Source organism: Harpia harpyja, chromosome 4, assembly GCF_026419915.1.
Source record: "Harpia harpyja isolate bHarHar1 chromosome 4, bHarHar1 primary haplotype, whole genome shotgun sequence".
NCBI classification, from domain to species: Eukaryota; Metazoa; Chordata; class Aves; order Accipitriformes; family Accipitridae; genus Harpia; species Harpia harpyja.
In genome coordinates, this window is record NC_068943.1 from 11,149,178 (window position 1) to 11,221,266 (window position 72,089).

The window sequence follows — 72,089 nt, forward strand, 5'->3', positions numbered from 1 at the left end:
AACAGGGGAAAGGGATAAAACTAGGCTCTCTAGAGATAAGCCTGGGGGCAGCATGCTAATGTTTGAGGGTCAGTGTGCTAGCGAGCTCCTTCAGTCTGCTGGGTCAGTGGAGGTAGGGGATGGAGATCCGTGTAGCAGCAAAGACACAAGGGTTATTGATGTGTTAGAAACCACAGAAGCACCTGAGAATGGTCACATAGGAATTAGGGCTTCTCCCCCCCAAAATGTGGCGGGATCAATAGCCCAACTGAATTGCATCTACACCAATGCACACAGCATGGGCAACTAACAGGAGGAGCTGGAAGCCACTGTGCAGCTGCAAAACTATGATATAGTTACCATCATGGAAACATGATGGGATGACTCGCACAACTGGAGTGCTGCAATGGATGGCTATAAACTCTTCAGAAGGGATAGGCATGGAAGGAGAGGTGGTGGGGTAACCCTGTATGTTAGCAAGTGTCTTGACTGTCTAGAGCTTGACGAAGGTGATGATGGGGTTCAGTGTTTATGGGTAAGAATCAGGGGGAAGGCCAACAAGGCAGATATCATGGTGGGAGTCTGTTATAGACCACCCAACCAGGATGAAGAGGCACATGAAATATTCTATAAGCAGCTGGGAGAAGTCTCACAATTGCTAGCCCTTGTTCTCGTGGGGAACTTCAACTTGCCAGACATCTGCTGGAAGTACAGTACAGCAAAGAGGAAACAGTGCAGGAGGTTCCTGGAGTGTGTGGAAGATAACTTCCTGACACAGCTGGTGAGGGAGCCAACTAGGGAAGGCGCCCTGCTGGACCTGTTTGTGAACAGAGAAGGACTTGTGGGTGATGTGATGGTTGGAGGCCATCTTGGGCATAGCAATCATGAAACGACAGAATTTTTGATTCTTGGAGAAGTAAGGAGGAGGATTAGCAGAACTGCTACCTTGGACTTCTGGAGGGCAGACTTTGGCCTGTTTAGGAGACTGGTTGACAGAGTCCCTTGGGAGGCAGTCCTGAAGGGCAAAGGGGTCCAAGAAGGCTGGACATTCTTCAAGAAGGAAATCTTAAAGGAGCAGGAGGAGGAGCAGGCTGTCCCCATGTGCCCAAAGATGAGCTGGCAGGGAAGGAGACAGGCCTGGCTGAACAGACAGCTTTGGCTGGCACTCAGGAAAAAAAGAGAGTTTATGACCTTTGGAAGAAGGGGCAGGCAACTCAGGAAGACTACAAGGACATTGTGAGGTTACGCAGGGAGAAAATTAGAAGGGCCAAAGCCCAACTAGAACTTAACCTGGCTACTGCCATGAAAGAGAATAAAAAATGCTTTTATAAATACATGAGCAACAAAAGGAGGGCTAAAGAGAATCTCCATCATCTGTTGGATGCAGGGCGAAAACATAGTGACAAAGGTTGAGGAAAAGGCTGAGGTACTTAATGCCTTCTTTGCCTCAGTCTTTAATAGTAGGACTAGTTATTCTCTGGGTACCCAGCCCCCCGAGCTGGAAGACAGGGACAGGGAGCAGAATGAAGCCCCCATAATCCAAGGGGAAATGGTTAGTGACCTGCTACACCCCTGAGACACACACAAGTCTATGGGGCTGGATGGGATCCACCCAAGGGTACTGAGGGAGATGGTGGAAGTGCTCACCAAGCCACTTTCCATCAATCAGCAGTCCTGACTAACCAGGGAGGTCCCAGTTTACTGGAGGTTAGCAAATGTGACGCTGATCTACAAGATGGGCTGGAAGGAGGATCCGGGAAACTACAGGTCTGTCAGTCTGACCTCAGTGCCAGGGAAAGTTATGGAGCAGATCATCTTGAGTGCCATCACATGGCACGTACAGGACAAGGTGATCAGGCCCAGTCAGCATGGGTTTATGAAACTAACACCACATAGCCTTGTCAGGCAAAACAAAGGAGTAGGAGATTAGTGTTCTCCAGTCGTATCTCCAACCACAGGCATTGCATGCCCATTATCCAAAGCTGTATGGGAGGCTATTAACATTTACATTCAACATAAGGCCCCTTTTTTGTCTCTACTTTTTATTTATATAGATGCATTTAACTTTTAAACAACAGTCATCTTGACAACTCATGAATATCATATCATGCCCTGAAGGGCACCTATGAAATCATAAAGCTCTAGGTGTGCACATGCAATGGTGAAGCATGCTATAAAATTGTTATTTTTGCATTCCAGGGTCACGCATCCTTTGCTATGCTTCTACAATGAAAGTGGCCACATTATCATCAACAAACTCACAGGGGGTTGCATCATTAACCAGATAAAAGAGGTAACCATACAGATTGTCTGTTTTTATTATGACGATGCTGTTGGGAACATTGGATCACTGAAAAAAATCCCACAGAGAATTTTAAAACACTTAGGCAATTTTGGGTTTGTGGGGTTTTTCTTTATACACTTGGGCTGCAGAGGCAAGCCTTCACTCTGCCCGTGTTCCAAGCTGGGTAACTCGAAGCTTTCTGCTTCTGATGGAGGTACAGGTTTATATAATCTAACCCCCCCCCCCCCCCCCCCAACTGAAAACCCCAAACCCAAAAAACAGTTTTGACTCTATTCAAAATGCAAAACTTCATAGATTTCGCAAACATTGTATGCATCCTCCAGAGCCTTGTTTAGTTCAACAGTATTATAGGTATCCATGCACGTCTGTAGATTCAGTATCTCTGAAGGGTTTCAGCACAGGTGCAGTACAAGAAGAATAGCTTGCCATTTATCCTGACAGAAACCATGGGGAAAAGCCCATAAAGTGAATAAACTTTTACTTTGAGTGTACCAAAATAGGCTGTCGAGGTGTCAAAATTGTCAGGTATAACTTCAGGGTGCCCAGGAGGGTATTGTTTTATTTTGCTGCTGAATGACTAGAGGCTAGTAAAATTCTAGGAATGATCTTTTCATCAGGGGGTGTTTTTTAATATAAGCAGACTACTTTTGTTTTGCCACTAAAAAGAACATCACTGGGATTCAGCACTGTACGCATTTTGTTTCTAAAACCACTTCAAGCTCCCCATCTGATTTTGTTATAGTGGTCCATTCACACTGCTGCATAGATGTAATGTTAAAGCTCACACTTTTTAAATGCTCTAATGTGGTCCAGGGTAACATTTGGTACTGCTGTAACAAAACCACCTTTCAAGCTATTGAAAAGAGTTGGTGGCTATCTACATCCTCCCTGAGCAGCACAGGGGGATGGAGAATGGGGGGTTGCAGTCAGTTCATAATGGTTTGTCTCTGCTGCTCTTTCCTCCTCATGCTTTTCCTCTGCTCCAGTGTAGGGTCCCTCCTATGGAAGACAGTCCTTCAAGAACTGCTCCACCATGGTCTTCACCACGGGCTGCAGGGGAGTCTTTGCTCGTGCGCTGAAGCACCTCCTCCCCCTCCTTCACTGACCTTGGTGCCTGCATGGCTGTTTCTCACAACTTTTTCCCTCCCTCCTCTCTCTCAGGCACAATTTAACCTTTCTTAAATATGGTTTTCCCTAGTGTTTCTCACTCTTTTTTCCCCTTTCCTTCCACCTGTGTGGCATTTTTTGTCATTTCTTAAATACTTTTTCCCCAAGGTGCCACCACCTTGGCTGAGGGGCTCAACTGTGCCCTGCGGTGGGTCCATTGGAGCTGGCTGGAACCAGTTATGTCTTGCACAGGGCAGCCCCAGCCCTCCTCACAGAGACCATCCCTGTAGCCCTCCCACTACCAAAACCTGGGCACCTGTACCCAGTACAGCTATTGAGCAGAGAAGATCAATCATCTCTTTATCCTCCTCAGTGTTAGCCATCTGGAGGGGCAGGAGAGCTACAGTGCCTACTGAACACAAAATGGTACACGACCATACAAGCAGAGACCAGCGTAGGATACTAAAAGGGATCTATAGACTGATCTAGCTGCATGTTTTCATCACCTTCTTTCTCATAGAATCTATTACAAATCAGCACCATAAGCTCATTCCTGTATAAACTACAGGTATCCCTCAAAGTTTTCACTTCCTGTTGACAGTAGTAACTTGGTTCTTTTTGCAGGTCAAAAATCTTATTAGCTGAGGACCATGCAAAAAATTGCTTTCCTTCCCCAAGCATAATGCTGCTCACTCCATAATATTCCGGTTGTGGATGAGGGCCTGCGAGTTTTGATTTTCAGCAATATTGAAGAAATTGGGGAAATAACCTTTTCAGCCCTCAAATCCCAGTGCTTAGGAAAAGCTTCTAAGTTTCACAGGTTAAAAATTTAGAGGCTATGAAACATATACTCAGGGGTGGGGACTTCCACACACATAGAGTTGTCATCTTGTATCCTTCACTGCATATGCATTTTTTCTTCCAAAAGCTGGCTAACTAAAAAATAGTCAGCATAACCTTTGGTGTTACATGCTTATGAAACTGTAACCGCAAAACTTTGCATCCATAAACAGCCAAATAAAGTCCACAAGACATCTGTCCCCTTTAAACTCTCACTGTCCTTCAGTTTTCCTTTTCATCTCTTCTCTTTCATCCCATCATGGTTCTGGTGCTAAGTGCAGAGCAAAAATGTAATTCCAAACGTATGACCCAGTTTGTGTAGGTCACAGAAAATATGGCCTTTATCTGTTTCTGCATTTTTGATGATGGGCATGAACCACTTGGGTTGGTTTATATTTAAGATCTCTTCATAGCACATACCACTCTTCCAGCCTTTATATTCATGAAGGTTTTCCAGTAGGCTTTGCAAGTCTCACATAAAATGTTAGATAATCTATTTGTTTAGCTGCCAGGACCTTCTCCCACCGTAAACATCGCCCAGAACTGCACAGCAGTCTGTAGTCTGCACGGTCTGGCAACAGGCAGGCACAGCAGTAGTATTTACATTTGTGAAGTAGTTGTACAATGTCTGACAAAGTTTACAATTTTTTTTTCCCCAAATAGCCTTAACAATATAATAAAGTTCAACATGGAAAACACTGTCATTTAGCTAAAATATCTCCCAGTCTTTTTTTAAGCTCAGTTAGGATGACAGTACCTATATGAATATAAAGCAAACCTCAAACAATGGAATCTTATTGTGCACTGACCACCCTAATTTGTCATGCAGCATTTTTGCACTGTTTAATAGTTCTGCATGTCAGATCCCTCAGCACTGTAAAACTTCCAGAAAAGCAGAGTTTATTGGCCCTGGTATTTAGATCAGTTAAGTATCCCCACTTCTAAAATTTTAGAATGGGTAATAGATCTAGGGTTCTGTGTATCCAACCTCCAACTGCTTTTACAGGCAGCCAGGTGGAATGTTTGATTGAAACAAATCTCCCTTTTACTTTGTAGATTACCAATCTAGTCTAAAAATTTCTCTGTGTTCACACTGCTTATATTTATACAGAGAGAATATAGGGAGCCATGCATGCTGATGGCTTCAAGAAAGAGCTCAGCATAATCACCAGGTTCAAAGAGCTGGTGTAAATCTTAAAAACAGAATTGATCTAGTCTACATACAAACATTTCAGAAGCTTCGTCTGCATACTTATACATATTGCATAGCTTTGAACTTCTCGTTTGGCCAGTCCCACTGCTGCTCATTCTCTAAGCCATGTATTGCACTGCCTCCACGTCCCCTGCAGCATGTGATGGTGAGAGTAAAGTTGGGTATTTGAGAAGTCTTGGATATAGCAAGGTCTGTACCACATAATGGCATTACAAGCAGTAAGTTCACTCACAGCTGTGGTCAAAGGGTGTCTGTGCTACCACACACCATCTCCATGTGGCACTTATCTCAGTCTTCCATTCTCAAATCCCTGGCTCATCCATAATTTCTTCTGAAGAATATAATTGTTTTCAGGATACCCTTGGGGATTTTCCTGCACAAGCTCATGTGATGTTGTCTTTTTGTTCCGGCTTTCCATGATAGTAGACAATGATGCCTGTATCCTGCAGCACAGCACAAAGACCAAAGGTTTCCCCAATAATGCTGTATGGTCACTCTGGAGGTTTGAGGCTGAGGGATGTGCCTCTTGATCAGACTCCCACAACTGGATTCCTCTTTGCATGGTATAGGGGTTCAGTAGTTGTTTCATGTTTCATGCCTCACAGGAGTGATCCCTTGCCGCACAGACATGTTCAGCTTTGTTCATGTCCCTCCACCCTCTTCAGGGCACGCTGCCCCTCTTAAGCTTACCATCCTCACAATGTGTTAGGAGTTATTCAAACCTTCTGAAGTAGTGACCCCAAGCTGCCTTTTAATTTGATTTTCTTTCCATTCACATTTAAACTTAATTTATTTCATTCTTTCAGATTAAATAATATTTTTATATCTAATATATAAAAACCTTAATAAGTATGTATGTTAATTTATATTCATAATTTGTATTACCATTTATAGAAATAATTATTAAAAGTTGACCTTTATATTTATATATAAAAGTATGTATTTATACACATTGTACACCATTTTTATGTATACACTTATATACATTGACAGGTTTGTTTCTATATAATATACATATAATTATATATAAGGGAACAAATATATATCTATATATTTTTATATATGTGCATATATAGATACATATTTATGAGGGCTTCCTGAGCCTTCTGAAGCAACCAAGTGACCACAGAGCATTCTAAGATCACATGCGGTGTACATATGACAAAATAGCAGCACACCATGAGGCTATGGGAGGGACTTGATATATTTACGGGGTAAACAAAACCATATGGCTTCAATTGCCATCCAATCATTGGGCATTCAGTGATCACATGGGATGAAGGGAGGCAGGTAAGCCTGTCATGTGATGGTAAAGAGGCGGGACTTCCAGGCCCAGCAGGTCAGGTGACTGTAAAGGAGGGGATGGGGTTTCAACTCAGCATAGGAAACACGGCGCATAGAACTTACTCTTTATCTTGCATGATAGTTTTCCTCCAACAGCTGCTTTAGGGTAAACAGTTTTTAAAATGTATTATATTGCTCCTGCAACTGGTCTACAGCTGTATATGCCTCAGTTACACATTGTGATTTCTTCTTCTGATATCAAGTTGTGTAATATTTCAGCGTAATATTTTAGAGAATAATGAAAGGAAATGGACAGTTTCAGAAGTCTTTTTTTAATGAAAAGGACATTAAAAAGTTCACTTTCATGAATTGTTTAATCATCTTTTTCTGTATCAAACATTTCTGCTGGTTTCTCACAATTCACTGCCTATCATTTGCCCTAGTTAGCAGATTCATTTTCTAACCATTAGTTTGTCCTGCTGTGATTGAAATATAACTCTATATCCTAATAATCTTTCTAACAGTGCTGATTTCTAAAAGATAACTTAATAGAGACATATAAAATAAGGAGGGTTATATGTTTAAATGTGTTTCCTAAGGTGATTAGTCATTACATACGTTATGAAATCACATGCAAAATCTACCACACTAAAGACTTTTTTATAATGTCTATAGCCATTTTGGGCTGTGATGAGAGATTTGCAAACAGTAATCAATTTGGCCAATGAACAAGTTTTTAGTTCTCTAAGCTGTATAGATAATGATAAGACTTAATGAATGACTGTATTTGAAATTGTTAACTTTTTCAGGTTTCGACTTTTAAGTGTAACCAACCCCCGACAGTGTAATCTGGAAGCTTGTGTGAGATGCATAAACCCTTTTTACAATTCATGATCAGTTATATGCCTCTGAATTCAAGCTGGAACAACGACAGAGTGACAAACTACCTGTAGGTAGCCAACAGGTGCTACACAGAGGCACAGTCTTACCTTCCTGTGCTTTAATTGCAGAATTTGAAAGGCATTTTCAAGTTGGCATACAGTCATGCAACCAGTTCTCCCTCTTATGAACTGAATGAAAAGGTGCCATTTTTCATTCCCAGATAGCTCCAATTCTGCCTGTGCTCTCACCTCCCTAGAGACAGTTTTCTCTGTTGTCCAGCTCAGCAAAGATTTTGTCTGGTACTTTTTCACCAAAAATAAATTATTTCTTGTTCTATGCATTTGAGACAGTTTGAGAATTAATCAAACTGAGGATTCAGCTTCACATGAATCTATAATGAAAAAATAAAAATGGAACAAGTATTCTCCCCAAGCCCGTTAATATTTCCTCAAGGTCTGGACACGAGCTCAGCAATGTCCTGTTAGTCAGATTCTTTCTATTGACACTTTGTGCACCAGGATCAAACTTTGCAATTTTGTATTTGATTTCTGAATTCTGACCTGGTTGCTTCATAGTAAATAGACCAAAAGTAGCATTTAACACAGAGTACAGAACAGAAGGAATAAATCCTTAATTGTTCAGAAACCTGGAAGAAAATGCAGGGTCCAGAGATCAGATTGAATACTATGTAGAATAGCTATTTATGTCATACCGACAGTGACCAATCCTAAAATAGTAAGAGAAATGTTTTGGTTGTCCAAGAGACAATCCAATGATGCCAGATGAACTCTGATAACACTTCCTCGTGCCAGGTGCCTGTCATGTATAGTGAAATGGCTAGCAACTGAATTTCTCTCTTCAGTTCCAAGCAATGAGTTGCTAACTGCACGCTCCACATCCTGTACTGTAAGTGACTGACTGTGGAAGAAAATACGCTACAAATGTGTGGAAAAAGATATGGATGGCAATTTTTGGAGGCTGGCTAGGTAGTGTTCTGAGGAGTTGGAGAGATGAGAGGAAATGTTCTAGAGCACATTATCACTATGCCACAAATGCCATATATTATAGTCCAAAACCAGCAGCTGTATCTGCAGTAACATCTTACATTGCTTGCATTCTGAGAGGGTATACTGCCATTTTTAAATATCTGCTATTGCTGATCTGCCTACACATAAAGGTAAAAACAGCAAGATGCTGTAGTTACCTGCAGATGCCAGGAGCTGATAATCCTTTAAAACAGGTGATCATATTTGGTCTAACAAAGAGATTTACCTCTCAAAGAAGTAAAGCAAAGGTAACTAACTAGTAAAAATACAGGAACTGGTGGTATCACCTGTCTATAATTAGGTACCTCCTGAAGCCATTTGAGCTGCATTGGCTCATCCTGCCTGTCTTCTAACTGCCACTGCCAGAGGAAATGATCTCACATATGTTTTGTGTTGTAACTGCCAGCCCCATATGGATAGTTCAGGTATTTGCCTAAATTGTCACTAGGTAACTATGTTTAGACAACTAAATTTGACTCACTATCCCTTAACAAAAAAAAAAGAAAATAGTTTTCAGACATTAAGTGTTTTTGCATCTTCTGAATAACTTCAGAAACTCAGTTAATGATCACAGTTGACACTACCTAAATAAGGGCTTATTTTTAATAAATGCAACCTCAAGTAGATTTTATACATAAAGACTTCCTGGTAGATGGGTGACAGGAAAAATCTATAGCAATTCAGCTGGAGAAAGAGAGTAAGAAACCTTTCTGATTAAATCTTAATGCAAACTGATTAAATTTTAATGGAAGTAGATTAAGAGTGTTTTCTTTTTTGTTACTTCACATATGTCTAACCAATTCCAGTTCTTTGAGCCTCTCTTCATATATCAGATGTTCCAGTCCCTTAATCATCTTCATAGCTCTTTGCTGTATTTGCTCCAGTATGTCTATGTCTTTCTGGTCCTGGGGAGACCAGAACTGGACGCAGTACCCTAGTTGTGGTTTCACCAGTACTGAATTGAGAGGGAAGACCACCTCCCTCAGCCTGCTGGAGATGATCTTCCTAATACAGCCCAAGAGGTTGTCAGTCCTCTTTGCTGCAGAGGCACATTGTGGTTCATGATCAACTTGTCCACAAGGACCCTCAGGTCCTTTTCTGCCAACCTGCTTTCCAGCCAGTTATTCCTCCCTAGATGAAGAATTTTGCATTTCTCCTTGTTGAAATTCATGAGTTTCCTCTCTGCCCATTTCTCTAGCCTGTCAAGATCCCTCTGAATGTTGTCTCAACTATGTGGTGTATGAACTGCTCCTCCTAATTTTGTATCATCCACAAACTTGCTGAGGATGCACTCTGTCTCATCATCCAGGTTGTTAATGGGGATGTTGAACAGTTTTGAGCCCACTATCTTTTCAATCCATCTTACAGTCAACTCATCTAGTCTGTAATTCATCAGTTTGTCAGTGAGGATGTTATGGGAAATAGTGTCAAAAACCTTAATAAGTTGAAATAAACAATGATCACTACCCTATGCCCATCCACCACATCAGTCATCTCATTGCAGAAGGCTATCAGGTGGGTTAAGCATGATTTCCCCTTCGTAAATCTGTGCAGACTACTCCCAAGCACTTTCTTGTCCTTCATGTGACTTAAAATAGTATCCAGTATTAGTTGCCTCATCACCTTTGCAGGAATCAAAGTGATGATGATCAGCCTGTAATTCCCTGGATCTTCCTCCTTTCTTGAAGATAGGATTTTCTTCCAGACTGAGGAACCTCCCCCAGTCACCATGACCTTTCAAAGACAGTTGAGAGTGGGCTTGCAAGTGATGTCAGCCAGCTTCCTCACCACTCATGGGTGCATTGTGTCTGGCCCCACGGACTTGTTTATGTCCAGTTTGTTTAAATGTTCTCTAACCTGATCCATCTCCAGTGAGGGTAAGTCCTCCTTGGTCCAGACTTTACCTCTTCTCTCAGGGGCCTGGGACTCCTGAAGGCTGGTCTCACCAATAAAGATCGAGACGAAGAAGGTATTAAGTACTTTGCCTTTTTCCATGTGCTTTGCCGCCAGGGCCCCTGCTCCATTCAACAATGGGTCCATTTTTCCCAGCCTTCCTTTTGCTGCATGTGTATTTGTAGAAGCCCTTCTTGTTATACCTCACATCCCTCACCTGATTCAACTCCAGATGGGTTTTGGCTTTCCTAATCAACCCATGCATGTTCAGATAGTGCCTCTATTTTCCTCCTGGGTCACCTGTCCCTGCTTTGACCTCCTTTATGCTTCCATTTAATGCTTTTGTTTAATCAGGAGCTCTGTGTTCATCCATGCAGGCCCATTGTTATGATCTTGCTTTTTGCCACGTTCTGTCCTTTTAGGGTCCTGAAATCCACCATCTCCTGGTCACTGCAGCTTAGACTGTCCATGACCCTCACATTCCCAAACAGTTCTTCCTTGTTTGTAAGTACAAGGTCCAGTAGAGCACATCTCCCCATTGGCTCGCTGATCACCTATGTTAGAAACTTTTCATCAATGCACTGCAGAAACCTTTGGGGTTTCTTGTGCTCTGCTGTATTGTCCCTCCAGCAGGTATTCGGGTGTTGACGTTCCCCATGAGGACCAGGGCCTGTGAGTGTAAGGCTTCTTCCAGTTGTCTAAAGAAGGCCTCAGCTACTGGTGAATTTACTGATCAAATGGCACCCACCACAACCTCACTCATGCTGGTCTTCTTGCTAATCCTAACCCATAAATTCTCAGATGGTTTCTCACCCACACCCAGACAGAGCTCCATGCATTCCTGCTGCTCTCTCACACAAAGGGCAATTCCCTGCTTTCACGGTCACAGTCTGTCCACCCTAAAGACCCTGTATCCGTCCATTGCAAACTATCCCACCATGTCTATGATCTGAATGAGACCATAGCCCTTCAACTGCACAGGGACTTCCAATTCTTCCCGTTTGTTCCCCATGCAGCATGCATCAGTGTACAGGCAATTCATAGAGGCACCTAAACATGCTGATTTCCCAGAAACAACATGGGAGTATTCCCCATAATGTTGTCCCACAGGCAGTTACTTATTTATGTGTGTATACTTGGAGTGACCCCACTTCAGCCCTGTTCTGTTGGTTATGAAGTTCTTTTTTATGTCACCTGCATCCTCTGGTTGCCAACTCTATCCACCACTTTCTCACATGATTGTTGATCATTCTCTCTCTTCCTTGTTGTTCCTACTTTAAAGGTCTTCTGGACAGCCTGTTGGCAAAGATACTTCTACTTCGCTTAGTCAGTTGGATCACATGTCTTCCATGCAGTTGTCATAGAAACCAAAACCCTGTTTCTGACACCAGCTCCACAACCAATTCTTGTCCTTCAGGATCCAGCCACTCCTTCTCAAGCCCTTCACCCTGCACTGGCAGGATGGAGGAGAAAACCACCCAGGCCCCCACACCCTAGATCATCACTCCCAGAGCCATACTTGATACTTTCCAGGTCATCCCTGAAAGTATAATTGATGTCCATGTGGGAAAGCAGTAGCAGGTAATAGTTTGAAGACTGGATGAGCCCTGTCAGCCTCTCCACAACAGCTCAGGTGTGAACCTCCCTAGATCACAGGTCAGGTTGGCAGATGGGAAAACCCATTGCCTACAGCAGGCTGTCTCCCACTACTAACACTGGTGCTCCTGTGTGGCTTAGGCTCAACTGGCTCAGCTGTTTCTTTTTACAGTGCTCCCAGTTTCTCATCAACTATGCGGGCAGTGAATATATTCTGTAGGTGCAAGTCTTCAGGAGTAGCAGAAGCCATCTTCCTGGTATCAGCTTCCAGCCTTTGCCATCATGGGAGTTTCCACTAGCCACCCTGACAGGCACAGGCTCTGCCTGCCCCTCTGCTACGGTTGGAGGTTTGAGCTCTTGAAGCTGCAGTCTCTCAGAGAAGAGCCATTCAATTGCTTGCTTTTCATCTCTGATGCTGCTCAGTCTGCTGACCTCTTCCTGCAGCTCTTTCATTTGGTGGTACAGCTTCTTGACAACTGCACAGCTGCTACAAGCTGTAAGACCACCTGGCCTTACCTCAGTTAGATGTCCCAGGCAGTCCCTGCAGCTTGAGATTTGTAGATCCTGGTTCTGAAGATTTGCCTGGGTCAAGCCTTGGATGTTGCAGGGACAGTAGCTCTAACAGCAGCTGGGAACTGTGCCCTGTCACCTGTGGCACGTAACCACCATAGCTAGGGACATGTGTGCTGGTTGGCACAGAGCTGCTGGCTCCTTCTTTGTGCCTTTCTGCATAAACTGCTGCATATGTTAGCTGCCTCAGTTAGCTGCACACACACTGCTTTGCTGAATGTAAAAGGAAGCATAGCAAGACGGCAGCACTCACCCCAAAATGACATACCTTGAATGTAACTATTTAAAAATTAAGAACTTGAGACCCAGCCCATCATTCAAAGTGACTGACTTAAGTGCCTGTCTTAACTTCTGAAGCAGTCTGGTAGACAACGTTAAGAGATTCCAAAGGGTAGAACCAGATCTAAAACTGCATCTCATAGGTAGCTCATAGGTAGTGACATGATAGCCACAGTGTTTTGGGGTATATTTTTGCTTCCTCCTTTCATGATTTCCTGATATTCTCCTCAGCACATTTCTCCCCTCAAATGCAAAAGTAGGCATATGATCTCTTTTATATCACTTCTAAAAGAAAGCAAAGGAAGAGATAATGGTTACCAGAAATTACTGATCTCATTCAGAGAATGAGAGCTGCAAGTTCAGTTTCACCCTTACCTGAAAGGATGGTATTCTGTTCAGGCCAAAGGTATTTTTGTCAAGTGTTTGTGTTTTTATTTTTTTATCAAGTGAATGTTTAGTGAAAGATGCATATACTCTTCTGCTACTAGGCAACCTAATTTCAGGGAACATCCTATGCAGATGTAAAAAATAGACAACCGAATACATTATTTTTTTCTTTAGGAAGTTGCATTCTTGGATTTATATTGATAAAATTTAATCAAAAGTTACAAAGGGTACCACCAACTGACATATCCCACTACACATAATGTTTTGTAGTTTTGGTTAGTACACTCCTATGAATGGAGTGGACTTCATTTTCCTGGGGCTTACCAACAGATGGGTACCCAGCATAATTTGCCTGGCAAACAATCTCACAACTAGCATATTACAAAAAATTATTTGTATTAAAAATTCTGGGAGAAAATTAATCAAGATAATATGCAAGCAGTTAAGTGGAATTCACAAAACTGTCTTATCTTAACTTGTAATAACTTCCAGTGTGTTTCTATTCACATGTGGATGCTGAGTGAACTTTCAGCACCTTAATGGAGTTGTCTAACAATTCTAAATGTTTCTGCAGTGTTTGGTGCTAATGGCAAATAGACTTTCTGATTCACTTTTTTGTACTAAGAATTTTATACCTTTCCTATCTCAGATTGTAGGTTACAAAGTTGGAACTTTATATTTTACACCTCATGGACAGATAAATTGATTTTAAAACAATATAGTAAATTCCCTACATGCAATTTGTGTTACAGCCAAAGAGGTTTCTGTGAGATTAGTTTTGAGATTACTGTTTCTAGCTTCTATTGAAGCTGCTGCCTTACTGAAGATGATTACTCTACAAGGGCTTTGGTACTGTAGTCTAAATTTCTTTTGTCACAAGAGCAAACATTTTACCCATCCAGTTAGTATTCCACAACCCATAGAAATTGGGTTTTGGTTATTCTTTTCTCTTGCTTTCAATTTCTCTTTTACATCCTACTTCCATATTAGTGGAAAGCAATTCAAAGGATTAAAGTATCTGCAGTCCCCAAAGTAGATAATTAGGGAACTAGACACATCCTCTTTTCCTGCTTGCTAGGGTTGGAATAAAGAACTGTATTGTGAAACTAGGTTGTTATAAAGAGCATGGGGCAGTTAGACACCTCAGAAATGGATGTCAAAACACATAGGGGGTGAAAAGGTAGGCTTAGTGTGCCTAGTAGTAAGCAACAGGCAGCTAGCCCAGGGCTCTTAAGAGGAGTTTGTCTTCAGCTCCACCTTTCCCCAGCTATTGGTGCTGAATTTGATGCTACAGGCAGGTGCCTCTTTCTGCTCAGAATCCACTCCTCAAGGCAAATGTCCAGAATTGTTTTATGAATTTATCAGGATGTGACTTGCTTTTATATTTAAAGCATGTACCTCAAATACAAACAGTATGTAGTTAGAGCTGTCATTGGGGAAGTGGAGGATCTAAATTGAAGCTGCTCAGCCTGAGGGATTCAAACTGGAATGGTCTGCATATATCCTAGGTACCAACCTCAAGAAGAAAATACTCTCCACTCCCATCTCATATTGGTGTTCACACCATCATAATCAGAGAAAACAAGCAAGCAAGAAAAAGCTTAGTCCTACCTCCTAGGTGGCTAGAATACTCTGATGGGAATCTGTTCATCTAATGTCAATAGTTATTGATTAAACTGAGAAATTAAATCTGTACAAGGACTGAAATACAGGGTTCTTCTTTTCCACACAAGTACACTGACTGATCAGCAGTTTGCTCATTTCCTGGAGCCCACTAAGGATAAACTGTGGTGGTTTTGAGTTTCTTGAAGTGGGATAGTGCCAGGCTCAAAAGGCCAAGGTTTCTACTTCTCATTCCAATAAAGTATCTTGTCAATGGGTCACAGAATCAAATCCAGAAGTACATATAGTTACATAAAATGAATGAGAGAAGGAGGTAACCTGTGTATATTGTAGCCCAAGACATGAAATATATATATTTAGTCTCACTGTAATAAGATTCCACCCAGTAATAACATCATGAACAATGGGGAAATTTCTTTTCAAACCACCTTTTTATTAATACATCTCACTCAATAGACCTGGGATTTGGGGGATTCTCTTTTGCTGTTTGATTTTTCTTCTTTAGGCTTATTATTATATTTAACAAATCTTTAATTTAGGGACTAAGAGCACTTGAAGCTCTTCTACCATTCTCATATGTAGTTAATTTTTTTAAATCAGATTCCACCAGAAGGTTGAGGCCAAATCAGTGTTTCATTACACAAGAGCATACTGTTTCAAGCAGAAATGAATGAGGGTGTTTTTCTGTATTGGTTGGTTGGTTGGTTGGTTGTTTTTAATTACCCATCACAGGGAGGGAATCCTTGAGACAAAAGCAAAACTCAGCACTATGAGTATGGCAAGTATGGTAAACTCTCAGTTGTATTGTCTGTTGTAATCCAAAGCTTTTGAGAGTAATATTTTCTAAGAGAACTTCTCCAAAAGTCTGTCAAAATGTTACAGCTTTATAGTTTAATAGAAAAGTTCCCAGTTAATTTTTGGTGATATAAATCTGTGAAAGGCATCTATCATTTACAAGAATTATAACAATACCCTAATCACATTTGCCACATTGTGGGGATAGAACATTTAGTGTTCATTAAATTTTTCGGTCAGCTTTAGTACTGCATAGCATTTAAAGGTGAAAGGATTTTTTTTTACTTTTTTATAACAAATGTACTGGATGTCTAAAATGACTTGAAATATTTCAAAAGTCACATAACTGTAAGCACTTAAAAGAAAAACCAATTATATATTAGTTTAATCAGTATCTTCCCTACTTTCTTAAGTTAGCTTCCTTATGCTTCTCCATTGGCATACTGTAGAGTGTTTTCAGAACTCCACCAACTTCTGTTTTATCATTTAAAAAAGTTTGTGGTTGCCTGTCCTTCTCCCTCGGAAAGAACAAAGTTAAGAGTTCTGAAGACAGCTTCTTAACTCCCTTGCTTTCTGTCTAAGCCCCCTTAAAAAAACCCTTATGCTGTATTTACAGAGATATCACATAATCAACAAGTTACTAAGTTATTTTCTTTAACATTTCTTAATTAGTGTTACTGCTTAGCTTCTTTTATTATGAGTTTCTAAAGACCTAGCAGTAATACTCTGTAAATAGTATATCTTCAAAAACATTCAGCTAATAATTACTTTAATAGATTCATAAGACTAATACAAACAGAAGCTTAAATAAAGATGAACAAGAATGTTATGGATTGTGATTGTATATGGAACATATATTTTTAGTAACATTTGTTGCATGCACACTATAAATATGTGGAAAGGTTTCCAAAGTCTGTCACAAAAAAATGTTAATTATTTAAGTGAATAACTTTCCTTTAGAAAAGTTTTAATAAGGAAGGGTACCAAAAGGTTGTGATGCCATGGAGGTTTATGGCGGGCTGAATGAAAAGCAAACAGAAAACAAGTAACTAATGGAAAAGTAGCCTTTATTTAGTAATGCCTCTCTTGTTTCCTGGGTGGAAAAACTGGCTGCTCTTCCCTTGAGAGTAGAGTGATGCACAAGCATACACTTTTGGAGCATGACATATCAAGAGAAATATTTCTAGGACCTCTCTGTTACGAACTGGCAAACCTTTCCTCTGGAATCTTTCATGGTGGTCTCTACTGTATTGTTGATGATTACATTATCTTCATTACAAGAACTGTGATTAGCTTTACTTGAGCATGTTATGGGTCGGGCCCTGGCGCAGTCTGCCAAACTGATCTTAGGAATCACAGTCATTGGAAATGTATAGGAAAATACCCTTTGGTCAGGAAGAAAATTTTAATTTGGTATAGTATTTGCTTGTTTGAAAGTTGAAAGCTTCAGCTTCTGGGTGTGTGTCATGAGGACATTCTCCACTGTGCCAAGTCTCTCATTATTGCATCAAGTGACTGTTTCACCCTGCACAAATCCTCATTTGCAACCTAGATTTCTTCCAGATGCTCTTCCATGCATCTAGTATTCTGACCGCAGAAGGAGTCATAAAATCATAGAATCATAGAATACCAGGTCAGTAGGGACATCAAGGATCATCTGGTCCAACCTTGCTTGGCAAAAGCACAGTCTAGATGAGATGGCCCTGCACCCTGTCCAGCTGGATCTTAAAAGTGTCCAGTGTTGGGGAATCCACCACTTCCCTGGGGAGATTATTCTAATGGCTGATTGTTCTCGCAGTGAAAAATTTTCCTCGTGTCCAGTCGGAATCTTCCCAGGAGTAACTTGTACCCATTACCCCTCATCTTTTCCATCTGACTCCTTGTGAAAAAGGAGTCTCCATCTTAGCCACCCTTAAATACTGGAACATGGTGATAAGGTATCCCCCAAGCCTTCTTTTCTTAAGGCTGAACAAACCCAGTTCTCAGCCTTTCCTCATATGGCAGGATTCCAAGCCCTTTGATCATCTTTGTGGCCCTTCTCTGCACCCTCTCCAGCCTGTCCACATCTTTTTTGTCTAGCGGGAACCAAAACTGAACACAGTATTCCAGGTGTGGCCTGACAAGTGGTAAGCAGAATGACATAACGACTTCTTTATCTATGCTTGCGATGTCCTTGTTGATGCAACCCAGCATCCTGTTGGCTTTCTTTGCCACAGCAGCATGCTATTCACTCATATTGAGCTGGTTGTCCACCAGGACCCCCAGCTCCCTTTCCACAGAGCTGCTCCCCAGCCAGGTAGACCCCAGCCTGTGCCACACTCCTGGATTATGTTTTCCCAGGTGCACGACCTTATACTTGTCCTTGCTGAACTTCATAAGGTTCTTGTTAGACCACTCTTCCAGCCTATCCAGGTCTTCCTGCAGGTTGGGTCTCCCTTCCAAAGTGTCCACTTCCCCACTCAGTTTGGTATCATCAGCAGACTTCATCAGGGAACACCTGATCCCATCATCCAAGCAGTGTTGGGCCCAGTATCAATCCCTGGGGGACCCCACTTGTGACAGGTTGCCAGTTTGAAAAGGAGCTACTTACCACCATCCTCTGGGTGTGGCCTGCCAGCCAGTTTCCCACCCACCGCACAGACCACTTCTCTAGACCGTAACACATCAGTTTCTCTAGGAGGAGGCTGTGGTAAACCGTATCGAAAGCCTTGGAGAAATCCAGGTAGACAATGTCCACTGCTCACCTCACATCAACCGAGCGGGTTACTTTGTTGTAGAAGGTGATCAGGTTTGTCAAGCATGATTTGCCCTTGGTGAATCCATGCTGGCTTTTCCCAATCACATGCTTCATTTGACTTGTGATAGCCCCCAGGAGGATTCGTTCCATAACTTTCCCAGGGACTGAAGTAAGACTAGTGGGCTCATAATTTCCTGGATCCTCCTTTAAGCCCTTCTTGTAGATGGGGGTGACATTAGCCAATAACTATGGCAGTTCCATCAGCTTTGTATCTGCATGAGTTAAGGCATCTCAGCAAGATGCCTTTCCTGGCACCTGAGGCTGAGCAAGGGAATCTGTTAATTGATGACAGCAGCCAGGAAAAAAATGCAAAGCAGCTGGATGTTGCAGTTGTGACTGCTGCTCTTCTACTTCAAACATTCTAATGAGGAAGAGAGGTGGAATATTTTGACAACTGTAAAGAGGACGACTAACTTTTTGCTTCCTGGGCTACTGAGCAATATAGGCTTGTATCATTATAGTTACAGCTGGATTTCCTTGAGATAAAATAACACAGCAGTAGAATGCAGCAGTGTACCTACAGGTCAGGAGTACCTTTTGTTTTGGTTTGGTTTTTTGTTTATTTGTTTGGTTTTTTTCAAGAAGAGTTTAACTAAATTTTTCTCCCTTAATATGGAAAGCAATGAGAAAGAATAGAACTGGGTGTCAGAGAAGAAAAAATCAATGTAAATGTTTAAACTGATCATTTTGTAGTTAGCTGATTGAGGCACAAATAAATTAACATATCCATAAAAATACTTTTAAGCTTCGGCTTTTTCGAATTGCTTATTAAAAGTGTTAGTATAGCAGAGAGCAGATAACTTGCACTTTTCTCTAAATCACTTTAATTTTGCCTCTGAGAGTTGCTGCACTGTGTAGTCCAATGTTTCTTAATTTTAGTCTGAGGACCTCATGTTGTATGTAAGATGTGAGACAGCAGAGTATAAAACAAAAATCTCCAAACAATAAAGATAACAAACCTATATGCGCAGTATCCTTAATAGACAATAACTGATACTGGGAGAAATACAATTATGAATACAGGTATTTTCACAATTTCTATTTATTTTTCATAGATAATTCGAATCATAGAATAATTTAGGTTGAAGGGGCCTCTGAAGATCATCTAGTCCAAACTCCTGTTTAGAAGTTGAGTCTTGAACACCTCAAAGATGGAGATTCTTCAACTCTACAAGACAACCTTTTCTAGTGTTAGACCACCCTTGTGGTAATCTTTTTTCCCTATTATCTGGTGGGAATTTTCAATGTTCCACCTTGTGTATGTTGCCACTCATCCTATCACTGTACATCTCTAAGAAGACTGCTTCCGTCTTTTCTGTATCCTCTAATCAGGTAGTTGTAAGCAGCAAAATCTTCCTCGAGCGGTGTCCTCTCTGGGGTGAACAAACTGAGCTCTCTCAGACTTTCCTCATATGTCCTGTGTACCAGCCCCAAGCCATCTTATTGGCCTCCCCTGGACTCACTCTACTATGTCAATGTTTCTTGTACTGTGGAGCCCAAAACTGGACATAGTACCCCATATTTGTTCTTACAAGTGTGTTGCACTAAAGGGTAAAGAAGTTTGGCAGAAAATAAACCCCCTTGCATTCCATCTTGTCCTCAGATATCAGAGGGGCTGGTGGCAGCTAGGCTTAGATTCTGAGTGATGCCCAATTCAACACCATAAGGCCGGTCGCATTCAACATATGGAACTATTACAATTATGGATGCATTAATAGTGCACTGTACTTTCAATTTAGTCACAGTCAACGAACTAGAATGGCCAGACTTAAGGAGTTTGCTTGCATTCAACAAACTATCACAGCTAGGTTAATGAACAGTACAGTTTAATAAAGCAACAGGAGTACAGGTTCTTTTGGATTGCTGGTGATAAATACACTGTCTGCAAAGCATGTGCAAATAATAATACAGTCGACTACAAGCACATTAAATTATGGAAAAACTCTACAGAGATTTCTAAGTTTCCCAGGGGAGCACTCAGTATAACCAAGGGTTTGAATCTTCCCTAATAGACGTCCCTATGCGGGGGGAAGAGAGGTTCAGCCCATCGACTGATCCCAGAAGGCAGCAATGTCCTCCCAACTTGTCTATGATGGTATCTTCCCCAGCATTCCTCCTCTCTTAAGCCCTTTTATACTATTTTCTTATTTTTAAGTGGAGCTTGAGTGACTCTAGTCATACATACCTTTACTTTCATTGGCATAAAGTTCTCTCACTTTACTTTTAAAGGAGTATGCTAGAGAAAATTCAGAGCACATGCTCAGTGAGGGGTGGTCGCACCTTGAAGGTGGGTAGCTTTTGGGATGGGGGTGTGTTTTGGTATTAGGAGATTATAATGAGCAAAGTTCACCCAGAGGACATGATTTAGCGTGTCACTACTCCAGAACTGGGCACTTATGATATAAATCAGAAGTAAGGCCACGGTATCGACAGAACCCCATTGTTTCACCTCCTTGCTTCAGTGAACTTGATGCAGGGACCTTCCATTCTTGTTCCAGTAGTTCCAGTTCCCCATCCCTGCAGTGATATCACAGAGCCTGGCTGTGGTGTGTCCACTCCACTCCACCCTCCGTGTTGCTTCTCTTAGGGTCAGCATACCAAGCTCCCCTGGTGTTGCTAACATCTAAGGTTGCAGGTTATGTTGCTTAGGGAATTATTATGGAACAGATTCCTTGCATATCCACTGCATTCCATCCTGGAGGTTCACCTCCCCTTAAGAGGGAGGGGGATGGACATATCAATAAGTCACCTCCACTAATTATTCTACACAAGTGCCAGGTAAAGAGGAAGGACCGCTTTGCTGGACCTTTTGACAAAAATTCTACTGATACAGCTCAGGCTACTGTTGGCCACCTTTACAACCAGAACATGCTGCTGGCTCATGTTCCTTTTGCTGTCCACCAGGACTGACAGGTTCTTTCCTGCAAAGCTGCTTCCCAGACAGTCACCCTCAGCCTATAAATTGGCATGGGGTTGTTCCTCTCCCCGTGCAAGATTTTGCATTTCCCTTTGCTGAGCTTCATGAGTCTCCTGTCAGCCCATTTCTCTGGCCTGTTGATGTCCCTCTGAATTGCCGCCCTGCCCTCCAGTGTATTGAGTGGTTCTCCCAATCTGATGTTGTCCACAGACTTGCTGAGAACTCACTCTGACCTGTCATCCAGGTTGTTGATGAAGACATTAAACAGCACTGGTCCTGGTATTGATCTCTGAGGGACTCCACTAGCAACTAACTGGTCATCAGCTGAAATATGCACCACTGATCACAACTCTTTAAGCCCAGCAGACCAGCCAATTTTCCACACACCTTATCATCCAGTTATCCACTGCCTATATCTCACCAATCTGGTAACTTGAATCTGGAAAAGTGGACACTTTGTAAAATACTTGGTAAATTCAAAGTAAACAACACGCACTGTCCTTCCCTTGCACAGCACTAGTAACTTTATCATAGAAAACAATGAAGTCAGTCAGGCATGATTTACCCTTGGCTGCTCCCAGTCACTTTCTTGTCCTTCATGCGATTTGAAATATCTTTCAGGAGGATTTGCTCCATAACATTCCTGGGGACTGAGCTGACTGGCTGTAGTTACTTCAATCCTCCTTCCCCTTCTTGTAGATGAGTGTGATGTCTGACTTTTTTTCCCAGTCAACAGGAACCTGCCTTGATTGCCATGCCTGGGCAAAGATGGTAGACAGTAGCCTTGCAATGACATTGGCCAGCTCCTTCCCTGTACCTGTGCATTCCATCAGGTCCCCTGGACTTCTGCATGTTCAAGTGGGCTAAGTGATCTCTAACTCTTTTCTTCTTGTACTGTGGGTACTGCTCGCTCTCACAGACTCTGATAGGCAGACCTGACTTGCCCGATTGCAAGTCTTGCCAGGGAAAACTAAGGCGAAAAAAAGACATTGATTACCTCAGCCATGTTCCTTGTCACTATCCCCCTGCCTCATTAAGCAATGGGCCCACACTGTACTTAACCTTCCTTTTGCTGCCAATATAGCAATAAATAAATTAGCTATAAATAAGAGCCATGGTGGCAGGATACATATCAGCAATGAAAAGCTATCTATCCATGCTTGGAAGTCTAGGGGAAGAATAATACACATTCTGAGTGAGGGTGTTGCAAACACAAGTACATAGCCTGAGACAAGGTGCACTGGAATGTTAGTAGGAAAAGAGTTTGGCTTGAATTTTCCCATTTATTAAATTTTATCATTAAAATGCATAATGTCTTCAGCATCCTGAGCCAGAACAGATTGTTAGAAGTTTGTTTCCAGGATTCTACAAGCTACTCTATAGAAGGTAAGTGCTTCTAACTCAGATTGTTATTTTTAAAGAAGAATTAACCTTCACAGTCATTGGATACAGGCAGTTGACAAGCAATTGCTTTGCTAAGAATAGACTTTTAATTTTGGGTGCTAGAATGTCTGACTTAAATCTGATTTTTACTTCCATAGGTATTTGAGACAAATTAAAAAATAGCAACTCAATGTACCTGAAAATGAGGATAATGTTTGAAAGGTAAGTATACACAATTATTAGACACAAAGAAGGTCTTTAAAACTCCTTACCCTTTTTAGTAGAGGTAAATAAGTAAAATAATCTCTTTTATTAAAAAAAAAAAAAAAGAAAAAAACCAACAAGAAACCCAAACAAGAGCTGAAAGCACAACACAAACAAAATCAACATAGAAAAGCACTTGACATTTTTGGCAAACACATACAAAGCTGGAGTTAGGGGAAATAAAAATCTGAGAGACTAAATATATAATCCTTTCTCACAGATTCTTTTTCAAATTAGCTCTTTCTCCTACATATAAAAAATGCAACTGAAAAAGGTGCTAACTAGAACACATAAGGGAAGCCATGTTTTTAGCTATAGCTAGTCAGTTCTAGTGCTGCTGGAATTTAAGGGTGAGTTTTAACAAGACGGTAGAACAAAAAATAACTGTGAAGATGTGAAGTGCAATTTCAAGGTTTATGTAGGATATTCCCACTGAAGAAGGTGACAATGGGTTTACTGTTAATGCTCTTAAGCATGGAACAAGAATGTTTTAGTAAGACTAGTGATTCAGCCTTAAGTTCCTTTCTACGCAGTTTGACTGATCTGTGCAGACAGTTTTATACTGGTAAGGCGATACCGTTTGTACTTAGCTAAGGCTGCACAAGAGAACTAACTGAGGCAGACTCAGATAAAACCATGGAATGAATTAAGCATTAAGCAGTGTGGATATTCAAGGGTCCAGTGTTTCATCTCACTCCCAGCCTCTCTTATTTTGCTGTACAGGCTTTGTTTTGTAAGACAATTTATATGAAATACTGCTTATCATTGCACTTTTGATTACTATCATAGACCACCGTTATCATTCAGCCTGAATGCTGCTGTACTCCAAAATGTTTTAGTGCTCAGAAATTCTGGAAAACAAGATCCCAATGCCCAGAACTGTTATTTACCCTTTACTAAATGTCAGTGAAGCCAAATGAAGCCAAAAGTGTTTTTTCCTGAGGAAGAAATTAGTAAGAGCTGATGGGACAAGATTTAGGTGAGAAATCATCTTTACAGTTGAAGTAAGAAAGGCCTGTAGGATCAAGCCCTGTATCAACTTTAGATTTGGTCTAGTCACTGTGACAGTTGAAGAAGGATTTTATCCTGTTTCCATAACTGTGGTGAAGCACTGGAAAGATATGTATGACTTCCCTGAAGGTAACTACCTAAAACAACTGTATTGTTTCTTTCATTTCCCTTTCAAATAAACATTAATTGGCAGTGATCTTTTGGTTGCTATTGAAGACCTTTCCTTACAAGACACAACGGATGAGCACAAACCTTTTAAGGATTACTCAATCGTCAAACCTTTTCTGCTTGAGCTTGTAAAACAGGATTTATTACCAATGGAAGAGTAATAGAAGGATTTCAGCCATACTTTGAGAATTTCAGTTGTTATGTGCTACATCTCAAGTACTGAATTAGCTTCCAGATACAACACTTTTACTTTTTAAAGTTCACCACACAAATGCCCTAAATGTTAAGAAAAAAATGAGACATCTTTAATTTATCAGCAGTCTGTTAACTGGGCCTTTTTCACTTTTGGTGTTCATTACAGTTTTGTGCTATATCCAATCCACATATTTTAGTTGACCATAACTTCTGTTATAAGTCATTGTGCTTATTTTAAAAAATGAACTTCAAATTAATTAAATAATTCAATGTACAACTCTTTTTCTATTGAAAGACTTATAGATCAATTATTCATGATTAATCAGTTGTTACACATCACAAAATTATAATTGACAAAATGCAAAGAAATGGATCTCTTGACATAATGAGATAAATAGAAATAAAATAACCTTAACCATTTAAATCATTAGTTCCAGAACTTTATTGCTGTGTTTCATTATTCCTTTTTATGCTCTGTGGATAGGATCCAGTCTGTCCAATTTCATTACCTAAAATGCACTTAGTTTTTATCCTCCCAGTGAAAGAGCTGCACAAAGAAAATACTTCATATAAGTGGACAGGATGCCACATCATGTGTCAGACAATGTTTACAATGTTGTTACTCAACACCTTCACTGATCACTACTTCTAAAATGGCAATTGTGAAAATTGATGGAAAAAAAAGAGAAAATTTTGTTTACTTAGTATTTTCCCACCATTGCATATCTGTATAACCAGATAATGAAGGCAAAGAGTGTCACAGAAGTGTATAGATATTCAAACAATCAGATAGGATGTTATGGTGAATCCTGACATGTGGCACCTCTAAAAAATAGCAATATGAGGAATAACAGGCTGCTACAGATAATGAGGTAGGAGTAATGTATACACAGAGGGCTAGCTCTGACCCAGAGCACCATTAACAAGACAACAATATAAGACACAGCAGGAAACTGTAGATAACAAAAGAAAGTAGTAGCTTAGCAGAATTACTGAACAAGGTAGAAATTACCAGGGCAATCGAATCATAATTACAAAATAAGGTTATAAAGTCTGCTAAACCATGGCCAGTGGGAAAATAAACAGAAGTGAGCTGTTTACTTAAAAGGGAATAGAGGTGGTAAAGAAGAAGAACTTGAGAAGGGAAAAGGGAAATACAAGGTGAAGTAAATCAATGACTGGGGCTGTTCAGGATACCTGTGGAGCAGCTCTGTGCCTGATCGTGTCAGACTGAAGCTAGAGAATAAACCTATTTTGGTTTTTTTTCTGCACCAAAACTTACACTTGTTTGCCCTGTGCAGTCAGGGAAGTGCTGGGCTGGGTGCTCTCCCTCACTCTGCAAAGGGTCATCTACAGGAGGCCATCTAAACATCCTGAGTGCTAAGAACAGCAGCCTTAAATTATTTGAATTTCAAAAATGATAGATGAAATTTCTCACAGACCACTCTGCAAATTTATCACCTTTTTTATTTAAAAACAAAATAAAGTGATGTCGTTCTGCTGAACAACTACAAAACAACTTAAAAAATTCCTGCAAATAATGGATCAGCAGCAATTAGTTCATTCTACCTGCTAAGAGTCTTTTTGCCAGAGATCCCAGCACTTCACAGTAGACTAATATTAACTCACTCAGGTGTAGTTAGGTATTTGTAAAGTACCCCAAACATTACAGCAGATACACAACTGAGCACAACAAACATCTAAGTTATCATGGCCAACCAAAGAGTTTGCAGATAATTCCGTTGACTCCATGTACATCTCTGACCCAAGATGATGTTTTTTCTGAGCAACCGAGTACTATGCAGGGAAACAGATTCAGAAAGTGTATACAAATTTCTTATGGATATCTCAACATCTAGAACAGAATTTTACTAAACCAGAGAATGAAATTGCTCTGGAAGGAGATTTCTCCAATAATTGTGTTATTTTGTAAACGCATATGAAAAATTGAATAGCTCTTCTGGGTATTTGATTATATTGCACACACAGTATATGGCATTAAGGGCTTCTCTCCAACTGTTTGGCAGCAAGAGTCCATGAATGCAACCTCTTGCCCCCAGCGGGGTTTGGCTGCGTGCACCCACTGATACAGTGCGGCTTTGCAACCTTGGATCTGACTGCTGGGAAAGAGCGTGGTGAAAGAAGCCTCACCAAGGGCCTATCCCCATGCACTCAGGAGCTGCATCTAAGCTCTAGATATTAGCCTTGGTTCCTGCGTGAGCTACATTGCAAGTACGTCTGTGCCCGGCCACGTACCACACTGATCCTCACCCTGATCTGCCAACTTGTTTTCCCAGCTTGACCTCAGATCTGCCTCATCACTTCATACTTCTCTGGTGATCTGGACTCCTGACTGAATCTGGTTATTCTCTCATCAGCCAAATGAGTAAACATCAAAAATCTTCTGAAGCTATATAGCCAAATCCTGCCAAGAATCCAGTAGGCAATGAGTACAGAAGATCCTTTGCAAATTAATGTAGTCATAACTGGCACAGGAAGAATTAAAGGTACTTGCAAAATAGAAAACTGGGGCCTCAAGAGACCATTTAGAGTATTCTCTGACTCCAAAGCAGTAGCAACTACATTATTCATAAATTGTTTTAAGTTTACTGAGTTTGAAATTTGTCCTATTTCAGACCTAAAGAAGCACTGTCAGTTTGAAGGCTTGCCTGTTTTTGCAGCTGAATGACAGAAATTACTTCTCCCTGCAAATAATCTTACTTGAGTAATTACTAGCAGATATTTATGCATTCTGTTTGCAAATTTCTCCTGTATGGATAATCCATAACTTCTCTAAGCAGTATCCACAGCCTTCGTTATTCTTGTCATTGTAAGTTTTGCTTAATGTCTAATTACAGTTCACAAATGACATGGAAAACAATATAATCTACATAATGTTCAGCCATGTATCTTCCATGCTGCCTGACAACAGCTCTGTCCTAGTAAGACTAATGGAGAAGAATCACTGGAGTATATTAGTGTGACAGTCCTTCTTCCTTCTACTGTTAGGCACATCACAGTAAATAATAAGTAATATCACAGCTTATAAAACTAAGTTATGAATCACTCTCTCACAGGATGCCTGTGGCCTAGATGCCATAGACATCAAGAAAAGTGTATTTTCTTGAATGTTTTTTGCATATTTTAGCCAGTGATTCAAACTTATGAATCATGGAGCCCATAAAGAGAAATCTACTCATGTATGGAACAAAGTAAAGGTAGCTTGATCCAATGACATTTTTGAAACTACATTCACCACCACTGGTTTACTGAAGTTGTATATAGTACAAAGGAACATAGTTTGACAGCAAGAAGAGTATTTATTCATAGCAGACTTACCTTACTACCACAAGCTGTGGGAGATGATTATCTTCAGTACATAAGAATTGATTTTTCTGAAACACTGAAGCCATTCCTCTCAGAATATAAATTGTCCTTACCACAGCTGCCTTAGAGTGGATCAGGAGCATCAACAGAAACTAGCATATGAATTCAGCATGAACTGAGCATGTGATCTCATGTTTTGACCAAGGGAATTATGTGGTTTTAAAAATTTTATTGCTAATAAAATCTGTCAAAATATTGTTGCTTTCCCTGTTTTTGCATACATTATGGAGACATAAAACTGAGTCAAAACTCAGAATTTTTTAAATATAAAGAACGAAAATCTCAAAAAGGGGTCTTTGTTCTCTGTCAACATGATCTGTAAACTCATAATTGCAAAGATTTTTAAGGATCTCTCAACAAAAAGGAACCTCACAGTTCTACAAGACAATACAACAGTTAGTAATCATAGTCAGAAGAGGTATTTTTCCTTTTTAGCTGATGAAACTTGTACAAGCCAATATACATTTTTGCAGACAAATTAAAATGTAAAGGCAGGATACTTTATTTGTGTGAAGAAGTTATTGTCAGATAAAACTAGAATTGTTTGGTTTTATTGTCATTGTTACTAGTGAAAATTAAATTGAACCCTTTTCTAAAAGAGGAATTTATTTTTTTTACTTCCTCCATTTAAAAATGCAGTAGACAAGTATGATCATTGACTGAAATTCTGAATTTTGGGGTACTCTACGTAAAGCACATTTTTTTAAATGGAAATATTGAATTAATAATATTCTAAAGACTGAATTCTATTGATATCAAAACAGTTAACCTTAAAACATGTTTATACAAAGATAAATACTATTATCCCATTTTATTTCTATGGAAACTGAGATTTAAAAAGTGATGTCAGTTGCATGAAGTTGCCCACAGCATTTTCCATTTCTTTCTTTAGCTCATTCTCTCCTAAACTCTCCCAGCTGCCCCTCTGCATGAAGAATTGACCAGACATCTCCACAGAGTCTAACAGTAGGACAAGTGAAACTGGAGCAGCCGCTAATGCCAATTAATAAGCTCTATCACTGGCCACACAACTTCCAGCGCACACAGCTCCCCATTCTGTTTCAGCAAGGCTGGCTTTGTCTTCTGTTACCACCTTCAGCAAAGAACATACTGAAACCCAGAAAAAACTATTGGGCTATTTATGATAACTAACAGCAAAAAGAAAAAACACTGCTGACTCCTCTATATCTTTCTTTTAATTAATTTTATTTTCTAGTCCTGTTCTCTTACCTGTATTGCTTTCCAGTTTTTGCTATCCCAACTGCACTGATAATTTTAATCAATTTTCAATTTAAACTATCAGTTCACTGTGTTAATTTTAAAATATATTTTCAATTTTTTCCCCCTTAATCTTCTTCTGAAGTTTTCCTATGGCTTCTACTTTTTAATCTTGTATACTTTACTCAAGTCCTATATTATCATCGTCTTTGTGTTTGCAAGTAGTTTAGTTTTCAAGCTGTCTTCTTGTCCTGTCTTCACAAAAGTATCTGAGCACAATTCTGTTCCTGTATTTTGCCCGAAGGTCTCCACATTTCTAATTTTCCTTACCATTATTATGCTTTCTGCATATTTTTTCTGTTGGAACACTATATTTGAAGTATGAAGAAACCATGCTGGGAATATGGTTTGGGTCTGTGTGGCCGGGTTTTGGTACCTGGGGAGGGGCCGCAGGGCCGGCTCCTGCTGGAAGCTGCTGGAAGCTTCCCCGGCTGGGAGCCGGACCCGCCTCTGGGAGAACAGATTCCAGAGGGGAAACCTGCCGGGAGTCGGGGGATCGGGATGGGAGAGGAACCCCTGTGCAGATCCCGAGGGCGGGGAGGAAGGAGGGGATGCCCCTGCAGCCCGTGGGGAGACCAGGCGGCAGGCTGTCCCCCCCCAGCCCACGGAGGGGAGCGGGGGAGCAGATGCCCACCTGCAGCCCGGGGAGAGAGGAGCCCACGCCGGAGCAGGGAGTGGATGCCCCCCAAGATGGCCGCTGCTCCCTGGGGAAGCCCGCGCTGGGGCAGCCTGGCACTGAAGGACTGCGGCCTGCGGGAGGGACCCGCGCTGGGGCAGTTTGTGAGGAACTGCAGCCTGTGGGAAGGACTCGCGCTGGAGAAGTTCGTGGAGGACTGTCTCCTGTGGGAAGGACTCACGCTGGAGAAGTCCGTGGAGGACTGTCTCCCGCGGGAGGGACCCCCCGGCAGAGCAGGGGAGGAGTGCGGAGTCCTCCTCCCCCTGAGGAGGAAGGAGCGGCAGAGACAAGGTATGACGGACTGACCCCAACCCCCGTTCCCCGTCCCCCTGCGCCGCCGGGGGGAGGAGGGAGAGAGAACCGGGAGTGGGGCTGAGCCGGGACGGAGGGAGGGCTGGGGGGAAGGTGTGCTAAGGTTGGGTTTACTTCTCAGTGTCCTTGTTTTGATTTGATTGGTAGTAAATGAAATTGATTTTGTTTTTCTCCCAAGCTGAGCCTGTCTTTTGCCCATGACCATAACCGGTGAGTGATCCCTCCCTGTCCTTGTCTTGACCCATGAGCGTTTCTTTATATTTTCTCCTCATCATCCCACCAGGGCTGGGGTGGGGAGGAGTGAGCAAGCGGCTTCATGGTGCTTTGTTGCCAGCTGGGCTTAAACCACAACAGAATATTACATGACAAAATAGAAATGAAGCTACTTAGCTGAACATTGTTCAGTATAAAACTAGAATGTTGGATTGAATTTCCTTTGTGATAACCCCTTCCTAGGAACCTCCCTATGTTATTGGTTCAGACTCTTCTTTGCCCCATGCAAATACAGAATATAGGCTGTTGCCATGTTTCATTCCAATACATTAAGCTCCTGCACCTTGTGACAGGGGGATTACACGAAAAGAGTCCTTTCCAAACATACTGTTATTTCATTTCTACCAAACATCTGTTTCCTAGAATTACATTTGAATGTCATGTATTTACAGGAAGACTGACCGTTCAAACTCAAATGCTTGAGACTTGTGGTAGCTTGACTTTGGCTGGACACCAGTGCCCACCAAGCTGCTCTATCACTCCTCTTCCTCAACTGGACAGGGGAGAGAAAGTACAACAAAAGCCTTGTGAGTCAAGATAAGGACAGGAAGATCACTCACCAATTACTGTCACAGGCAAAAGAGGCTCCACTGAGGGAAATTAATTTAATTTATTACCAATCAAATCAGAGTAGGATAATGAGAGATAAACCCAAATCTTAAAACACCTTCTCCCACCCCTTCCTTCTTCCTTGGCTCAACTTCACTCCTGAATTCTCTACCTCTTCCCCCTGAGTGGTGCAGAAGGATGGAGAATGGGTGTTGAGGTCAGTTCATCACACAATGTCTCCGCTGTTCCGTCCTTCTCACACTCTTCCCCTACTCCAGCCTGGGGACGCACCCATGGGATACAGGCCTCCATGAACTTCTCCAGTGTGGGTCCTTTCCATGGGCTGCAGTCCTTCAGGAGCACACTGCTCCAGCATGGGTCCCCTGTGGGGTCACAAGTCCTGCCAGCAAACCTGCTCCAACATGAGCTCCTCTCTCTCTATGGGTCCACAGGTCCTGCCAGGAGCCTGCTCCAGTGCAGGTTCTCCACAGGGTCACAGCCTCCTTTGGGCAAATCCACCTGCTCCAGCATGGGGTCCACCATGGGCTGCAGGGTGGATATCTGCTCCACCGTGGACCTCCATGGGCTGCAAAGGGACAACATGCTTCACCATGGTCTTCTCCACAGGCTGCAGGGGAATCTCTGCTCTGGTGCCTGGAGCACCTCCTCCTCCTCCTTCTTCACTGACCTTGGTGTCCACAGGACTGTTTCTCACTCCTCTCTCCCAGCTGCTGTTGTGCCACAGTTTTTTCCTCTTCTTAAATATGTTATCACAGAGGTGCTACCAACATCACTGATTGGCTCAGCTTTGGCCAGCAGCAGGTCCATCTTGGAGCCGGCTGGCATTGGCTCTATCGGACATGGGGGAGGCTTCTAGCAACTTCTCACAGAAGCCACTACTGTAGCCCCTCTGCTACCACGGTCTTGCCACACAAATCCAATACAAGACTGCACTCTTATTTCTTGTTAGGTAACTGGTTCGACTGTCTTACATATTATGTGTGCATAAAAGATTCTCAAGCTATGTTTCCCCAATAGGTGGTATAACAATGTTAATTTTGTTAAATACATGAAAAGTTGTCAGAGCCCTGGTTTGGCTGTGCTCAGGGACAACTTAGGCAACAGTGCAGGTGTCCAGCCTTGACAAAAGCTCTTTGAGAAAGCTCTGCTAAGAAGACTCAGTGTGGTGTTCCCCTCTCATCCCCCACTTTTACTTTGGAGCCATTTTGGGCTCTTGCCCTTTGTCCAGGCCTGAGCTACATTGCAGCTGCATCACAGCCATGTCTGTGCCTGGCTATGCATCCTGTTTGATCCAGACCCCAATCCACAGGCTGACCTCCTGGCCTAACTTTGGTCCTCTTGTATCTCAGTGGACCTGCCTGGTGATCACAGATGTGGGCCTGGCCCTTTTTGCCCTCAGCAGTCCTACACTGCTCTTATTGTTCAGATACCACTAGACTGGACCCTTGTTGGTGAGTTGCTACCTTGCTGTCACTCTTGGCTACCAGCTCCCTTTCCCTTGTGGGGCAGACCACGCTCTCTACTCTGTGTCATATGGAATAAGTGGACTGTGGATAATGTCTATTACAATATTGCTACTTGTTGCTGATTTAAATACAACCAGGAGTTAATCCTGGGTGTTTATATGTGATTCTTGAAAGACAAAAGGTTCTTAAGACTTAATATTGACATACTGCAAATGTTTCATAACTCATCCAGCAATGCAGTTAATGCAGTTCTGCAGGGATAAGCTTAGTGTGTTTTGGGGTTGACTTTCTCTCTGGATTCAGACACCTCAGGCTTAGTTCAGTTGGTTGCAGGCAGATATCTAGTATCACTTTAGATGATCTTGTGTGTCATTTCTGTAGTCGAGAAGGAAATGGATCTCTTATAGGTACTGTGTCATCTGACACACATGGATATGACAGATACCCAAGGACATCTCAAATGAAATACTGATGTTTAGGCATCTGAATCAAGCCACTGACTTTAGAGGTAGACTTAATTTTAGATTAAGATGTCCAAGTTCAGATGTCTGTATACATTGATAAGAATGGGAAATGAGACATCTAACTTTTTTAAAGATACCTTTATTGTAGTCTACATTTTGGTGTCTGATTTAGGAGCTGAATTTCAAAGCTCAGATCATCTTAGGGTGGATATACTTACAGATGAGTACTCTAAAAGGTCAAAATTATTTTCTGCATGTCAAAAACTTTAATGCAGTAAGTAGTTATACCCTACTATAAGACTAAAACTTGTAAGTAATTATTTAAATTCTAATGATGGCATATAATGTTTAAAGGATAGACATAAAGTGGTTTCAACACATATGGCAACATACAAAATAGATGGGAAATCCAGAAATCCTAAAGAAGTCAAAAGAGTGAGGAAAATAAGAAAAAGTTGAATGTGAACAGTGATTTAGTGTCCGTGCTTTATGAAGGTGGCTTACCTGCTAGCCTGAGAAAATATTTATTGTAGTATCTTTTAGTATCTAAAAAGAAATGAAACTATCATGACAGATTTGTACATGTCTGCCAAAATACGTGGACTTTCATTTACACTGTAGATACAGCTAAAGAGTGTGTGCTACACTTTGAGTATTGCAGAACAGCGGATTAGAGAATAGCATATTATCATGTCTGGCACCTCCTGGAGTAGTAACAGAGAAGTCACCAGTACTGGGTCTTTTCCAAGCAAAAAATTACTTCTTTAAGTATTTGCACTATAAGAAAAAGTCTGGCTGAAGGAACCTGATTATTCTATTTCAGGTTCCTGTGAGATGGAACATTTGATGTAACCTTTGGACCAGAGCTGTGCTACTCACAGTTGTTGACACAACAGAGAAACAGAGCACAGTTAAAATGAGAAGTCTCACTTGGAGAATAGATAATAGATGCCTAAAACTCACAATCAGAGTTGTACATAAATGCAGAGTCTAGATCTTTGTTAATTTACTTACAGACTGTTGCGTGCCATAAGTGTAACAAAGTATTTTGTCTGAAAACTTTGTAAAAGTCCATGTTCCCTACTTTGCCTGATACGTGGTCCTAGCATATAGCCATAAATCAACATGCTAGTGCTCAAGTAGCACTCTGAGGAAGAATGCAAAGGTACAAAAACAAATCTTGGAAGTCCCACATTTGATTTGAAAAAGTAGCACTGTTAATAAGGTGAGATACACATCCCTCAAAGAGGAAAAGTTTACAAGGAAAAAAAGAACGAACACCTGCTTCCAAGAGCTGATAAAAAGATCCATATGATAAGAAGACTTACCTAGAAATCCTAATAATTACATTCTGATGCTATCAAAGATCTCACCTGTCTAGTGTTCACACTTTCTGGAGAGACTTAATACCTTGCAAATATTTTTTTCCAAACATGGCAAAATAAAAAATAAAAAACAAATGGAAGGGGATCAGTTGAAAAAGCAGAATGTTCTGGTTTAGGTATGGTAAAGAAGTACATGTGAAATTCAGAAAACTTCCAATTCTTTACAGACTTTCTTTCTATTGAAGATATTAATTGGTAAGTACATACTCTTGAGAGAAAAAAAACCACCAACAACAACAACAAAAACCCCACCCCCCAACAAAAAAACCCCAAACAAACAATCTAAAAAGAAAAACTTAAAACTCTTTGTAAATAATGGACTACTAAGAAAGGCTAAAAGGAAGGGAAATTAATTCTTCATATTGATCACAAGTAGAATCTTCCCTATTTTCATGTGCTGCCTTATGTATGGAGGAGAGAGCAAGACATGGAGGGAAATCTCAGATAGATTGTATACAACATCCTACCCAGAAACAACAGGGGAAGTCCACGCACAGTTGTACTGGGAACATGCTGTAGAGTCTTCTTCCAGAAAGTGCATTCTAAGGACTGAACTGAAGAAGGTTGTTTCCAGAGGTAGAGTTTTGTACTCATATAGAAAATGAAAATGTAAAGGATACCTAAGAAGTTACAGGAGTACAAGGAGTCTGCACAGAAACTATTGAATTTTGATTATTCTGAAGTCTAAATCTGTCCCCCAGTGGTATTCGTGATGTAACACAAATAGATTAAGAATATAAAGACCGACAAGGAATCAAAACAAGTTTGACTCTACTATCCCAAAAATGTTTCCAACTAGTCTAATCTGGTGTAATGTGCATATATGACAAATATATTCTCTATTCTGTTATACAGAAAATTAATAAAGGAATGGAGTAGTACTCAATGCAAGAGAAATCCTTGCTGTACTCTTGCCAGACTACTTGTGTCTTCCCAAACTAACAACAAATAATTTGATAACTACTCTTTGAGTATTTCTTTGAGTATTTCTGTTCCTTTTTTTTAGTTTTGTACCTTCACAGTAATTTCCTTACTTCTTATTTCTTAATGTTTATGAGAATGTCAAGTGAAATTATCTCAAAATCTGTACCTGTCATCCTAAATCAAACTAAATTTACCAGTCATTGGGGTGTTTTGGAAGTAACATTATTGTATATTCCAAACTCTGATGTCTTTCCTTCTACATTTTGCTACTGACAATCCCATACTTGTTCTTAAACACAGGTTTTATATTACATTGTAATTAGAGATCAGTTAATAGTGCTGGAAGAACTAGGGAGCTTCTCAATATATTGAAAATTATTTATCATTCATTATTTTTTATTCATTAGGTAGCACAAATTGTTTGCTAGGTGTTTTTTGAATGCAAGTCTGAAGAAAAAGTGGAATTGAAAGCAGTCTGAAAACGCTATACAATTTTCAACTTACTATGTCCACATTTTGGTTAGCATTTTAATACACAGAATCATAGAATCATAGCATCATTTAGGTTGGAAAAGACCTTCAAGATCATCGAGTCCAACCACCAACCATGCCCACTAAACCATGTCCTGAAGTACCCCGTCCACTCGCTTTTTGAATACCTCCAGGGATGGTGACTCAACCACTTCCCTGGGCAGCCTATTCCAATGTTTGACAACCCTCTCAGTAAAAAAATTTTTCCTAATATCTAACCTAAATCTCCCTTGCCTCAACTTGAGGCCATTTCCTCTTGTCCTATCTCCAGAAACCTGACAGAAGAGACCAGCACCCACTAATACCTTAGTATTTTTTCCAAGCAGTCAGTGTTTAATGAAGTAACTTGAAAGAACTTCATAATCTATGAAAAAAGTATTTATAGTGGTCTTTTTCTGATTTCTTCCTGACTGCACTTTTCAAGGATACTGAAAGGAAAACACTTGAATAGATAAATAGAGTTTTCAAATCTTGTTTCAACACCAAAGACTGACAATTATATACAATACATAAGGGAGATATGGCTTGGGAAAATGCCTCAAGATTTTGCCCTCACCTCAGGCAAAGATTCCTGTCGACTTAAAGGTAAAGTGATCCATTTTCCCCCTTATTATGTCTCCCATTACCAACAAAATACACTGGTTTATGCTCATATCAGCCTGAGTGAATGACAGAAATATTGTATAATGCTGCTAATGGAACCTAATTAATGGAGGGTAATGGAGCAGAAAATATGTTCATTACTGAAAAGGTGGAGAAGAGATGCTTTTATATCGTTAGCCTAGAAAATCCCAAATGACTAAAAGTATTTGTAGAGTGCAGGAAACATTATTAGGATTTTGGCACTACACAGTGACTCCGTTAAAAATGGCCTTTCCCCTTTTATTTCTCCTCTCTCTACCTGGCTTAAAGTTTTAGAATCACTGCATTTTGTCCTTCCTTTTGTGAAGAATTTTACCATTCCTCTAGAGCAAGACTTAAAACTCTTGTTTATAATGAAAACCTGAATACAAACTTTCTTATTCTTGTTTTAGACTTTTGTAGTGTACTATGTTTATCATTGGCATTTAATATAATTATGATCAAATTAAAAAGCTAATATTAAATTTAAGATTAATTCAATACCAGTCTCTGGAGAAGGTGGAACATTTAACTTTTTTTTCTATTATATAACATTTTTGTTCTTATATAACACTTTCTACTTGTATCATTTATAATAAAAATAAATTTACTTCCTAAATCGAGCAAGCATAAAAGATTGGCTTCCTTTATGTATCTTTAAAGGGAGCAAAATATTTTTATTGGGTTAACTGCTAAAAATGGGGCAAAAAACCCCCTCATCTTTATGAAAGTATAATTAAGCATGTGATATAACCTTGTCATATTGTACATGAAAAACCAATACAATTTGGTAAGTTTCTGAAGCCTAGTTTCTGCTCTCATCGACTTCATTTTGAATAGGAATAGGTCCTATAACCTTTTTGACTGATAGTTAAGCCATTTTATGCAAGTAATACTAAAAGTCAAAGGCAGCAGTTTTTTATACAACCCTGTCTTAATCACTTTATATTAATCTTCTTTAAATGACCGTGGCAAGATGTTCGCAAATATCTCCAACCAAGATATATTAGCTAAGGGGTCATGGCAAGTGAAACTGCCAGTACATTGTGCTTTAACTATGCTACTCCTCATAATATTTTGGTGCTCACAGTAGTTATGGGGTGTTTCACATTCACCATCTCATAGATAACATTAAAAATAAAGACTAGACAGACATAGGGAATTTCTGGTTTTCTTCATAACCTACTGATATTAGAATGAAAATGTATTTGGCAACTGCTAAGGCAATGGAAAAAAAGAACTTTACTGAATTTTTCCATTTGGAAACAGTTCCCAGATACTTGATTTAATTTCTGCTTGAAACACGTAATTTAGAGAACAATTATTAATCTGTAAGATATTAATTCTTGTACACTCCCATACACTCCATGGAAAGATCTGTATGCATATGTTTATATGGGGGAAAAAAGTGAGTAAGTGTATAAATAGAATATATGGATGTATTTACAACAGTATTAGTAATGTTGACTTCGGGGTTTTTTCCCGACAAATTGATTATGGCTGCATCGCATCCATTTTTGAACCTTAACTCTGATGGCTCAGTTTGGAGCCCTTTTGCCCTGGATCCCCTCTTAAGTCAGTGAAGTAATTTTCTGTATCTCTCTCTGTATGGTTAAGACAGATAAAATTTAGGTGGTCTGACAAGTACTTTAGAGTTTTCTGTCTTTGATGGACATAAACACAGTCTGTAATAAGTAAATTAACACGTTCAGCTTCTATATTAACTTCTTAAAGTAATTAGTGTAAATTCAGCTGTCACTGCAGAAGAGCTAATACATTGCAAATTGTAAACCTATTTTTCTTTTCTGCAGACTAACTTCCTTGTGTATAAAAAACATTACTTTTCTGATCATTTTATACTTGGAACTTTAGATGTTATTAAAATCAGAAATTTAAAAATTATGTGTGTTTTTCAAGGCTTCAGAGGAGTCTGGGGTTTTCCTATTTCAGTATCAATGTTTTCTTTTCTCATAAAATTTCATCCACTTGGCTTTCCACTGTAGTCTGTTAGTCATCTTCCATATTTTGTTAGAAAGACTTTTATATATAAGATATAAAGATAAGGACTGAAAAATGCACCAGCTCTTTGCTGAAGCATTTGGGCTTTGAATCATTAAGAATAGCATATTTTGAGACTTTTCTTGAGATAAAATTGATATTTGCAAAAAAATTAAAACCAGGAGAGATTTAAACAGTTTAGGAAAAAAGCCATATGAATAGTCCATATAATTTTGCAGGCAAGTGACACTTTATTTTCTAGTGTTAAATTACCAAATAAGAATTAAATTTTTTTCAGGTTATTGTTTTACAGCAGTGGAGTACAAATATATGTTTGGGGGTTTTGTCAGTTTGTTTTCAGTCAATGTTAACTAGATTTCTAAAATTTCCCATGTTTCTTGTTACGTCTATTTTGTAATGTTATGCCTGACATCAAGAAAAAAACCCTCATTTTCTACAGCAATTGGTCTAAACTGAACCTACAGGTAAAATAGCTTGTATTTGAATTGTATAGTATTGTATTCTCAAAGAGCTTAAAAAAACCTAGGATCCAAGATTCCTTTACAAATTCAATAATTTCACCATGCATAATATTCATAATTCATAATGTTAAAATTCTGGGCCTTTTAATTATTTTAAATGTTTGCCCTCTAAAATATCCTAACTCTTCCTTTTTTCTTTAAAAGACAAAAGTAAAACATGAAAAAATGCACAGAAAAATATTTTAAGTGTTGTATGATCTTGAGGTCCAAGGACTACTGAACATTTCCTGGAGTTATTAACATTTTTTGCTATAAATCCTTGCTCTTCAGCACCAAAATTAAGTACCATGTTTCCAGGTCTTCTCAGGTTTTTTATCTACCCAAAATTCATTCACATAATTCAACAGAAACCCTTCAATTGTTCATTTATCCAATAGTTTTTCCAAGATTAATTCAACTGGAAATCCTGACTCAAAAAATAGATAGTACAAGCACTCTACTTTTAGCAGGTAAAAGACAGGTAGGATGTTTGAGTTATTTCCTGTTTGTCTGTATATTCTGCTTCAGCAAATAGAAAAAAACACATATTGAAAATGAAAACAATGAATAGGTACTTCAATCTTTGTAAAGTTCCCTGAATTGCAGAGGTATTGTAAAGAACACTAGGTGAAAACCTCTCACTATTCCAGAAAAAAACTTTAGGAATTTACTTTCTTCCCAGTAGGGAAAGACCTAGCACTTAACAAGACCAACTTTCAGCTAAAAGGAACTAACTGCCACTGGATACAAGGAAGACCAGTCTCAGAATTTTATGGCTAAGCATCTGATTTAACTTGTGTAATAATAACTTCATTTTGCTAAGCGCTATTGATGTGCTTGTGTGTGAGAAAGAGAGAGACATCCATGCATCTGACTGCTGCAATACCATGATACCAGTGGTGAGGATTCAGTTTCTGTTATTCAATGGGAGGCAATCTGTCTCTTTTGTGTATATCTGTCAATTAATTTGCATGAATTTCCAACCTTGATGGGACTTACTACTTATCACTTGAGTGTCCAAGTTGATTTTCTCTTTTCATATTAGAATATTCCATGAATTACCTTTTGCTGGCTGTCAATCATACTTCATCTGTAGATGAATAAAGACAGCATTTTACATAACATGCCAAGCTTTTTTTTTTTTTTCCCTTCTGGATTCAGGGAAGTACAAATAATGTATTTGACAAGAATATTTCCTGCCATTAATGGTAAATAGTATCTCATACTACTCATTAAAATTTATAAAGTATCTCATACCTGCAAAAAATAAATTATTCTTTTTGTCACCACAGGAGATGAACAAGCACCAGAAAATTTCAGTTGTAAGCAGTTACAATTAAACATAAGCAACCACTTCCTCTAGGAATCTCTTGTTGCACATTACATCTTCACTGGACTAATGATGGTAACTGAAAGCTCCTTCTGAGAGTTCTGGGAGTAATGCATGAAGTCATGCAAGTATCATGCTTTGAAGAGCACACAGTTCTCAAATCATTCCGTAAGAAAAGTGAGAACATGTAAAAAAAAACAAGCAAAAATTTAATTTATTTTTAACTTCTGTTATTGAACTAGTAACATTTACTATTGACTGTTTCACTACTGACTAAAGGTTACATGTGTATTTGAACAAACCTTAGTTAAAGGAGTTATGATTGACTCAATTCCTATCCTGTTTGTATTCCTTAACTGCCCAGTGCCCTTATGAAGAGCTGTTATCTTTATATAGTTTAGGTTTCAGTGCTTACTGAAATAATTTTGAGAACCTGTCTTTTAGGAATTTATAAAATCAGATTAATTTAATTAATTTACTTTTTCATAACCATATCAGTATGTATTACTACTAAGCTGATATGTGAAGTTGTACAGATTATTATTTATTACAAATTGTTTCCACAACAGGGAAAAGCAGGAGAAGAGAAAAGAAGGAGCAAACAAATGAAAATGGAAGTCAGTTTGAAAATATTTTTCTCTGGAAAATTAGAAAAAATAATATTTTGGACTGAGCTTTGTTTTGGGGTTTTAACATGAGTTTGAGACTTATATTATCTGATTGCAAGCAATTTCACAGAAAAAGGTTCAAAACAGAGAAAAAATTGTTTAGCTTAGAAAATTTTGGAATCTTTTCGGCCTTTATTTTCATTGCTCAATGTCCTGTCCCTAAAATCTACATCTAATACTGTTGATTCAAAAGCATGTATGTTGGCATTGTTTAGCTGACAAGATTTCTGCCACATATTATCTGTACTGTCTGGAAGAAGCTGTATAAACTAAATGTGATAGTCTTTTCTTCTAAGGGAATAAAGGCATGCTAGGCAGATATCAGTTATTTATGTTTCTATGACATGGTGTGCTGATTTTGACTGGGATAGAGTTAATTTTTTTTCCATAGTAGCTTGTATGGGACTGTGTTTTAGATTTGTGCTGAAAACAGCGTTGTTGATAACACAGGGATGTTTTTGTTATTGCTAGGCAGTGCTTTCACAGAGCCAAGGCCTTTTCTGCTTCTCACCCCACCCCACCAGGGAGCAGGCTGGGGGGGCACAAGGAGTTGGGAGGGGACACACCTGGGACAGCTGACCCCAACTGACCAAAGGGATATTCCAGACCATATGATGTCATGCTCAGCAATAGAAAGCTGGGGGAAGAAGAAGGAAGGGGGGGACATTCAGAGTGATGGCGTTTGTCTTCCCAAGTAACTGTTATCCGCAATGGAGCCCTGCTTTCCTGGAGATGGCTGAATACCCGCCTGTCGGTGGGAAGTGGTGAATGAATTCCTTGTTTTGTTTTGATTAAGTGCATGGCTTTTACTTTCCCTATTAAACTGTCTTTATCTCAGCCCTTGAGTTTTCTCACTTTTACTCTTCCTGATTCTCTCCCCCATCCTGCTGTGAGGAGAGTAATCAAGCTGCTGTGTGGGGCTTAGTTGCCGGCTGGGGTTAAACCACAACACATGAGTGTTTGTAGAAGTGAGTGCTAGTTCCACGGAGGCTTTGTAGATGAGCAGTGGTTTTTCGGAGTTGTGCTTAGTAAATTGAACAAAAACATAATGCTGAAGCCTACGTAATCTTCAACCTTTTTTAGGAGCAAGAGCTTTCTGTATGCTGTTCCTGGTTAATGTCAGCACAAAGTTCAATGGTGGCTCCAACTCTCACTTTGTGTCTGCATTAAAAATGAAGTATGAATATGTGGACGTCACAATTAAAATGTCTTGCTGCTTCTGCCTATGTTCTGTTTCTTCTCTAGCTTCTCCTTCAGAGATCTTTGTCTTCTTTGTTGTGTGGTTGAAATCAGAAGATGACTTGATAAATTAAGACACTTGTCTAAATATTAATATCCTTTCTTGAGCACAGGCAACCAACTCAGAAACTCCAGCAAGATATTTCAGAATTGGGCTGCTTGGGATCAGCTTGCTCCTGAGAGTTTGGGGGGCAGCTGATGGTGGTGATATCCTGGTTGAGTGATGCCATCCATTAAGCTACATTCTTCAGAACATAGAACTGTGCCAGAGTCAGTGCAAAGAGGATAAAATCCCCAGAGTAGAGCATTTAGACTCACCAATATCCATGTGAATATCAGTAAAACAAAAAGAAATTCTATGCAGTTCTGTGAAGTAAAAGTTCAAGAGCTACTTTTGATGGATATTTTTTCATGCTTTTCATGTTCATTTCAAGTACCTGAAATACTCTGTTACATCATAGTATTAAGACAGGAATGTTAAGGATCATTATTCACAGAATCACAGAATGATTGAGGTTGGAAGGGACCTCTTGAGATCATCTGGTCCAACTCCCTTGCTTAGGTAGGGTCACCTAGATTAGGTTTCCCAGGACCATGTCCCAACAGCTTTTGAGTACCTCCACAGATGGAAACTTCATAGCGTCTCTGGGAAACCTATTTCAGTGTTTGATGATCGTCGGGTTAAGAAAATGTTTTCTTGTGTTCAGATGGAATTTAATGTGTTTCAATTTGTGCCAACTGCATCCTGTCCTTTCACTGGGCACTGCCAAGAAGAGCCTGTTTCCCTTGTCTTCATTCTTTTCCACTTGATATTTATAGACATTGATGAGATACCCTGAGTCTTCTCTTCTCCAGTCTGAACGGTCCCAGCTCTCTCTGCCTCTCCTCATATGAAAGATACTCCAGTCCCTTAATCATCTTTGTGGCCCAGTGCTATACTTGCCCCAGTAAGTTCCTATCTCTGCTGTTCTGGGCAGCCTAAAACTGGGCACAGTACTCCAGTTGTGGGCTCACCAGTGCTGAATAAAGAGGAAGGATCACCTCCCTTGACCTGCTGGCAACAGTCTTCCAAATGCAGCCCAGGAGGCTCTTGGCCTTTTTTGCTGCAAGGACATATTGCTGGCTCATGTTCATCCCAGTGCCTATCAGGACCCCAGGGTCCTTCTTGGCAAAGCTACTTTCCAGCCAATCAGCCCCCAGCGTGTACTGGTGACAGAGGTTGTTCCTCCCCAGATGCTGGACTTTGCATTTCTCCTTGTTGAAAATCATGAGTTTCCTCTCTGCCCATTTATCCAGCCTATCAAGGTCCCCCTGAGAGTCTGGGGGTGCCTCTGATTCATCTCAACCAAACCAATAAGCATTATAACCTGCAACATCTGATGCTCAGATCAAAAAGGATAATAGTCTGTTAAATGATGTATCTGCAGATGAATGTGGAGAATGGTAACTAAGAAGTAGGAAGTGAAAAACAAAGTCTAGGAAATGTTTAGGAGGCAATGGAAAAGAGACAAAACTCAGGATGTCTTTTCCTAAAATGTCAGTAAGTGTTGAAGGGAATAAATAAAACATGAAAAAAAGGGAATTTTTATTTTCTTATTTTCATTTGTTTCTTTGCCTTCTATGTACTTTTTCGTTGTTAACAAAATGAAGCTGTATTTTGAAAAGAGTCAGATTTATAGAGAGTGGTACGTATTTTTAGAGCAAATGCTATGGTTGGAAAGAAATGACCCACTGTCTGAAAAAAAGAATGATCAAATTCAACCTAAGTGAAGCTTGGGACAAACTGCTCTGCTTTAATGAGTAAATTGATTAATTAATTCATGTTAATTCAGATGTCCTTTCTTCAGGTTATTTTAAGCACCTAATGTCAGAAGCTCTGACTGCGATTTAGTACAGTTGTTGGGAGCTGCATTAAAAAGGATACTGAAATGATGTAAAGAACAGCTTGCCCCATTCTGCCATTACATCACGTGGTTTTATTACGGTTGTTGGTTAGGGCCGGCCACTAAAACCTCTGACTATCTGCTTTAGTTTGGGAGGGATTTATTTTTGAAATATTTGTTGTTTACATACAGAATTTATTTATTTATTTGAGGAGAAGAAAGGAAAAAGGAGCCCCTGGAACAGTCAATGGCATATCATTTCAGTTGATAAAGGTGTATTATCAGGTCTCTGTGACCTCCTATTTGGAGCAAGGATTCAAATCAGCATTTCTGGTGTTGCAGATAGAGCACAGAGCTCTGTGCTCTAGCAATTTGAACATAATGCTTATATTCTTCTCTCTTGAATTTAATTAATTAAAAGTTCAAGTTGATGAGTGGAATTCATTCACCCTTTTTTCACTGATTCAAATTTATGTGTCTAAATCTAACTTTTCACTCTAGGCTCCTCTTTAGTCAAAAGAGCATAGTAAGCTCCTGAGAGGTACTTACTCTTTTCTGATGCCTATAAGGGAACCTGTCATAGTTTAGATGAAGACAATAAAATATTACATAAATTAAATGAGATTAGTAAACTATGGCTTAACAGACCACTAGACAGCATATTTATTTAAAATGGACCTGACTCTACTGACATTCTCTGTTACATTTTGAGAGTCCAGTTTCAGATGCTTCCTGAATCAGAATTTTACTTTTACAAATCATCTTAAGAGTGACTGACCCACTGTGTGGTACAGAGTACTGGCAGAGTTTTATTTGTTAATTAATGTGTTTATATTACTTTATTAAATTATTAGCTTCTTGATTTTGTTATTTTAGTATGTATCAATACTACTAATCTGTTATTGTATAGCAATGGCTACCATTATCTAATAATTTTACAATCAGTATAACATTATACAGAATTAATAATTTGCTTTAATTTGAATATTAAATAGAAGCAGATGTTAATTCCTTTACAAAGATGCAGCATATGTTATTTCATTCTCAGTCTGAATGCACATAAGCCTTTTTCTATGAAAAGATGCATTTAATGCTGAGTTCAGAATTGTCTGCCATAGGACAAATGGAAATTAACTTCTTCAAATCAGCAAGGACTGGACATGGTTTTTAGCTTCTATAATCTCACTTGAACAGATAATTTTATATATTTGCATAAATGTGTTGACCACCTAGAGTGACACTAAAATGGACTTGATATGATGTAATAAAGAATCAGGATTGTCCTCTTTTCTTCTGCTTATTTTGAGCCTTTCTGGTACCTTTAATATTTTACTCCATTTGCAATGTTTTCTGCTTTAATATTTTGAGGTTAGCTGCAGTCCACCTAAGTCTTACTGAGGGAGAACATTTGCGTTAAAATCCATCTGCTGGGTTGGTTGCCATGCAGAATTGTCTAACTGTGGGAAGCATTCTTTGTAGACTGTGAATTTCCTGGCCACTCAGCTTCTTTTGTCTGGATAACAGAAATGTTCTGGAAATCTGATAATGCGTGAAGTTCTCTGGAGATTCAGGTGAATGCACTTAAGTCGCCCAAGAAGTCAGAAAATTTGGATTTATTCATGATATTAATCCTGAATTATCACTGTGGCAGTGCTGTAACCCCTCTGTTCTCAATCAAAAATGGAAATTAAACCAAGAAACAGAAGTCTGCACTTCAGATTCTACTCTATCTTTTAAAAGCTAAACATGTGTCTTTCTTTGGTGAGCATCCTGACAAATCAGCAAATTTATATCCTATGATCTCCTGCTTCCGTTGAAGCTGACACATTACAGATGGCAAATCTGACTGTATCTTGAGAAGATGAGGATAGCCAACATGTCCTATTCTCTCCATAGAAGAGATAAAAAGTGGACTAAGTAACTCCTTGCAGATTGCATACAGTTTTGTTGAAACATCAGAATTCAATGTCATTTCATAGGTCTGGTAACATGCCTTGGGAGCTCCTGGCTAAGAACTAAATGTTCACCAGCCTCTCTTGCCTGGATCCCCTTCCCTTCCTCTTCCCTTTTCTCATTTCCTCCTGAGGTTTAACTTCCAGCAGGAAGAAATGCAGATGTGGAAGCTGGAAGGGGGAAATGCAGCCTGGGCTTCTTATACAGCTAATGGATAGAGAGTAGGGCCTGACCTGGATAGAATGGCGCTCTCTTTGCAGACTTCCTTTTCTCTCTGCTGATTCTACAGAAAACATACAAGCTTCCTTTAGTTAAATTCAGTCTTTCTTATGCTACAATAAAAAAACAGGTAAGCTGTCCAAGTAAGGGGATTCCATGTTAATTGTTTTTTTCTTACTAATTATTATAAATCCAAATAAAACGTCGTGAATATGATAAGAGCTAAACCAAATTCCTTCTGCAGCCTTTGCAATCACTTTTTAAACTATCTGTGAAGTTTGTGATTCAACATATTTTCTTATCTGGCTGTAGACAACTGATTTGTCTGTCCTCAACTGTACAGTTTCGTCTACAATTGAAAAATTGTTATAACATTATTAAAGTTCTGATGCTCATTAGTTTCATCATCTTGCAATCATGTGGAATGTTTTGAAGGAGTTGGGATTAAAATTATATCAAATGTTCCTTGAAATTAGAATTGGTTACAATAATAAAAATTCTTCATTGTCCTTCCTTCCCCTCCTCCTCTTAAAGTCTAAAGCTCTGTAAATTGTATAGTGTGATTTTTCAGTGGTAGCCTCCCCTAAATGACTCCAGCTTTCCATAGACAAATACAATTAGAGACCATTTATACAAACTTTGGTGTGAGCCCTCATTAAACATGATACAGAGGGTTTGAAGGGACTATAGTAGTTGCAAAAATCTCTTGAGAACAGAGCTATGTAGAAAGCTCCTGCATACCTGGGTTTGGTTTTGCCACATTCATGGAGGCTGTTTCTATCAGCTATAACTATAGATAGTTTCTATCTTTCAGGGTTTAGTAGTAATGTAAGCAGAAGTTTCTTCCTGTAACTGGTTTCCTGTGGAAACTTTCTCCTGCAAGCAATAGATATACATTTAGCTATTAAGGTTTAATGCCAGATAAATCAAGCGTAGAATGAAAACAGGGATTTAATCATTCTCAGCCAGTGGAACTATTGGTGAAGTCAATAGATGGAAAGTCAATGGCGGACGTATCATCAAGCCTGAAACCATAATGAATTCAATAGTACTTCCAGTTCAGAGGAAAAACATAAAATCTATATAAAGCAGGCATATCTGAAAAGACTGAAGAAGCAGCTATGGTAAAGTACAGTATAGTAAAATATTTACAGAAAGCTTAAACTCTTCTACAGTCAGGTTTTGTTTATATGGGGTTAGGACAGGGAAGGTGGCTGAGATAATCTGAAAAAAAACCCCAAACCCCAAAAAGCGTAATATAAAATGTTCAAAATCTGGTGTACTGGGCTTTGACAAATTAAATTAATATGAAAAACAAAGTTGAAACCTAATGAAAAACTGTGTATTGCATAGTTAAATGCCAGTCCACATATTTCACACTTGACCATTAAAAAGTTTTGTAGTGTATACAGTGGTGAAAGTTTGAAAGAATAAGACTTTTGACAAGCCTAGCTGATTGGAAATTATGTGGACTGGCAAAGCAGAGGTGGAAGTGATTTGTTTGTCATAGAAGTGTAGAGGGTAATAAAAGTCTTGTGATGCATGAATATGTTATACTATTACATGAAAAAAGAATTTTGAGAGTAGGCTTTTAACACCAAAGATAAACTAAGAAATTAGGAAAATTACTGCAGCAATTAAGGAAGTTGATGAAGTATATTTAAGGTCTTTGTGACCCTGATAATGTTACAAGTATAGAAATTATATCAGTGTAAATAAATGGTGATTTAGCTAATTACAGCCAATGAACTACCATCCCCAAAGTATTTTGATATATTCATATGCATGTATATTTGACAATTTTTTTTTAAAGTACTATCCTCCCTCCCAATTCATTTAAACAGACTTAAAATAATTAACTCAATAAACAACATGCAAGGAACTCTGAAACTCTGGTTTAATTTTTTCTTTCTTAGCAAAAACAAGCTTCTTAAATGATGTTGGGTAAATAATTTTTTTTTTATTCCCCATCTATACATTTAGTAAACTGACTATTTATAATCTTCAGAGCTGTTTTGAGCATAAGCTTCTATAACCTCTATTTCTTAGTTAAATTAACAAAAAAGTTCATTCAACCAAATTCCTCTCTGAAGTTTACACTATTATTGAAAATAAAATATTATGAATATATTTAAATGAATTCATGTATTATTTTGTAGCCTAAATTTTTAAGCATCAATCTCCATTCACTTCGAAAGAGAGCTTTTTTAACATCAGTTTTACAAAGGAACCTAATAGTTTCAAATAGGAAAAAAAATGCCATTGGACAGCTGTTTGGTGGATAATATGAAATGAGGGGAGTCTGCTGTCCCCTTCAGGCATGTACATAAAATCTCACAGACCTTTGAAAACTGGTAAATAGAAATAAGAATCAAGGCATTTCTGAAAACAGTGGGAGTTTTTAATCTGACATGATGTTTTAATGGAAGTCCTTTAAGTAATGGGGCTGTCAACTTCATATTTTCTGTCCAATTATTTTACTTTTTAATTAAAAAAAACCCCAAAGATGTAAATACAAGGGAAAATATGAAGCTGTCTTAAGTTTATTCAGTACATTTGAATTATAGATAGAAGACACACAAGTGTGGAAAACAAAACAGAACAAAACAAAACCCCCCAACTAATAAAATGGAGAAAAAGGAAGAAGACAGACAAGAGCAAATTTTAGTCATAGGCTTTCCATTTGAAAGACATACAGTTCACAGGACATTGATCAGAGGGGTAAAGATCCTAGCATGCTATATGCTTGCCAGAAGCTCAGAGATGAGGATTCAAGTTCATTTAATGACTCAACAAATAGAATTAATATCTTGCAGATAATTCTAGTTGAAACAGAAGGCCACTATAAATCTTCAAAGATAGTACTAATAGGCTGTCTCTTAACATTGAAGACTAAAAGATGAGCTGAGGAGTTTCGGACATGCTGTAATCTGGAGATAACTGTACTCAGCAGTCTGTAGCAGAGACAATTACAATAATCTATTCTTGCAGCTAGTAAAATGTGAAATACATAAATAAAATGAACAAAAAAAAGATGAAATAAAATAGTAAAAGGTATAGTAGCCCTCAAAATCTGCAATAGAAAGACTCAAGATCAAAGGCATTTATTGCAGAGAATCATATGCTTTATTCTGTGTAATCCAGTGAAAAATTTGGCACCAGACCTGAATGAATTTTTTAAGGTCTTCTTTTGGAATATCTGTGAGATCTACTCTGACAGTAATGTATGAAACTAGTATTCTAACTGTATATCACCCCAGGCAAAATCAGGGCTTTGTCTTATGCTGATCATACAGTGTTTAATAATAGATTTATATTTGTTTGGTTCTGAAACAACTCACAGAGTTACAATAAAAATGAAACAAGTCTATTTTACAGGAGCAACTTAGATACTAATTAACCAATTTAGATCACATCTCACCTTTCCAAATCTTTGAAAGGTGCTGAATTATTTCTCTCATCTTCTCTAATCTAAAATAGCTTTTTGTTATTTTCTGATATGGTAGGGTTTTCTTCCTTTTACATCTTTTTGAATCTCATATGCTAGGATGGACAATGTGTCATATTTCTGGAATGATATATGTTTTACCAGAAACTTAGAGAAATAAGTTAATTTGAGTTCAACTTTATTTATTTAGTACAAAATTTCCAATTTTGGTATTTTCTAAAAATTTCTTGGACTTTCTTTTCCTTGGACAAACATAACTGAGGAGAGTGAGGCATTCATGCCAGGATTTCATCCCCACTTGATGTAACTGCTATTTGCTTGAAGATGTGTGCTGTCATAAATAAGATGAATTAGAAAGTGGAATCTAAAAGGCCCTTGCTGGGCAAAGAACAAGAAGGTGATAGACTTTTTTGATTTTTTTTTTGCCCCGCCCCTTTTTGTTTTGCTATAAGGCATTCTTGCTTCTATTTACTAAGCATTTGCTGACTCTGCCACTGAACTCTTGCTAGAGTCCCTCACCTGCCACCAAGCTGTAAGTAATTAGGAGACAGAAAAAAATCACATCTCTCTCTCATCAGTGCTGTAGGCCTAAACAGACAGGAAAAGTTATTATTACTACATGTGGAAGTAGTAGACAAAGAATACTCTAACAGGAGAGTCTTGTCCATCAAAGAATAGTAATGGGACTTTTCTGCCTCTCCAAAGTCCAAACCCCAAATTATTTTCACACTACCATTAAACATTCAGCTTGCCACCACAAAAAAAAAGAGAAAACCACAGCTGATCCCTTTGCCCTGAATAAATCCCCCGCCCTGCAGTGTAGGAATAAGGACAACTGTGTCTCTAATCCTGAGGTTACACCAGAGTTTGTGAACATGATAGAGTCCTCTTTTCATCTGGGCACATCCTGGGTTAAGAAGGCCATTCCTGCGGACGAATTTGAAGGTTTTCTGGAAAACCTCTTCAATAAATGGCTCTAAAGTTCCCAAATCATTCAAGAGGAGCAGAAGATAGGATGCACAAAGGGTTTTTTCAGGGTTTTTTATTAATGTTAGTATTTGTAAAGATATTGAGATATGTTATGGATAAAGTTCTTAGGCCAGGATCCGTCACGAATTTCATGGTCCAAGATCACTAAGTGGTCTGCATTCAAGTCTATTTCAGCTTTCCACTCAATCACTTTTTGCTTCTTCTCCTTCCTTCTCATGACAGATTTCTCTCCTGCTTTTTTGAAGGCAGAAGGATGAGCTCAACAGTGCCAGTGATGGTCATCTAGATGGTCATCTAGAGTTGCAGCAGCAAACCTACAGTGTTCTAGTCTAGATAGGGTAACTGCTTCCCTGTGAAGAATGACAGCTGTGCCATGTTTTTCTAGAATCAAATACATTTCCAGATTTAACTTCAGCTCTTTCATGAACTGCTCAGCTGCAGTTCTGAATTGCTCAAAATTTCTGACACTATCAGAAGTTTACCAGCTATGTCTCTCAGGTTACAGTGTACTAGCAGAGAAAATATCTTATTTTCATTTAATTAATTTAATTTAAAACTGGAATAGTGTCTTTTTTAATGGCTACTGAATCTATACAGTACTGAAGTACAGACACCTGCTTTAAGTTCTCTTAGCTCTAAACTCAAAAATTCAAAGCTCCAATCATGCTCGTTATTTCACAGTGATATAATTGCTTCTACACAGGTAGAGCAAGATGCCTGGTTTCCAAACACGTTATAAGCATATATATTTTTCTTTTTCATTGCTACTGTTTACAGCTTTGCAGAATATTATTATGATAGAGAGAAAAAGATTTTAATTAATTGTGATTTATCTTCAAATGTTGTGAAGTACAAGAAAAAGTGATAAATTTTGAATTACTGAAGAAATTCTTAAATAGGTATCTAGGAGTCTTGAAAAAATCACCCTCTAGAGATGTCCATTTCTCTCTATTGACCATGAAGCAGCCCAGGCTAATTCTGATTTAGAAGTCTCACTCACTGATGTATAAAATGGAGAGCTGAATCTCACCTCTCACCTTCATCCTTTTGTGTTACACACATATTTAGGTTTGCATACATGTACATCCTGACCGACACACAAAGAAAGAAAAATAAATAAACGAAGAAATTAAAGACATTTAAATGGTATCTTCAAGAAGTTATTCAATACAGGTTATTCAAAATATTTCTGCCTTGGATCTTTGAGGATTTATTTCTTGTAGCTTCTATTTCTAAGCATATATTAACATACTGCATCCTGACATGTGCTCAAAGCAGATGCAGAATTCCTTTGCCCATGTTCCAAATCAGCCAGAGACTTATGCAACCCCATTAGTCTATCATTGAGCCTACACTAATATATTTTATTTCTTAGCACTTAAATGTTTTTTCCCTTTGGATACCACCTTCAGACCAAAGGTTGGGAACTGACATCCCTGAAGATTTGAGGTGAAATCCTGAGGTCTTTTGAATCTCTGTTGACTTTATTATGGGTCTAGATTTCTCTTTTGCCCTTTAAAAACTATTTAGGAGTATATAAACTTGAGACAAATACTGAAATTATTGCTGGAAGGAGTGTGTTGAAATGAAGAAAAATGTCACACTCATAATTTTGTTTCTTCTAAAACATGTCATATTCAAGGTAAAACATACCATTCAACCCCAGTCTTTATTCCTGACATACCATTAGAATTTTAATACCATATGCAAAAGAGAAATATCAAAGAAAACCAGGAATTAAACTATTAAAGCAACACACTCAAATAAAAATTAAAAAAAAGGGAAAAGCAAAACAATCATAAATAGAACAGAAGGTACAAATGTTTTCACCACTAAATTCTATGCTAAAGATTAACTGAACAGATTTTTTGACTCTGAATGTAAAGTAATCATAAAATAAGACTTGAATTGCAAAGTTTCTGCTAGATGAAATTATATGCATCCTATGTAATTATAGTTTGCAAAGAACTCCATGTGATTACATCTGAGAACGTTAAGGAATTCATTTATGTTTGTCAGATTTATTAAAAACCCTATAATATGACAACTGATTTTTTCTTTGACCTTTTCAGAATGACACAGTGAAAATAGATGCTAAAATGTAAGTAGTAATAAAGTCTTAGTATAGAAAGAGATATTAAAAATTCAACACTTTATTATTAATAGACCAGTTATTGGAATTCAGGATGATTAAGAGAAAGAAAAGTCAAATAACGCACGTGTTAGTTTTGGTTAATACAGGATACTGAATAAGGGCTTCAATTTTTTTGTTGTTTTTTGTTTTCTTATAACTGACTGAATAAATATATCATTTCAAGTACAGTAATTTACTCATGGACAGGTGCCATGAATCACTAACCCACCTTGCATCCTAGCACCAGCATCTGAGAAGTATTTGAAATCAGTATCCCACAGGGGTGCCCTAATACCCATGATTTTTAATTATTCCGGCCTTTTAGAGCCATTTAGGTCTCGTTTTAGGAAAAAAAATCATAGGCATGTGGATTCTGGTGCTCATTTGGGTAGACAGCTTTGGGAACAGCATGGAAGTGCACATGCAAAATTTAAAAAGAAGGGCAGGGAAGGGAAACTGAAAGAAAAGGGAATTATTCAATTATGAGTTAACACAGCCAAATTGTTAAAATTATTTGCATTTCATAGGTGATCAGGTTTAGTGCAATACAAAGAGTTTGAAAATATGATATGTGAAGAGGTTACTGGAGCTGTGTTTATGGTATTTTGTCCTTCTCCTAAATCCCCAGCTTCCAGAGTTTCCTTGAGAATCTTAGGAAGATTAGCTCATGTGCAAGTATCTTACTCTTAAACTGCAATGTGAAGTGTGAAACCCTTCAGACTACATAACCAGAAGAGAAATAAAAAAAGTAAAGGTAATGGGTCTGCTGCTTTGTTTACGATATCCTGATTTTGGGGAAGAGGGAGGGGAAGGGGAGCTTTGGGTTCTGAGTGATGAGCTCTATAGTCCTGGCATATGAAACTGGATTCTGAACAATCTCTCTCTATGTGTGTGTGTTTATCTTTCCTAATAATCCTGCTTGCCTGTTGCAAATTATTGCTAATGAAGAAGTAAGAAGAGAATTTTCTCTTTTATGAAGGGATGGAGACAATAAAAAGATACTTGAGTGCCTGTAATAAAGAAGCCAAGAACCATCACTCTCTGGGCTGAAAATTTGTAATGAGTGTCTAAGTGAGCTTTGGGGTATCTCATATTGTTCGCAATAAGAACTACAGAAGGCCAAAGAAATATTGAAAGGACTGGAAAGGAAATAAGGGTAAAATGACAAATAGAGAAAAAAGGGGAAAAGTAAGAACGTCGTGGACATCAGTGGGTATCTTTGCACATTGATTGGAAAACAATCTATTTTTTCTCTTTTAGAAATGTTGCAAACATGACATTTGAATTTAACATAGGTTAACTGAATGTTTTTCAAAATTTCTATTTAAAACAATTTCTGGGACATGGAGTGAGAGCCTTTTTTTGTGTACCTGTTTATGCTTATGTGTCTACAGCTCCATTGAGTGCTGAAATATATCTTAGAAAGCAGAAGGTAGACAGTCTATTCAAGTAAAATTGGAGGTGGATACTAGACATTCTTTGACTTTCAATATATTCAGTAGAAGACAATGTTCTTAGCCTTGAGTTTGGTGGGTTTTTTTTTTTTCCCTTTGTTGAAAAATAAGAGGGTACCAAAATAACCTCTTGGGAGCGTGATGAAACTTTCAGGACTTTTTTCTTTGGAATTTTCATTTTATGGTGAAGTATTCCTTGAAAACATATTTGCATTATTTGTGGGAAGATATCAAGACCACCCCTAAAACACAGAATAAATGCTTTTTTTTCTTTTCAGAAGAATGGAAAAAAATATAGAATTGAATTGATATTTCTTTAAACTTACCATAACATCATAACTGAGTTTCCAGTACTACAAAATATTTCTGGTTTATTCTTTAGACAATAGAGTACAGTGGACTGCGGTGACTTTCATAGTGACAAGAGTAGATGTAGTTTCATTCTGCTCAAACATTATGAAGACGAATAGACAGGAAAGACTTGATGACTAGTATTTGTAGAATATTTCAGATCACTGATTATCTCATGCACCTTTGCAATCTGGATACTCAAACAATTTTTTCTGATGCCTGTCATTGCTACCAGTATGATTTGTCTTGCCTTGGCTGTGAATTAGAGGATCTGTAATGATTTTCAAGTACTCAGTGGTAACTCGCACAAAACTCAATATTTAAATTATTACAATAGGTTTCATTTCAGTTCTGAAGATGGTCCATAATGTTTACTTTGAAATAACTACTCCACTGAGTAAGACAATGTAATGATTATCACTATTTTCTTGCCATTTCAGAGGCAAATGGAGAGTAAAAGGCTCTTGTTTCATAGTTAGAGGGGAAAGGTGGAGAGAAAAAGGCTGTGAAAAGTTATGACAAAGAGTGAAGAAAAAATATGTGGAGGACAAGAACTGGCACCGAGAAAGTGAGGGTGGGTAAAACAGTGAAGGGAAGCACAGAAATAGTCTCAGAATCAGGAATGAAAGTAGGGCATAGGTAAAACAAAGGCCAAAATCTCTTGGCAGAAGGAAAAATGATAAAAGCAAAGACAAGGACAGCGGCATGTATTTAGGCAGGATCTAGGGAAGAGAGGAGAGAACTTAAAACAGCATCAGCTGATGGTACAAGAATCCAGCATTTCTGCAAATCCAGTGAGACCAATTTCAAGTTGATTCCCCAAAATATGTGGTATACACTTATTTTTTCTTTTTTCTTTAATGTGTGATATTTTTCTTGCAGCAGGGAGGAAGCAAAAGTAGAATTAGCATTCTTCAGGGCATCTTTAAATAGGGTAACTCAGGTGACATTTTTGTCTCCTCCTACAGATCCTTGCCTCCAGCAATACAAGCTTTAACATTCTCCCTCTTCTTAAAAGAGAGGTTATCCCACATACAGTAACCTTGTTCAGTACACTGATTTAATGTATTTCAATATTTATGTCATAATGAGATGGTCTTCAATGAAGAAAATGTGACTATGTAATTAACTGTTGTCTGCACTATAGGATACTGAAAAAATGGAAAAGTATTTATGGAACAGCTATTGGTATCATGGAAAGATTTGGAAACATATCCTAGAGACTCAAGAAGTTCAGTTACTGTAGTTTTCAGAATAATATTTACAGAATTTGGTGATAATGTGTCATGGTTTAAGCCCAACTGGCAACAAAGCACCACGAGGCTGCTCACTCACTCCTCCCCCCTGGTGGGCTGGGGAGGAGAAAATACAAAGAGATGCTTGTGGGTCGAGACAAGGACAGGGAGGGAGCACTCACCACCTACTTATGGTCACGGGCAAAAGACAGGCTCAACTTGGGAAAGAAACAAAATCAATTTACTACCACTCAAACCAAAACAAGGACACTGAGAAGTAAACCCAAACCTTAGCACACCTTCCCCCAGCCCTCCCTCCGTCCCGGCTCAGCCCCACTCCCGGTTCTCTCTCCCTCCTCCCCCCGGCGGCGCAGGGGGACGGGGAATGGGGGTTGGGGTCAGTCCGTCATACCTTGTCTCTGCCGCTCCTTCCTCCTCAGGGGGAGGAGGACTCCGCACTCCTCCCCTGCTCCGCCGGGGGGTCCCTCCCGCGGGAGACAGTCCTCCACGGACTTCTCCAGCGTGACTCCTTCCCACAGGCTGCAGTTCCTCACAAACTGCCCCAGCGCGAGTCCCTCCCGCAGGCCGCAGTCCTTCAGTGCCAGGCTGCCCCAGCGCGGGCTTCCCCAGGGAGCAGCGGCCATCTTGGGGGGCCTCCACCCCCTGCTCCGGCGTGGGCTCCTCTCTCCCCGGGCTGCAGGTGGGCATCTGCTCCCCCGCTCCCCTCCGTGGGCTGGGGGGGGACAGCCTGCCGCCTGGTCTCCCCACGGGCTGCAGGGGCATCCCCTCCTTCCTCCCTGCCCTCGGGATCTGCACAGGGGTTCCTCTCCCATCCCGATCCCCCGACTCCCGGCAGGTTTCCCCCCTGGAATCTGTTCTCCCAGAGGCGGGTCCGGCTCCCAGCCAGGGAAGCTTCCAGCAGCTTCCAGCAGGAGCCGGCCCTGCGGACCCTCACCTACTACCAAAACCCCACCACACAGACCCAATACATCATGCATAAATATTTACTAAAGGAACCAAAATTGTAGGAGATTCTACACTCTAACATCAAGAGATAGCAAGATTCAATGGTTAGAAGATGAAGCAGGAAAAATATAAAGTATTTAAAAAATCACAGTCTTACAGTGAAAGTAAATAATAATTGAACCAATAAAGATTGTTGTGAGCTTTTTTATATGTAATCTAGCATTTTCAAGGTCTCAGGGGGGATGAAGCATCATGTTGGTCCATGCCTTACAAGCACATCTCAGATTTATCAGATTTATCAGAGATTTTTCATACATCAATGATACAAAAATCGCTCAAATTACAAGCATTAAAATAAAGCAAGATCCTGTTCTTTTACTAATCAGTGTATCCACTGCTATTTCACACTTTGAAATACATTTTTCCCGTTGCTTTTTTGCTGAGGCTAGGACTGTGTGTACCAACACAGTCACATATAACAATAGCAGTGCCATGCAAGAAGAGATTACTTCTAATTCTAGTTTAGGAATTACCAAGTGGTATTGGATGAAAATTGTACAAAGTTTATAAATCATAATGCATATGAGTCACTTTAATATTGGGCATACAAAAAATCATAGGTTTGCACTGTTTTTTTAGCATAAAAGCTCTTCATTGTTTCAAACATCTCCTGGCAAGTGCACTAAAGTAAGTCAAGCAAGTAACAAAGAGGTATTTGAAATCCACAAAACCAAAAAAACCCCCCAAACCAAAAAACACCCAAACAACTAAATACTTACTTTTCCCCAATATTTTCTAGGCCACAGCCTTAGGCGTTCTGCCGAGGGGTGTGTTGTGACAGGAAAATGTAGTAGAGCAGTTCCATCCATCCATCCTTCATCAGTGCCTGGTGGTCAGAGAAAAGCCGGACGAGCTCGGTGCCATTTATTGCTGAAATACAAGGATACTGACAGCTTTGTAACATGGATAAATGTGTTGAATTTGTGAAATCTCTCTGCACATATTTTCTTATAGGAGGTAGTGCTGTATCAAAAATGTATTTCTGTTCTTACCATAACATACTCCTGTGACTTGTTTGCTAACCTTACATCTTGTCTGCTCTGCACCTTTGTTCTTCTATGATTGTCTATTACCTTCCCTCAATTTCACTCCAATATCAGTCCTGTTTTTCAGTCCTTGTTGAAAGTAATACTGTTTCAAATATTTTATTACCAGAACTTTTTAAAACATGTGCAGTTGACTTCACAAAGGAACGTTTTTCTTTGTTACCAGAGATGCTGTATTACTTGAAAGTGATATTGTCCTGCTATACCTCACATTAAGGACAATATACTGGCCTTGGTTGTTTTTGACTAAGAACTTTGCATTTGGACCATTTCCTGGTCTCCTTTTTAACTTCAGTAACATTTGAAAAGAATAATGCACATTAGAGTGCTGACAACTCAGACTAAATTTATGAACACAAACCTGTATGAATTACATCGTTCATTAAATAGATGTAAATGTTGTATTCTCATAGTAGTAGGGAAAATCAGTTGAATATACTCTACAGGTTAAAAAAGCAATATAAATTAAAAAAAAAAAATTCCATGTTTCTTTCTTATTATTTCTATAGATATGACAATTTCCTATGTCAATACATGTTTTTGGTGGCCTGATTCAGAAAAAGCAGATGGTGTTCAATACTTATAAATAGCATATAGATATCGGGATTGTATAACTATTTGTTCTTATTAAGATCATTTTCAGACAACACCAACCTTATAGGTAATTTTTTTCAGATTCTACTTCAATAACAGCCAACTGAAAAATAAGTATCATAAAATAATTTACTTTTTATTGAAGACATTTGTTCTGCCTATCCATCAATCCCCCCCTAAAGATGTATCACTGAAAATTTGTGGAGTGTTCAGAGGTAGAATTGGGTTGATCAAAACCAGTCAAGTTTCAAGTCCTATGTTAGATATGGTTATGATTAATTAAAGAAAAAAGAGTCATTTTTCTTGAGAATAATTCCCATTAATAAAAAATACTTTGGTTTTATAACCTTATATCTTTTTGAGAAAAGGCAAACAGAATGAGTCTCCTTGGTACAGGAAATGAGACAGAAGGGTTAAGTCATATATCTTTTTCCCTTGCTTTCTTGCTTGTGAAACTGGTCAGAAAGATTGGATAAGAAACTATAGCATATAAGAGGAGGTGCCTGTGCTTCTCTAGTTAGTATGAATAAAATACTTACCTAACCTTTTATTTTTTGCTGTGTCATTTCAATTTTAATTTTTATGTTTCAATTTTACTTACAGTGCAAAAATTAGAAAATAATATACAGAAGTATATATTACAGATATATGCTAGAGTACTGAAGCATCAAATTGAACTTTCTGGCAGACAATCAATTCCCACACCTCCAAAATAAACAAATTGAAATCTACTCTGAGTTGAAACTTTTCACTGCTAATTCTAGGTTTCATATTGTTCCCAACTGGCTTTCTCTAAGGGGCAAAAGCAATAAAGTTAATGAAATCAGACAGTTAATAAATTGTTCATAACATAATTTTGACTTTCGAATGTGGATATGATTAGGCCTTTATCCTGAGCTTTCAATTTAGCACAGACAAAGGTAAAGAAAATTAGAAAGTTAGCCATAAGATGAAGGTTCAAATTTTTCCTTATCAGTGAAGTGATAAAGCTCGCTGATGTGACTGAGATGAAAAATTACCTGTAAACCAAAAAGAAAAATAATTGCTATATAATAAAAATCAACTACTTTTAGAGCTTTTTTTGGTTTTGTTTGTTTATTTGTTTGTTTAGTTCCAAAATCAGAGGAAAGAAGATGCCACCAAATTCACCAAAATTCATACATTTTGGAGCAGTCTTGCTCTGGACACTACCCATCCATCTTTCTTGTATTCACAGTACTAGCTAATAATTATTGAGTTGGTGTATTTAATAAAGAAATATTCTACTATCAATCAAAAGGAAAGGGGGCAGGAAGAGGACAATAAAAAGTTTGATTTCATATTTTTATTAGTTTACAGGGGGAAAAAAAGGAAAAAACCCACACGAACAATTCTACAATTCTTAGTTCTTGGGGGGGTTGAGGGGAGTAACAAAACTAAGACAAAAAACTAAATACCCACCCAAACAAATAAAAAAAAAACCCAAACCAGAACAAAAACCCCTTAGAAACTAAGTAAGCCTAGTATATCCTTCAAAATATCAAGATATTACATAAGACCTACTATATTTTGATCAACTTTAACTTTTTATTTTGAATAGCAGGCTGTAAATTTAGGAGGTGATTTAATCAAGAAAGAATGTGGATGATATTTCCTTTTTACTTTGCCAACCAAATATCCTGCTCATTGTTTATTTAGGAGAAGAAATCATTGTTTGCTTAGGGAGAGAAACTGAAAGAGGTAGGTTATTTATAAACACACGAAAACCTTACAGTGCAACATGTTTTTACTTTTTTTGCCACTTCTAGTCAGTTTTTCTCTCACCACAGTCTTTTTGTACCTGTTCAAATTACCTTAGCTCTGTTCAGAAAGTTTTCTCTGTCTTCTTACTTTTTCCATAGCACTCCATTGTCACCAAATTTACACGGCAGCATGGGGACTTCAGAGCTGAAAAAGTTAATTTCCAGCCATGTTAAATGTTATTTGTCACAGAAAAAAAAATATAAAATAACAATTAACATGGATAGGTGCTGATAGGTGGCCTGAGGGGGCATAAAGTCTGTGGGAACCACAGGATACTTTAGAGAATGGCGAGTGAACTTGGGATGCCATACGTAAGGTGCAAGACACCCCACATTGCCTGTAAGAGTGTGGCCTACCTATGCACCGGTATTCAAGGTTTCTGTGCAATATGACCTGGTGCACAGAGTCCAGGAATATTCCAATATGACAACAGTAAGTAAAATCAATATGAAATTAGAGCTACTCCTGCAGCTTATCACAGAGATTCTGTCTTAAGACCTCTTCCCCACAGACAAATTTGGTTAAATCCATCTGGCAGCTTCCAGAGGTATAATAGCAGTGTGAAGTACAGAGATACATTGAAAGATTAATTGAAGACATTAGTCTTGTTAGCTAAAAGTTGGTCATAAATAATTATATTCCTTAGAATATTGACTAAAGCACATTGCCAACCCGCTCATTTTCTTTGCTGAACTTATTTTGCAGCCAGAAAACTAAACTATTTAATTTCAGGCCATATTTGACAAGAAAAGGATCTTTCATACTTCTATTACCAAACTATAATAAAATAGCTTGACAATTGCAAATTTTCTGGCTATTGTTATTCTGTAATGTGATAACATGGAAGAAGGCATATGAACATTTCAGTTGCTATTCAAGGCAGCAATATTTTTTTCTCAGTTTCCAATTAAATGTAACTGCAAAATATAATCCGTTCAAATAATTTAAGAATCTGACTTGGTTAAAAGAAAATCTGGATTAAATGTCCCTAAATTACAGAATGGCATTACATACGCTAAAATACTAAGCCTGTTTAAGTGGAACTGACTCATTAAGTCATAACCATGCATTTAGAATCCTGTTTTAATTGTCCTGAGTGTATGCAACCTCTTTTTTTCTTGTTCATAATCCATGGCTCTTCTTCCCTCTGCAGTGCTTGCTTAAAAAGGTAAAGGTCTTTCCTGTTCAAACCAAAGATCAGTAGTCCTTTTCAGTTTTATAGTATTCAAATAGAAAAGGACAGAGAGATCCCCAAAGAACCTCCTAGCAGACTGTGCTTTCCTTTGGGAAGCAATTATTTTGTCCTTAGAGCCTTTAGTCTAATTCTTCCCCTGCAATATTATTTGTAGTTCAATGTTTCTGTAAATGTCATAAACGGTACTGGCCAATTGTCACAATCTTAAAAATATTTACTATTTGAGGTTGACCAAGATATATTTCTAGTTTAAAAGCTTGTAGCTGGCTATAATATATATATCGTGATGTTATATATGGTGGTCATATTTTCAATTATTTATGAATTTTCATAAACACATTTAGGAGCATTCAAAGCCCCAGAAATTAAGCTACTAATATTAATCATATTTAAACACTGTTTGGAAAAAATCCAGCTTCAGGAATGGAGTAGCTCCCAGCTCCATATTAAGTAAGACCTCACAGTCCCAGTTGCCTCCCATATTTTGATTTCCATAGGATAATTCCATAGGAAATAAATCCAGATGCATTGAAGGGCACAATAGCTATAAACTATAGCACTAATGTCTTTGACTAAACATTACCTGAAATGCCTAAACTGGGCAGTAGGAAGTAGAAAGTGGGAGCTAAGCTAGGAATGCAATCATTGATAAGAGAAGGGTAATTTAAAGCTGAAGTAATGCTTACCACTTCTGAATCACTGTCTAGCAGCGTCTGTCTTTGCATTAAATCTGTAATATATTTAAGCTAAATTAGCTCCTAAATTAGCTAATTTAGACTAACTTAAACTCCTAAATTAGCTGGTCAAAGCCAAACTTGTGAATCATAAACATACTATGGCATGGTGGTTTTCTGAAACATGTAAAAATTTGGGCAAATATCCATAGATGAAACAGTGAAAGGATAATCAATAAGGACTGAGACTGGCTTTTTCTCTCTTCACTATTTTTAGGAAAGATTAGAATAATGGAGAATAAACTGTTATTTTCAGATATGTAATTCTCTATTCAGTTTTTAAATGGTATTAACATATTTTCTGTGGTAAACCACATGAAAAGGTGAGTATTCAAATCTCATTTACTCATTTTATAACTGCAAAGGAACACAATATGAGACCATTTCTGTTACTTTAAAATAGATAGTGAGAATGTGATATTTAATTCGTAACTAATTTTTTATTGTGTTTTTCTAAATTGGGGGATTTTACATGGATTTGCTTTTTCAGATTAATTGGATATGGCACCTCACTGTGCTGCATTTCTAAAGAAAAAAAAACTCCACAAAACCATAAGACAAAAAGAGAGGGAAAAGAATGAGAAATGAAAAAAAAAAAGATGATATGTATACTAAATGGTTTTAATATTTATGGTCAATAAAGAATAAGGTAGTTATTTGACGGTAAGAAGTCATAAACATTGTAACTGTAATTTAAATTTCAGAGAAAATGTATGATACAGTTAAGGCTAGTTTATCATTAAAGGTATAAACAAAAGCATACATTCGGCTTAAGACTGAATGGGCAAAACCTAAATTGTGTAAGTGTCAGAGGTCAACAGACTGCAGTGGAGGAATGGTAATGTATGCTAGGCAATGTTCTGTCTCCAAATGTCTATATTAGTTTTGTGAGACCTATTGAAAGCTGTTGTCACCCTATAGCATCCATCTCATGGTATTTTGTGTGGGGACAGTGCAGAGATATACTACTCAATTGCTTTACTCTTTCTCTTGGTGAGATCACAAAGGAAGATTGTGAGTGGATAATATCCTCACAGCATCAATTTGGGGTACTACAGAATCAGTCCTCTCATTGATATCATATGATTTTCAATGTATAAATATGATTGCTGACATAAGTTCAGTACAAATCTTCAGCTCATTTTGCTTACTTAGCAAATGCAACACCTATGCTGTCCACAGGGGATAGGCGTCTGGATGCAAAGCAACAGCTAAAATGTCAGCACCAGATGAGACAAAAATTTGATGGACTGGAAGAAGAACTAGTAATGAAATATCAGATAATTTCTATCAAAAAGAACTATATTTTAGGTAATTAAAAAAACACAAATAATTTTTTTTCTGTTTTATCTTGTGTAGCAAGAGCCTATACTTTTAGAAAATTCAAGAAATGTTCTTATATGCTCAGAAACTTTTTTACCTTGAAGTCTTCTTATGTCCAAAACATTCTGTCTAGGGATGAGCAGAAAGTTGCTAGGAATTTTTTACTACAGTTTAGAATTTCTCTCCCTCTTTGTTTCTAGACCACTCACCCTCTGCTGTATTGTGATGAAACCTTGATTTGTATCTTTGACAACTACAACTCATCTTTCCCTTTCTTGTGCTATCTTTCCCCATGAGTATTAATTACTGACACTTTCACCTTGGCAGTCAGTTGAAAAGCCTATTTCAATCACCCAGGTCTTAGCTAGTTCATGTCTTTTCCATAATATGGTCTCTTTACCTACTTAAACAGGATATTTTAAAATAATCTATAATATTAGCTTTACTCTACCCGTTGCCCCTTTGCTTGCTTTCACCCACCCTTTTTGCCTGTCATACAGAGGTCACAGCTCTAACAGCTTATGCTGGAGGCCAGCTTCAGGCCGTGCAGCTGGGTTTGCATCTCCCTTCACATTACCTGAGGGCACAGTAACACAAACACAACACACGTTTTTCAACATTAAATGAAGCTATCAGCATCTTTTTGTAATGCTTTGGAAAAAGCATATCCTACTGTTACAATGAGGATTGTGCTCTGGCTCGGTGAGTTTATAAATGTGATTATCTTTTAAGCCAAAGCTCTTGTCTCCAGAGGCCATCTACCATCCAGCAATGTGTTGAAATGGTCCCTACAGTTATAACATAGTAGGACCATTGCAGAATTTGTCTTGTTTATGCAATCTCCAGTTCTTCTGTCATGTTGAAAGGATGATGGTGTTTTGTTCTAGTAAAAAGGCTGAACATTTGATCCAAGCCAATCTCCTTCAATGGGCTAAGATCAAAATTATGAATGCCAGAGGAAAGTTCAGGATTCCCTGCTAGTTCAAAATGTATGCCATTTTTGGAGCTAAAGTTCTCTGCTAGTTTATTTCAACCCTGTGTACAAATTTTATTACAAAACACTGTTCTTCAAAACTTAATCTTCATTTCATGTTGTCTTATCTGTCAGTGAGGGTTGTTCAGAGGTTTACTTAATTTTAGCTGAAAAGAAAGAAGGAAGTTTTATTCATTGTTACCATATTCACAAGACATTTATAAAGAATTTATTGGTCAAGACCATGTTTTCAGATGTTTTTCTCCCTTTTATATTCTTAATCTATCTCAGCGCACAAACATTAATCAGGGAATACAAAAACTGCCATCAAGGTTGAAAAGGCATTGTTTACAGTGTTTGTGAGATGTTACCCTCTCTCAAGAGCCTAATGATCTCTAATGAGATCCGAAACTCATAAAGAGACAGTACTGCAGCAAATTCACAGCTGGAAGAATTCACTTGTTAAAAGGAGACCATGGACATTTAGACTCCCCAGGAAAAGAACAACACAGAACAAAAACCCAACAATAATCACCAGCTAAACTTACAATAAATCACTCAATGGCATTCACTGGTGATTTGCCTGTCAGCTCATGGAGAAATAATTTAGAAATTTTGTACATGAGAAAACGTAATGTTCTTATCAGGTAAGGTTCTAAAGATTTTTCTCATGTTCACTAGCAGTTGGTAAACCATAGGAAAATTTTTTAAATTAATAAAATAATTGTCTCATCTTTTAAGAGAGAAAAGTCACACAAGTTATGCTTCAGGTTTTTCATGTTTATTACTTTTACTATAATATCTATGTTTATAATTAAAATAACACAATTATAGTTATGAAAACGTAGTAGATTTGCAAAGCATTACTATATAATTATATCCTAGATGTCTAAGCCTGAGCTAGCCTTCCTATGCTGACTTCATAGACATATGTACTTTGATAGGGCAGTTCTGCTTCTCTGTTTTATTTAACTCTCTTAACAGGAGGTGAATTATACAGGAGTTATGCCTCTTTCATTTGGAAACAAAAGGATCTCAGACTTAATAGCTCAGATCTAGAATTTAGGATGGGATTTGATTCCAAAAAAGTAGGTATCTAGTGATTTGTGTTGGTCCTTCTGGCATCTGTGACACCCACAGAGCACTGGCAAGTAAGATGCAGGACCCATGGGATATCTGCACTCATTTAGAGGGGTAGATTAAAGCCAAAATGAATATCCTGTGATTTCTGAGAAAACATCATAAGCTCTGTTACAGCCCCTTTTTGGGTTAGTTTGTCGGAGCATCTTTAGCCAAGCACAAAGAGATACAAGCAAGTAGGATATGCACAACTTGCAAGTACAAAGCAATTATTCATTGGTTCTTGCAGACAAAAGATAACAAGGATTTAGCAAGCCATCAGGCTGAGCACCACTATGCTTACACCCCAGTGATGTGCCCCAATAGCCTTTATTGTTGTGAATTAGAATAATTCCAAAATACATATATCTAGTTCTGAGTTAGACCACATTATTTTGAGTGAGAAAGTTTTGAGTACATCCTGGATAAAATATGTGTGTTGTTTTTTTCTTGCAGTCTGTAGGTGACACATATTTGATGTTTTCTACATGGTAAAATTAATTTCACCAAATGTAAGCATTTAGAGTCTCAATATGTTCATCATACTTAGTTCCCTCAGCTTTTTGCAGAGTCAATGAAGAGTAATAAGTTCTTTGAGGATTCTGTCACCTAAACAGACTCTAGTGTCATTTCAGACAGCTTTGGGCAGCCAAGATATCTGGATAGGACTGATAGATATGAAAAAGCACCTCTGAGACACGCAATCTGGAGTGCAGCTGGAGACCGTATAGGATATCTCACAGTTCCTAAAATGACCATGTCCAGTCTGTTGAATCCCACATAAAATGAACTGTGCCCTAAAAAAGTTTTATTCCTTTCCATTGTCTACAAATGTCACTCAACATGACTGTTTTTATTGTTCACATACAAATTTAGCAGAACAAAACCCTCTCAGAGTTTCCAAGTATAGAGTTATGTGCGTATATCAGGTTACCAAATATGAAGACTGGAACATTAATTTTGTCATTAGTTTAAAAAACCAAGTAAAAATAAAGACTAAATGTAACATAACTGTCACAGACATGGAATTTCTTATTCCCATAATTTTTAAAAAAGCATGGAAGAAGCAGAAGGTGAAATACTGCAAAATTACATTTACTTACTGCGTTAATAGAAGTAGCACCTAAAGGAAAAGTGTGTGAAGAAAAATGTTATATCCGTTACTATTTGTTCTTGTTCTGAGGTCTTAAGGCTAGATCCACAGCAGAGGATCACTGACTTTGTGCCTTGTATAACCATTTAGAGGTTAAGTAACCATGTATTATTATGTACTTGCCACAAAGAACTTAATCCACAATGTAACTGTGGAAAACTGTGTTCACCTGCTGCCTAACACTGGAGGTAGGTAAGATGCTCAGATTTCTTCCAGTAAAATTTCTCAGAGACTACATATTTGTTCCTGTTCATACTGAAAACCACCAGGGTCTAAGAAGAGTATCTCTCTCACGTCCAAACTTCTACACAATGACTGCAAGTCCAGAACAATGAAACTATTGTTCTGCACAAAACTAAGTTGAACCTAAGAGATATTATTGAAATGGTTATGAAACAGCTAAGATCTTTGGTTATAAGAGTGAAATCCCAGCACTAAAAGCTGTGTCTCACCTTTTTGAAAGAATTTCCTTTCCATTTGGTGATATAGTTGTACTTACAACATTTCACACCCTTTTTCTGAATTAATAATTTTTTTTTGCTTTAGAGAGTGAACTACAGAGTGTCTTATTAGAATATTCCTCTTATAATGGGAGGTTTTCAATAGAAGGATTTAAGTAAATCTTTTTGGTGGAAATAAGGGGTTTAGGTTTCCATAGTCAGAAGCAGCACATGTAGCTGGGTTTTTCATTGCCTGAAGGAGTGCTCTAGCCATGGAGCTGTCACGCAGTGTTGGTTTTCCAGGCTATTTTTGTCAATAAATCACAAAAAAGAACCAGTTTAACTAAAATTCAAGTAAAGGGAGAGAGGATGGTACCTTTCTAGAGGTTAGAATCAGGCACATAAATAATGAAAGATATTTGGCTTACATCCCAGCTTAATAGTATTTACTATTGGGTAGTTTTGGTGACTCTAACACATTGCATGCTGTGAATCTTATTTTGAAATGTCTTACTTCCCTGCTCATTCAAAATTAAATTAGTTAATTCTAGATTGTGGTGATGCTCTGAGAATTGGTAACTCTAACAGGTAAGTCCTTGTGAGGATTAAGCTGTTAAATGTAGAAGTTTGCAAGAAAAAATGTCAATAGGTGGCATGCATGAATATATAACATAGTTCGCTGATTTGTTAGTTATTTATTTTGCTGTTCAGTTTTGTAAATGATTTTCACTAGTGTTAGAAGTGAATGTTTGTGTGCATATTCAGTATCAGGAAATTAGAGATTACTGGATTACTGAGATGGGAGTGTTTAGAAGTCTGATAAATCAGTCCAGTGTTAAATTTGAAGTGACATTTTAGTAAATTAACAGAACACTTCATGATAGTGAGTGGTTCTTAAGCTTTTTTATTCATACGCAATGCTACAAAATTCAGAAATGAAATCAGACATAGGTATAATGTGTTAAAAAAATAAAATAGAAGTTCTACTTCTGTACTGATATTAGACTGCTACTGGTGCATAATAATTTTCTCTATGAACATTAAAGAAAACCCAACAAACCTCTACCGATTCAGTATGTTTTTAAATGTCTTCAACACCAATTTATAATTCTCTGCAAATTAAATACATTTAGTGTTTCTTATTCACATTCTCACTTGACAGTTTCCAGGTTTTAATTTGTGAATGAATTGAAACGTTCTCTTTTGTTTTTTCAGCTTACTTTTTTTTCTCTAGCCTTCTCCTGCATGTAATAATATTTTCCAGTGAAAACATTTTATGAGGCCATATCAGTTTTCATTTTAATGAATCAAAAATTTTCATCACAGAAAGTTTCTTAGCCACCTCCACATGAAAGAAAAAAGGAAAGCTAACCTCTTTTGTGAAACTGGGGGAACACTTTCACATAGGTGGATGTCTTCGGGGGATAACAGGCACTGTTTTTAAAGTTAAGTAGCCAAGTGATGGAAGTTGCGGTGGTTTGTTTGTTTGACTGATTGATTGACTGATATGTTTTTGGTTTAGCTGACTGTAGCATACATTTCTAAGGGAACTACTGAAAAAGCCAAAACTAAGCTGCAACCAGCGAAGCCAGTTCTGAAGGCATGGCAACTGATGATCCCACAAATACTTGTTCATATCTACCTCAAACCATTTGACACATGAGTTGGAAAAAAGAATGTAGATGCCTAGGGGCTCTTTTATCTAGTGACTAGATGACAGAAGACCTCTAAGATAGTTAGTGGTCTTCAGCATGTGCCAGTGAGGAAAGGCCATGGAAGCTGAATTTGTCTGGCCTGTAGAAAGAACACTAAGGGGAAACCTAAGTGCTGTTTTCAACTATCAAATGGGACAGTTATACAGAAAATTAGCATCGTCTTCTCAGAGATGCACATCAAAAGGACAAAAAGCATCTGACAAGAGTTGCTGCAAGGGAAGTTTTGTCTAAACATAAGTAGAAAAACCCCATTTTTTAAGAGTGGCTTTCTTTTGGAACAGGATGCCCAGAGAGGCTGTCAAACCTGCATTCTTGGAGACATTCAAAACTTGACTAGACAAGACTCTGAGCAACCTGCTCTAACTTGGAAATTATCCCTACTGTGGGCAAGAGGTTGAATTAGAAGAGCTCTATGGGTCCTTTCAAACATAAATTATTTTACGATCTCTGATCTTCAAAGAGTTTACAACATTCAACTTCACAGCTTCTACTGCAGAAGTAAGAAGTTAACCTATTTTACAGAAGAAAAACAGTGGTTCAGATAGTGGTGATAATATTTGCTCCATACCACATTACAACCCTACAATAGAACAGGAAACTGAATACATAACCTTTTTCAAGTGAAATTAGTCCTACAGTCAAGATGTCAATACTCCATCGTTACCAATGCAAGTCTTCACAGTATAATTAAAGTAGAGCCTTGTGATGCCTATAAATTATAAGTGCAATAAACAGAATGTAATCAATATAAGCTTGCCTTAAAACCAAACACAATGAATGAGCATTATACATAAGTGTGTGAGTAGTGTGACCACTAAAGGTGTGAAGATTGCAGTTGCATTTAGGAGGCATCACAAAACATGTAAACATTGACCTGGGTAACAGAAATTGCAAGACAAAGGACAAAGAATAATATAGACAAAAGTGACTGCAAATAGGCAGGAAATCCTACCAAACACACTGAGAATTATAACTGGCAACACTTGCAAATAAAGAATAGCAAAGGCAAGTCCTAATTCTGTATGAGCCTGTGCAGGGAATCACTCATAGCTACTGATCATGGAAGTTTCCATTTCATCTTTTGTAGGATTTATCTCTGGATATTTCAGGCACTTAATAACATACCTTTAAAAGCACTGACTGAAAACTACTCAGGTGAAACAATTCTTTAAGTTAACTGTAACTTCATCCTAATACAATTTGCACAAAATTATAAGAAGGGAGAAAACTAGAAAAAAGACTGCTATTGATATCAGTAGCAAGAGAGTTCCTGAGGAAAGTAGTTGTTGTACATGACAACAGGACCATAACTGACTGGCTTGGATGATTAGGTGAGGAAAATCATCTAAGTTTGGCTGTGACCAGTGCATTCCAATTGATCATGTATAAATATTAGCTCTGAGCTTAGTGTATTCTCTCTTCTCTTCTCTTCTCTTCTCTTCTCTTCTCTTCTCTTCTCTTCTCTTCTCTTCTCTTCTCTTCTCTTCATGTTCACATTGCCTCCAGATATGTTTGGGCATATAGTATACCCTCTCCCAATCTTTGTTTTGCAAGGATAAGTCAGCAAAGCTCTTTAATCTACCCTCAACAAAATACACTATCTGTTCTTCTAGCTTTATTGGTAGCCACTCTTGGCATTTTTCTGACTTCAAATTCCTTTTTTTTTTTTTTAGATGTTAATTTTATTTTATTTTTTTTAATCTACACCAGAAATAGGCAAAGTCTTCTCAGTGTTTTTTAATTCTACATCTATGATAAGCTACGTCTCCTCAACACTGGCAGTCCTCCAAACTGTTATGTCATCTGCAAATTCCATAAAGACACATTTCCTTATGCTTCAAGCCCACTAAGTTAAAATACTTAACAGGATTATAACAGTCTCTTAATCCTGATAACCCCTCTTCCAATAAAAAGCATTATACTCATATTGCCACCCTACCTTTGGCTAGTCTTTTCTTCTAAATTTATTAATACACTGTAGAGTATTGACTTAAACTACTGAGCTATTTGGCCAGCTCTTTTTCCCTTTTCCTGAATATAGATACAATGTTCACTATTCTTTATTCATCATTGTCACCAGAACTGACAATTCATTTAAAGTCCTCCTAGTGGACTTGAAATTTAATATGCCTATTCTTTCAGTATTCTGGGTGGAGATTATCAGAAGCTCCCAGTTTTCCTCTAATAAGAGGTTTACATTTTTTGTTCACCTCATATATGATAGGTTTTATTACTTAAACTGTACTTCCTTCAGAAAAGCTATCAGTGCATTTATAATCAATATTTATAATCTAGACTAGTGCATCTTAATCTAGACTTAAAATTTTGAATACCTTATCACCTTACTCTGCTGTGCCCAGGAATATTTTGCTAACAGCAGTGGCGATGCGCCTGGGCTGGCAGATGGCCAGGGCATTGCTGTTGCTTCTGTGCTGCTGTACTGGACAAGCTGGAACTCCAGCATGAATGTGAGTCGAAGGGGCTGTGACCTGTGGATGAGCCCACGTGGGAGCAGGACACCCCAAAGCATCTGTGGCCGTGAATAAGTCCACACCAGAGCAGGTAGATCTCAAAGTTTCTGTGGGCGTGGTTATGTCTGTGCCACAGCAGGTATACCTCTGAAGGGATTGTGGCCCAAGGATAGGTCCACGCTGGAGAAGGCACACATCAAAGCGTCTGTGGCTGTGGGTAAGTCCATGCTGCAGGAGGTACACCTTGAAGAATCAGTGGCTGTGCATGAGGTCATGCTGGAGCACCTCAAAGCATGTGGCCATGGATAAGCCCACGACAGAGCAGGTACACCCCTGGAGGGACTGCAGCTGTGGGTAAGGCCATGTTGGTGCAGGTTTACTTCTGAAGGGACTGCGGCTGTGGGTAAGGCCATGCTGGAGCAGGTATATCTCTGAAGGCATTGTGGCCCATGGAGAAGGCCATGCTGGAACAGGTACACCTCAAAGTGACTGTGGCTGTGGATAAGTCTATGCCACAGCAGGTATACTCCTGAAGAGACTGTGCCTCATAGATAAGGCTCCAGTTGCAGCAGGTACAACCCTAAGTGACTGCAGTGTGTGGATAAATTGAAGCCAGAGCAGGGGCAAGGGGAGAAGTTCATTGCAATGTTAAACCTGATGGTCTGGTCCAAAGG